The sequence below is a fragment of the Wolffia australiana genome, chromosome 10 (assembly GCF_029677425.1).
Source record: "Wolffia australiana isolate 7733 chromosome 10, ASM2967742v1".
Classification (NCBI taxonomy): domain Eukaryota; kingdom Viridiplantae; phylum Streptophyta; class Magnoliopsida; order Alismatales; family Araceae; genus Wolffia; species Wolffia australiana.
In genome coordinates, this window is record NC_135844.1 from 2,583,576 (window position 1) to 2,655,664 (window position 72,089).

The window sequence follows — 72,089 nt, forward strand, 5'->3', positions numbered from 1 at the left end:
GGAGTTCTTGAAGGAAAGATTTAATCCAGATGAGTTCTGCAGTGGCGTTGGCGACGACTTTATATTCTGCTTTGGTACTTGAGCGAGCGATGGTGGTTTGCTTCTTAGACGCCCAAGTATATTAAGAAACCACTTGTGGATTTAAGATCTAGAGGATCGCCAGCCCAGTCTGCATCACTATAAACGTGTTAGGAGTATTAGCATAAAACTGAAGAGAGAAATCAAATGTACCTTCAAGGTACTTGAGCAAGTGTTTGAGGAAGACCCAGTTACAAGGTTGAGGTTCATGCATCGATTGGCATGCTTTATTAACTGCAAATGCGATATCTGGGGGTGTAAGAGTTAAGTATTGAAGGCTGCCTACTATTTTCAGATACAATTTTATCATCATCTTGGAGATGTGCTGATCCACCCTTTTTGGAAGAAGTGGTCGTGGGGCAAGGAGTGCTAACTGGTTTACAATCAGTCATGTTCGCCAGTTGCAAAATTTTGATTGCATATTGTTCTTGGGAAAGAGACAAACCTGTGTTGTTGCGAGTTAGGTGAATGCCAAGAAAGCTTTGTGCTTGGCCAAGGTCACACACAGCGAATTGTGTGCTTAAGATGCTTATAGTTTGAGAGATTAGTTGCGATTGTGGACTAATGAGTAACATATCATCTACGTATGAGTATGTATAATGGAATTTTATTTGAGAATTTAAAGAATAGAGAAGGATCTGTCCTAGAACCAGTAAAATTGTGAGCGAGGAAGCAAGAACTTAGCTTTGCAAACCAGGCTCTCGGAGCTTGTTTGAGTCCATAGAGAGATTTCCGCAGTCGGCATACATGATTAGGTTGTTGCTGAGAGGTGAAGCCCGGTGGTTGCCGCATATCGATGGTCTTTGTTAAGTCACCATGAAGAAATGCGTTAGAAATGTCAAGTTGATGAATGTGCCAACGATGGCTGGCAGCTAAAGACAAGAGTACCCTTAGCAATCATTTTTAGAACCGGACTATAAGTTTCATGGTAGTTCACCCTCGGGGTTTGACTAAAGCCTTGTGCCGCGAGGCGGGCTTCACAACGATCAAGGGATCCATCAGAGTGAAGATTGGTGCGAAAAATCCATTTACATCCGACTGGTTTGATGTTCCTCAGTGGAGGTACAATATCCCATGTGAAGTTGTTGATGAGTGGTGCATATTCATTAGACATGGCTTGGCGCCATATGGGATCACTGAGTGCGGCTGTCACACTATTTGGTTCGGTAGGTAGTTTGGCCGACATGTAACATGAATGAATAGGATACTTGGAGGAGGATGAATACAATTCAGATAGATTTTGAAATCGTCTATGTGGCGTGGAGGATGGTAGGTTAGGGGTAGCAGACTTGTCAGGTGATTCACTGGTGGGTTAGGCAACTGGAGTTTGCGGTTCTATAGGTGGAGTCGGTGAGCATGGGGTTATGGGTTCATGACATGGGTCTGAAGGGAGTGATGCACATAATGGTATGGGTGGATTGGATAGAGGTGGCGTTGCCTGGTTTTGTGATTGGAATGGATAAACTTTCTCGCTAAACACAACATCGCGGGATATAACTATTTTGTTTGTGTGAAGATTGAGACATCTGTACCCATGGTGGCGAGAGCTGTATCCGAGGAAGACACACCTTTCTGATATGGAGCTTAATTTGGAAGTAGCATAAGGCCTGAAATTTGGATAACAAAGAGATCCAAAAATTTTGAGAAAATTATAGTTAGGGGGTTGAGAGTGGAGTACGCCATATGGTGATTGGAATTTCAATTGTGGCATAGGGCGCCGATTGATGAGATGAACGGCAATCGTGGTTGCTTCGTCCCACTAGCGCTGTGGCATAGCTGCCTGATGCATGAGCGAGAGTGCTGTTTCAATGACATGCATGTGTTTTCCTTCTGCGACCCCATTCTATTGATGAGCATGCGAGCATGATACTCGATGCTGAATACTCTCCAATTGAAGGTGTTGATGTAGCGAATGGTATTCTCCCCCCCAGTCAAATTGCAGGGCTTTAATCTTGCAATCGAATTGTCATTCGATTGTCTTTTGAAATAAAATAAAGGTTTCCAACAGATCACTCTTCCTCTTGAGAGGAAATAACCAGGTGAAAGGACTAAAAGCATCAATAAACATGACATGATAAGAGAAGTTGAGATGCGAAATAACGGGAGTTGGCCCCCAAAGGTCTGAGTAAAGTAATTCCAAAGGTTTGGAGGAAACATGATCAGAATGTTCATAAGGTAACTGTTTTGCTTTGGACATAGCACATGATTCACATGTGCTATGGTTTGGTAAATAAGTTTGAACACCAAAATAAGAAACAATCTTGTTCAAAATCTTAAAAGTGGGATGACAGAGTCGTTGGTGCCACAGCTCGTAGGATGCCTGCACAGCAAAAAATTTTTGTGGCTCTGCCGCAACCAGATGATACAACCCTTCTCGCACATCACCCTTGAGGAGTATTTCCCCTATATGTCGATCCTTGACAGAACAGGCATGAGGGTGAAATTCAATACAAACATTATTGTCAAGAGTGAGTTGTCAAACATATAGTAGATTTTTTTTGATTAAAGTGACGTATAAAACATTTTAAAGTTGTATAGATTGCATATTTGTAAATAAACTGGATTTACCGGCAGCTTTGATGGACAAACCTGTTCCGTCTCCTATGTAGAGCTTTTCTGTGCCGGAATAGGGAGTGGATGGATTAACGATTTGTGGATCTGCAGTCACATGATGTGTGGCTCCACTGTCAAGATACCAATTAGTGGTATTGGCCGATGGTGCCGAGGATGGTCCACCAGGAGCCATAAAATAGGCCTGCACCAGTGGATAGTTGAATTTTGTCGTCGGATTTGGTGATCGATTTTGTGGGGTTCTTGGTCCGAACCGGTCGTAGCAGACATCAGCCGGATCACCGATTTTTCCACATATTTGGCATTTCGGACCAGTCCTGGTGGATTGATTTCCGCCATGTCGACCACGTCCTCGATTTCCTCTCCCCCGATTTTTCCTTGAGGGCTGCTCGGCATGAGTCTGATTTGCTTCAAGTGGGGGTTGATCCTCAATTGACTCTTCGTCATCAAAAGTGGTTAAATTTTCTTCAGCTTGAAGCCTTGCAACAATAGAGTCAAACAAAAGGAAGCTGGAGTGCGCATTTACGCTAGTTCTAAATGCTTGATACCTATGACCCAAACGTCGAAGCAAAATGAACTTCAATGTGCGCTCATGGACTGAGCATCTAATAGCACCGAGAGATGTAGCAATATTACATATTTATTGAACAAAATCATCGACTGTGCGTGTACCTCTTCGGATGTTGTGCAGTTTGTTGGTAAACTCCATAACTCTTGCATCTGAGCTTGAGGAGAGTTCATCTTTGAGGGATCTTCGTGCATCAAGAGCTGCGTCCCAATCTTGAATGACAGGGAGAACATCGTCGCTTATCGACAACATCAGGATAGCCATGATGGTCATATGTTTCTTTCACCAGTTGCTTTCTGGATCTGAAAACATAGGTCCAGATGGTGGTCTTTCGAGAGTTAAGTACTTACCAAGCCCTTGGGCCATGATGGTAGCTTGTACACGCGCTGCTACACTGGGTAGTTCATCCGGTTGAGCTTGATTCCGATTTGTGGAATGTGGGGTGTTGAGACTTTTGCGGGCGATCGGGTTCTCCGTCGCCTTTGACTCTGGATAACTCCTTCATCTGAGGACACGTCTTTAGGGCTCGTCAGAGCGTGCTCTGATACCATGTTGAACAATGAATTGAAGAACGAAGCAGAGAACGAATGATGAAGAATACTTAGACGGAAGGATGTTGAAGAGAAGAGTATTAATCTTCCGTTTATTAAACTGTTGTGCACCACGCTCTTTATAGTGGAACAAGTGTTTGAGATTATAAATTAAGGAGAAGAGATTTGAATGGCATCCGCCGTCGTTTCACGACGGCGGTTATCATGGTGGGAGATGGGGCTGGTGCTTGGCGACATGTGATGATAACATTTGCACCGGCGGTTTGTGGGCAGGTGATGACCGCTTCGGTGTTGACGATACATGACTAGGGGGTGACGCTCGAGGATACTTGGTGTCATCGGAGCAAGTGTCCTCAACACAAACGACTACGGACCCTTCCCATCATGACGACAAAGACACAATGGACAAAATGACGGATGGTTCTTGACTCGACGAAATGACTGGATGAGACCGAATAAATAGAAGCGCGACTAACGAAGAAGATGAAAGAAATCAAAACATGGTAAAAGCGAGCATAATTCACCCAAGCTGTCGACACCGGGTGTCTTCGGTGGCGCCTTGGCATGCCGGTCGGCTGGGCGCGAATCAGCGGGCAGTCGACGACGATGGCGGAGGCTCAGATGATGCCTTCGATGGGTCGACATGGCATGCACCATCAGAGATTTTTAAGCACGTAACAATAAACATTCCATTGACTGACTCAATATAGCATATTCCCATGTACACTAAATTTTTGTAAAATCTTTCCACAACTGGTAGAAAACACAAATGAATTCAATTATCTGAATATGTTATTTTTATTTTTCAAAATATTATAGAAAAAATGTAGGGATCCAGGGGCTTTACTAATCAAATGTGACATTAGAGGAATGATCTTTTGAAAAGAATTACTTGATTCAGGAGATAGTTTCAATACTTTTCTGGAAGCCTTATATGATAAATTCAACTTTGGAGAATTAGATTCTCTCTGTTTAGAATTACAATTAGCCAACAGATCTATCAGTTAACCCTAGTGATTATGAGAAATGTTGTTGTTAAAATATAACACTGTTATTTCCCATTTGATTTGATTATTTTTAATATGAAGGTGAAAAAAGATCTTAGAAATGCCCTCGTCATTTTTGGAGCATCAGTGCATCTGCATGGGGAATGCTAAACCGACTAAAGATTGCCAAAGAAAATTAAATCCTATCTCACAGGATGTAGTAGAAAATAAAAAGTAAAATGGTTAGAAGTTGGATTTATTTTCTTGATTTTTGATAGTACTTGGGTAAGCCATGTGCATGTAGTTCCTAAGAAATTCAAACTAGACAGCCAGCTAATTGGAGAATATGTATTGATTATAGGAAACTAAATGCAGTCGGAAAAAAAAAATTAGCCATTGCCTTTCCTTTATTAGATTTTGGACAAATCAGCAGGGCAAGACTATTTCTGCTTTCTAAATGGACATTCAGGATGTGTTTAATTATAGAGTCACCCTTAAAATCAATAAAATACTACGTTTACTTTCACTTTTGGAATTTTGGCATTTAGGAGAGTGTTTTTGGGACTATGTAATGCTCTAGGTACCTTTGAAAGATGCATGATTACTTTGTGTACTCTTGGATAATTTAGAAATAGTCAGACACTGTCTAGAAATTTTTGAGGATGAGTTTTCTGTGTATGGCCAAAAATTTTGTGTACTCTTGGATAATTTAGAAAAGGCTTCGCAGATATGCATGGAGAGACGACTAGAGCTCAATTGGGAAAAGTCCCACTTCATGGTCCAACATGGAATATTACTGGGGCACATGGCAAGCAGCCGTGGGCTAGAGGTAGACAAGGGCAAAGTGGGGATGATGTAGTAATTATCATAAACTTACTTCACTCGTGTAATCATTGTTGTAACTCATGACACTTGGATCAAGCTAGTTGCAATCAATGAAAAGTAATACCCAGCATTCCAACCCAACTTTCTTGTACAACCTGTAAGTTTAGTTTATACTTTTGTCTTTGTAGTAGTAATCCATCTTATCCTGTGTTAGATCTTCTCACCATTTTCTATACCCTTTTCTAATCCAAAGCATTAGACCTTTTTTCAATATTATTTTTTGGTATAGTCTCCATTTTATTTAATTTCAAGATGGTTGTCCTATCTGTTTATTTAACACCCTAAACAATAGAGAGGTTATCCAGCTAATAAATGAAAGAAATGAAGAAAAGTTTAGGCCCGTCTGAGTTTCTTTCAGAACCTAACCCCTAAGGCGCTTGAAGATAGCTCCGATTAGTCACTTTACTACACTCTTAGATATGCATTGTCGTGCCTAAAGACAAGGAGTACTCAAAATTTTTCAGTGTGTATTATGTTACTAAAAATAATGAGATTGGTTTATGAAAAGCCTTGGAAATCAATCTGTCAGTGACTTCTTCATCTAAATCTTAATTGAATATGTAATTTGAATCTTGAATATTAATCTTCATTGAATTCTTGGAAGTTCCATCTAAATTTTCTAATTGACGCTCCTAAAGTTGGGCCTAAAGTCATGTTAATGATTATGCTCTACTTGAACTATCATCTTATTCTATTTCCCTTCAAACCATTATACATCCAGATATCCAATATGATGATATCCTTTGGCTATAATCTATCCTGAAAGGGTGCACTGAATACCAACACATATATCATCTAATTCTACTTCCCTTCAAACCATAATATATCCAGATATCCAATATGATGATATCCTTTGACTCTAATCTATCCTGAAAGGGTGCATTGAATACCAGCACATATATCAATAACTATCAAACTATGAATCCGTATAAAGATAATGTTTCAATCTTATTTCTTATAAGGTTAATTGTGTATTAGTATTATCATCCTAATTTCAAGTATGACATAAGATTGTCTCTAATGTAGCCAGCAAATGAGTACATTATACCAGGAAATATCTCAACACCCAAAACAGTATTATAACTTTTGAGGTCAATATATTATTCTCTATAAGGGTCACCTCTGTGTGTGTGGCCAAGCCCCATCTTGCTTGTTGTCGGCATTCCTAAGTTGTAGCGTAGTTCATTCCTTTATGATATCATAGCTAGTTTTTCATTTTAGCATAAAAGCTTATCCGTTTGTTTAGATGGAGAAACTTTACTTATTAATTGGGATGAAGATGATGTTTACATAATGATGTTATCCAGGTAAGAAATCAGCACTTTGTGAGCGCGATGTCGATTTGGTCTGTCCTCATTATAGTCCTCCGAGAATCAATATTATCTTATCAGAATACACCCTTTCTTTCAACTTTTTATTCCTATTCATAGTCAGTACTATAGCCCCCATCGTGGCTACTAATAAAATCAGTTTGGCTTGCTCCTCCCACAGTTAATAGCGGCACTCTCTTGCAATTTAACTCTAGCTTAAAAAATAGATATATTAATCTTTCCATGTTGCGTGCTTGATATATTAGCTCATCCCATATGTTATATAAACAACATGAGTGAGCTAAAATTCGATGTAAAATGTTAGGAAGTAAATAAACCGATCAATGAGATGTTATTGGATTGGCTTCATCAAGTGTGGTTGTGATTCTGGCCTCTGGATTGATGATTGGATGCATCAACAACCCTTGGATTTTTTCTGATGGAGATCATGACTCATGAGTTGTGATCTTATTCTTCATGTTGAAAGCTCAATGGTGCAAATAATCATGAGTGTAGATCATGTGGACTATCTTCACGTGCTTCATGTTGGTCCATGTGACCCATAAGGTGCATGGAACATGTGGATCATGCCCCACATATTGGACAGCTCCAATTTAAGTCGAAAATTGGGGGCCCATCATCCGCCACGTGTCGGGCAAAAAAGTGAGATTTTTAGTCCCGCATGGTTAAAAAGTGGACACCAATATTTAGAAATAACCATAAAATATTCTTATTTGACTAAGTGCTAAACTGCACACATTAAATTTATGAAATGCTATACTCCCTTTGCAATTTAGACTTTGATGCACCACGTGTAACCCCTCCTGTCACACCAGCACACCACATCAGCCCTCACCAATAGGACCCCATTTTTTTTACTCTGGGCTCGAAATAATTCTATAAATCTGATTAATTCCATAACATTCCTAAAATAATAAAATTCTTAGATTTAATTTTTATTTTTTATGGAAAATTTAAATATATTAATCCTTATTAGATCCTATTTACATTCATGGATTAATTTATTTAAAATAAAATTTCAAATTTCTCTAAATTTAGATAAAAGGGAACTCGTGTATGAACATTAACATTACATACAAAGATTTCTTAAAATAATGATAAGATGCAATAGAATTAGCTGATTTATAGCTTAAAATCTTACATCATCATGAATTCACATGCAGAATTTCTTGTTATCAGATAATAGTTTTAAATCCTCCTTAATGAAGAAATAATATCAATATATGATCATGAAGATACTGATCTTCTTTAAAAGAAAAGAATAGGTACAATCCAAGAAGGTAAATCAAGGATGATATGAGTGATAAGACACGTAACTAAAACCAAAAGAAGATCCTTTGATTATTATTTTGTAGTTTTAATGCATAAGGATGACTATTTCGTTTCATTTAAACTATCTTTGTGATAATTTTGTTTATGCACTCACAAGCTTGGTGTCTTGATACCATTATTAATTCAATAATTAGCATGTCATCAAATTAAAATATCACGGTGAATGATATTTATGTTTTCCTCTTTCTTCAACAGGAAAAATATATTCTTCAATAGACTTTGATACAGAAAGTGGAAATACTTGGAATTGAAATATCATTGTTTCAATTGATTAGTCGCCACAAAGATGATAATAAAAGTGGAGTTAATACAATGAAAAAAGTAATTAAATATTTCCCTTTGAGTGCTCTACTCTCCTCTCAGTTTATAAAAATATTCTTCTCCACTTCAGCTTCACATTCTTGCATTATGTTTTGCAGATATGTAAGTTAGTTGTTAGGAAAATGGATTACTGATATGAATTATGATTGGAAGAATGTAGATGACACTAATAAACTTTTAGATTCATAATTAATTGTTTGTATTTCATGGCTAATCATGTAGTTAGCTGATATATCATTTCCATAATATATAGATGAAAGTATAATTGTAAAAAGTAGACAAAATACACACAATTTTATCATTGATAACATAAAATTTTAACTCATATAAGTAATATGTAATAGTAGAACATATCAATTTGAATAGGCATGTTATCATAAAAATAAATATTTCATTTCCTGTTTAGGAACTTTTGTGACTCTCTCTCAATTGCTATGTTATATACTACTTCCTGATGAGGACCCATGTAAATTTGAAACTTATTAACCAGAATCATATGTTTTAAACATGTAAATTTTTTTGAATGTACTCGAAGAATAGATGCCTTTATGGATTTGATGATCTCTTTACTTTAAGCTTGGAATAGGAACCAGATAACTTTGGAAAATTTGTAACATGTCAATGGTACTGTCATCCATGAGAGTTGTCCCTGTCTCTATCACGATTAACTCGTTATATAGTGATGACATGCCTTCAAGTGTGTTTCCTAAATATTCCTGTTCGATTGATTCTCAAGACATACATCAAGTTATCTGGATACAATACAAATATTTTCTCTTACTTATACAATGAGTATGGATGATCATATGACCATTATTATGGAGACACTAAGGATAGAAGGTGGGTGCTATTTAGAGAAAGAATTCGCCAAAGTGATTTGTATGACTCCGTTGATTGTATTATACCTAAGCATCAATGAGGCCGATTCATGCCACTATCATATGAGTGGTCTGTTGACCTGAGATACTAAGGAGATCATGTGTATCAGGTCCCTAACCATAGGATTGAGACATGTCTTGGCACATACATAGGAAGAAATACAAGAAGGTGATTGAGTGGTGAAGACATGATCATTTGTCCATGGTATATGAGGAGATTGACTTAAGGAAGAAGATGCAAAAAAAAGCGACGGTAGTAGGGCTAGGAGATAAGGTGTCTTCCGATGATCCTTGTTACATGTCAGTACCAACAGAATGATAGATTAGGGTTTGACGAATAACCCTATTTGGAGTCTTGTGGGGATGAAGGAATATACATATTTGGTAATCGATCATGGTATATGTTCCATGAGAGAGTTCAAACACCTACTATATCTTTTTGATCGTGAGGTGTAGCTTGCCAGCCCACGGATTGGAACTTAACATATCTATTATGTTTAATCGATCGTTAATTAATTAATCCATATGCTGATATACTTAATTGATAATGTTTGCCGATAATTGTAAGTAGACATTTAAAGTTATTAACAAGATTGATATATGGCCTGTAGGGACAGATGCATATAATTAAAGGATGTTGGAAGATATAATTTAAAATTTTAAATCAAGTATAAATAAGGGTAGCACTAATTTTAGTGTCTATGCTTGCTAGATATGGGCTCTGTTTTTTCATTCTGTAATTAATCACTCATTCCACATGGACTTCTTGGTGGTGAGGAGATGAAAAATGTATTCAACAAGATTCAAAGAAGAAATGGAGGAGATCCAATAGTTTTCTGATTGCGTTCATACTTTTAGAGGCTGGACATGTGACTGGCTTAAGATATCGACCGGAGAGCAAGTCAATGGTGGAACAAGTTCCCGACAAGGTAGTTTAAATTTACCATATTAAGAGATGACTTTTTGAATTGATTTCAACTTTCACTAATTGGAAAAGAGAATTGGAAGCTCCCCTTCATGGCCCAAAACCCAAAAATATACTGCTGCTAGAGCTCAACACATTTGGAAGAATATGTTTCTTCTTGCCAATTCCCATTGTTGTATAATTAGATTCCCAGATATTAATTGTAGGTCACCATCGTTGACATCAAGTGTCTCCGTAATACCTTAATTGCTGCATTCACCATATTGATCAGATTACCCATGTACTCAACCATAAAATTTAATTCCTCCACTCTAGTGATAAGTCCAAATTTTGGGGTTTAAATTTTGTTGTTTTAATTCAGACTTAACCAACAACATTCACAAAAATTTCTACTTCAACATTCTATCTCTAATATAGGGCAAGGGGTCGATCCACACAGAGGCAAATATTTAGTTTGAAATTTTTTCTCAAGCTTCGAATGAATGATATAAGTTTAAAAGTGGGAAATATAATTTAGGATTTTATAGATTTTTAGTTAATTTATACAATTCCCTATGAATTAAATTGAAGCCGAAAAACAAAGAAAAACACAAAAATATTTTACACTTACTTTCAATTTTAATTAACACCAGAAATTGAAAATAAATATTTTAATAAATTTCTGGAATGTAATTGACACCAAAAACACTAGAAATAATAAAAATGAGTGTTAGAATTTTTTAAAATAATTATTGTAGATGTTAAAATCACTAGAAATTCATTATATTAACATTAGGGATTAATTTTTTTTTTGGAATTTTAAAATGCATAAAATACTTTTCCTTAATTTTTATGATTTTTCCTATTTTTTCTAATATTTCTATTTTTTATAATTATTAAATGTTAAAAACTAGATAATTTATCTTCTCTAGGGATCGTCGACGGCGACAGCGCCGCGGTGGCGGAGCAGCGACAGCGGCAAAGTGGCAGGGGCTGCAGCGGTGGTAGCGGTTGGCCAAATGAGCCGCTAGGCCTGGTGTGGCCTGTATAGGGGTGGCTTAGTGGGTCAACTGACTAAGGATAAGCCCAATTTGGCTAAGTCAGGACTTAGCCAAATGGGTTAGCCGTATTGGGCTTGACCCAATAAGGCAGGACTTAGCGGATTTGGCTAAGTCCTGCACAGGGCTCTCCTATGCCCTGCGATCGTGCCTGCTTCTCACGCACGCACCGCAGGGCAGAGGGATGTCTCTACTGCACAAGTGCCATACGACACCACACGGCAGCAACAAGGAGGGAAAATTGATTTTTTAAGGGATAAAACTTATTTTTAATGGGATTTTTTTGGGATTCTAAATATAAATCATTGAGGGTCTAGGAAAGATGGGAATGGATTTTATAGAGAGAAATAAATAGGCTTAGAGAGAGAATGTAAAAATGAGAAGATAGAGAGAGAAAATGAAGAAATGGTGTAGAGATAGTTTGAGAGAGAATTAGAAGGTGTAAATGAAAGACAATTTTATGAAAATTTGAGGGGATGAAATAGGTATATGGATGAAGGGGGACCATCGTGAAGACACTGACACGGAACGAACTCAACTGCACCGAGCCGCTCGTGCTGACGCTTGCAATCCTGACTTCAAGTATCCGGCATAAAGTCATTTGTAAGTTTTCCCTTATTGTTTGATTTTAATTTTAATTTCGTTGGACAATCGGAATGGGCCATCGTATTGGGCCTCGTCCGTTACTTTTCGTCAATGTAATGTTTTTTTAGAGGAGGACTTCGTCTCGCGACGATTTCCTCCTCTAGGAATGGCCACTTGGCACCCATCCTCCCTATATAAGGGGATGGCATGCCCAAGTGAGAGACAGACTTGTTTGAGATTTGAAAATTGAATGTTCTTTCTTTCCTTCTTGCCTTAGAGAGAGATTAGATAGTTGTAGTCTTCCAAGTACGTGGAGATTGTGTCCCTTGTCGCCGCCATTGCCCACGTCGAGATCACTTCGTGTCACACATCGCTGCCGGTCGACTATGTTGTTCTCCAAGTATCAATCTTCAGGATCCGTTTCTTGGCAATTATTCATTGATAATTTCAAGATCTTGCTGCCTCACGTCATCTCCTCAGCACGTGCGAGCCGTTCCCATCGTGCCGCTGCTCCGTGTGGATCTCTTCCACGCTGTCAGCACATCCAGGTCCACCGCGTGCCACAAGCCACCGTGCGCTGCCTTGCGTCGCCAGTCTGTGCGAACGGACGGCGCCCGTGCACCCCAAACAGCCCCTGTACCACCTTGCGTCGTGAGACTGTGCAGATGGTCCGTGCCCCGCGCGCCATGCCCCCCTGCTCTGGACACACGGCGCGCCTGTACATCCTCGCCGCACGGGCGCGCCCTGCCAACCGCGCGCGCCGTGCTTGCACAGCCCGCGGCGCGCGTGCTCCGCACCGATCTTGCGCGTTGCGCCCTCCAGCCCGCGCTGCCCCACCATCGTGTGGCCATGCAGCCTGGCCATTCTTGTTGGTGCCCTCACGCCGACTGTGCCATCGTCTTCTTCTGGTCGAGCACCAGTGGACGCCGTCAATCGTCAAGTCTCGCCCTCGACAATTCTACGAATCAGCATTGACTCCTGCCAGGTTCTCTATCAACTCACCCCTTTGTTCACAATATTGTTACTTCTTGCAGTGCCGTCTTCCGTTATCATTTCCTCTGTCGTTAAACTGAATTGTCGAATAGGATATCCACCCTCTGTCAAGAGGTGGGGAAAATTGTTGCGATAGACGACTAGAATTTTCTGACACAAACGGTGAACTCCTTCGGGCCGTAACCTGCCTCTCTCATCAAATGTGTTATAGTGGTTCAGAGGGTCATTGGGAGTCTATCCTGACCTTTACCCTCTTCGAGGATTTACTGTATCGTCCCCTTAGCCGGTCGCCCTTCTATTGTTTAGATAGAGTCGCTTCAAACTTGCATAACTCACTAAAATATTATCAAATTCTTCACATCGGGGTGATGTAATACGTGCCACTGATCCATTCATTCCACGTATTACATCAAGGTCTAAAGAGAGACAGATTTGATTATAGAGAGACAAAGTAGGGAAATTAGTGTTTAGAGTGAGAAAGTGATGATTTTAAAAACGAAATGGATAGATAATGATGGGAAAATTTAGATCTAAATTCCTAAAACCTCAATGCAAGTTTGGTGAGCCCTCAATGTTTCCGCTCAGGTCTGGACCCTTATAGTTTGCCAGGATTAGGTGTTTTTCAATGCAAACAGGAGATGAGATTGAATGAAAACTTCAACAAACTTACATTAAGCCTTGTCCTGCACTCCAGCCACTTGCTAGAGCACATCCACAATGAGGGAAAATGAGGGAGAAAAGGTGTATTTATATGGTGGAAGAATTACTAAAATACCCCTTTGGGCATTTTCTATTCTCTTTTCTTGCCATATTGCCTCTTTTTCTCCATTGTTTGAGAGCTTCCCCTTGTAATCTTTACCTTCTTTCTTTGTAAAGATTTTGACAGCCAAGTGGGCATAGCAGGTTGTGGCATATATCCCCTCAGACCTCTCGTTTGATGGCCCAGAACACCCTTTGCTCCTTTCAAGCCCCTTTTGAGAATCACTTAAATCTGAAATTCTCTAACTCTTTAAGAATTACCATCTTCTCATTCCTGTGAATTTCTTCATGGCAAAGTGTAGAATTCTAACCAGTACTAAAACTTCTTAAATTCAAATAAATAAAGGAGTTTAGTAAAAAATAACCATAATGTGCAAAAATTAGAATTTATAGCTAGTGCATAATTCAGGTGATAAGACGATAAATTCCAAATGAATAATACCAAAAACATCTAAAATGTATGGAAATATACATTCATTTATCATGTTATCAGTTAACAACCTCGATCTATCTTGATAGATATATTCTCGTAATATGTAGGTTGCTTCTCATAAATCTTCAATGAAGAAGTTCAAGGACAACCATGCGTTTATTGATGATTACATTCATACATAATGCCTAATTAGTACAATGTCATCCACATATAAATCAATGAATTTATTACACTCCCACTAGTCTTGTCATGCACATACGATTCAACTGTAGAATTAATAAAATCATAAGATCTAATAAAAAATAAGATTTAATAACAATAGCAATAACAAGAAAGAAGGACATATCAAATCTGGAATAAATAAAAAATAATTATATTGAATACTTGAAAAGTAAAAAATGATGGTGCACTTGCATGATGTCACTTCATTGGTGGAGAACAGCAAACTATGTTGACGTTGTGTCATATGCACCATCGCCCTGTCATGAATTCATTTTTTAATCTATGCGTAAAGTTTTTAATTATTAGAAAAACTTAGCCACATGTCATGGAGTGAGATCAAGCACAAGTGCTGGCTACTATTGGGGACTAGTACTGTTGCTGGCGTAGCAACCAGCATTGCGGCTGGACTAGTGCTGGTGCCCAGAGCTGCGGCTGCAAACATGGCAATTGCTGATGAGTCGCAAAGTCACATATTAATAATTTACTTATATACTTATGAAAGGCTTATCTATGAGGCGCATGTGAAAAGTTTTGGAACAAGGATCGAGAAAAAAATGAAAATTGACTTCCAGTCATTGGAAAAACTTATCGAGAACCTAGGGACATAAACCCTTGACGCAACATGAGAAATGCATTAGTTATTTAAACATGTCCTTTGTATGCTTGTAAGCTGATGAAAAGAGAATGCCTTGAGGGAGCTCTCAAATGATTTTGTTGTGTCTTGAATGATATAGGAGCAGAAATAGAGAAGTAGAAGAGCTTGAATAAATATGCAAAAGCCATGGTCTTGCTGGCAAGTAAGCCCCTATGGTAATTCTTCTTTCCTTACATTGCGTTGTCTTCATCATTTTTTTAGGGTGTCTATATTATTCCATCATACATCACCTTCCATCATTGTGATTTCAATCTAAATCTTTGGCTATCACCTTTTAACCAATTATCATAACTTTGATTTGTAACCTTGTCTCATCATCCCATCATCACTGAACTCGAATAAACATTTGTGGCCATCCACACATTTACACAGACCAGTATCTCTCTCCTCATCCCATCATTAATTCTTCATTTCGTTGTCCACTGCTCTTTTCCATTACATCTCTCACATCACTATCTACTGTCCTCTGTCCTTTATATTAATATATCATCTCTATACCTCACCATTTGCATCTCATATTCATCTCATGGTTGATAAGTATCCCCCTCTCAGCTTTCTAATCACCATTTGATGAGCTTTAAATTCCTAATCAAAGCATCCTATGGAATGATCATTAATCATACTAACAAGACTTATTTTTTTAATTTTAATTTTTATATAAATATTGATTAAACTCTAAAGCAAACAAGGACATAAATTAAAACCTTAATTTTGAGTTTATCATGTATGGACTTAAGCATATTGTGGAAACAAGTGATGAATAATTCATGTTTAAACTTTGAATTTATTTTAATAATAATTTATCCCCATTATCTTTTGGTAGCAGAACATGTTTATTTTGGTTATCTCATAAATCTACATAACCCAATATATATTTCTAGCTTATTGTATTCATTCCTCTTCACATGACCTGGACACTCCCATATTAAACGTTGGTTACTTCTTTTACACATATCATATGGTATGGAAGTCACAGAGTTTTTAGGTAAAGTTTCAATATGTGCCACTATTTTAAGCGCCTGTCCCAGAACAGACACTAGTAATTTTCATAAGCTCATTATGAATCGCATAATTGCCATCAGGGTATAATTTCTCCTCTTTGACACCAATTTCATATGTGGTGTGTAGAGAGTGTTGGTTTCCATTGCCCTTGATCTGGATGGAATACAATGGATTCCCCTAATAGAAGACTTAAAACGGAATCAAAATGACATCTATAAAACCTTTGATCAAATCAGGTCGACACAGATTGGATTCTTGATTTCTCAGATCATAGAGTGATACACGTAGCGCTGCTCATATGTGCAGCCTCTAGATAGATATATCTACACAATCCTTAACACGATGAATTTCCTCTTTGACTTGATGAGACTTGTTCACCCTCCAAGTATCACACATTGATTATAATGAATAGATTGTTATAATGAAGAATGAATGAGATATGAGTGTGATGATAATATATATGGCCAAAAAACCAATCATGTATTCCACATCTAATTCATTGTTCACGCATTCATGGACTTCATTACAAGGATCACATGTGCACAATAATGAATAGATTGTTTTAATGAAGAATGAAAGAGATGCGGAATGTGTGATTGGCATGCGAGTCACATATGTTCATCAATGAGGAATTAGTTGACTTAGAATGCTATAATCATTCGGGAACTAAATGAACTCTGTATTGAGGTAGTATTCTCCTTGTTCTGGTTGATGAGCTTTGATACCATTTCCACATAATATCTCTACTTCATTCATACAATCCTTGAATTTATCAATTATTTATGACGCATAAATCCCTAATATACCCATCCTAGTATAATGAAATCATATGTGGAGGTGATGAATAAAGAACAACCACATCTTTTTTGGACATGCACACATCAGAGTGTACTACTTCTAGAATTACCTTGGCATGCTCCCCATGCTTTGAGAATAGTGATTTGGGTAGTTTACTCATAATGAAAGGCTCAAAACTCTTGTACAATCCAAAATTAAATGCCCCCAAGTATGCATCAATAATAATTTTATATTTCCATCATACCCCGGGCTGGAAATAAAATTAGGCCAGGTTTACACGTTATTCAGCATCACTATAAAAAATGGGATTCTTGAATAAGTTGAACTGAGGGATTGATAGTTCTCATGTCTTTAAATCAAATTCATTTATAATTATAATAACCTGGAAATGAGTATCTTACAAAGTGAGAGATTGAAACTTATTAAGGAAGTTTGAAATGTGATATTATACTAAAAATTCATTAATAGTGAATCAAACATGCTATATACCAAAATTTATAAAAATTTCCAGGTTTGGGCTTGAATTATTCATGATTCAAGGATAAAATGATAAACTTTTGGTTTGTTTTACTAAGTTATATTCTTATGTATTCTTATGTATTTTTGGTGGAAATATATGTGCCCTGCAGGGCAATGAAACATCACATAAATAATTAATGATTTATTCAAATATATTATTTAATTCAATCATTATGCTGTGATGGCGTACGCCATCCTAACCCGTCGAAGGTGTCATCTGAACGGCCGTCACCATCGTCGACTGCCCGCCAAGGCAACCGGCACGGAAAGGCGCCAACGAAGACACCCAGCGTCGACAGCTCGGGTGAATTATGCTCTTTTTTGTGTTTTGAATTTTCTTGTCTTCTTCATTAGTTGCATTTCGTGTTTTCAGACTCATCTAGTTGCCTTCGTCGCCGCGCGATGCGTCCTTTGTTTTGTCCGTGTGTCTTTGTCATCATGTCGGGAGGGGCCCTTAGCCATTTGGACCCCCTCCCTTTCCCCCCTTTCTTTTTATGTTTATTTTCCTTTATTTTTGTAAAGGGGGGCCCATTATATAAGGGCCCCCTAAATGGACCTCCCCCCCCTCTCCTCCTCCTCCTTATGGGTCCTCCTAGGGCCCATTAACTCCCCTTATAAAGGAATGGCCTTAGACCAGGAATTCATATCGTGAAGTTTTTTTTGTGTTTTCTTGGTCTCACCCCTCAATCAGAAAGAAAGGAGAAGACAAGGCGAGGAGGAAAGGGAGCGCAAGGATGATCCAGAGGGAAGAAGAGAGCCCCAAGACGATCCAAAGAGGAAGAAGAGTGCCCAAGGAAGAAGGGATCCGACCGACTCGGTCTACGGAAGCCCCAGGGCGGTTCGACAACTCAGATCAAGACGACAGTCGAAGCCCTGGGCACGAACATGATTCTAGCAATACGTCCATCGGTGACCACAGAGGACCGCCAACGACCACATCTACCTGTCAGCACCAAGCGGTGCTTGATTGATCAATATGACTAGATTATAAAAATAAGTATAAGAAGAGGTAATAACCTTGTGGAAGTATGCTCATACCCTAGTTATCCTGGGAGAACACAACAACTTCTGGATTCAAAAGGTTTCTTGCATCTTGGACTCAAATTGTGAGTTTCTCCATGCTCTTTTAATTTCCTTCTTAAATATCTCTAAAAGACAAGGATGTGGGAAAATATACCAGACCTTAGATGAGTGTTAAAGATTAAAATCATTCAATATGGTAAACATCTAGACTAAAGTACAAAAAACATTCTCTCCTATTTCTGATCTCTATCCTTATATTAGATTTCAATATCCATTTCAAAGTTCATTAAAAATCTAATGTTGTCTAAATATTCATTTATTCCCCTCTCTTGAATGATTTTCATACTTAACCTATCTAAATTTGTAATTTAATTTTTCAAAAATAAAAGTCATTGTATCATATTGATCCCTAAATTTTCACAAAAAATATTCATCTTGACCATGAATATGATTTTCTATTTTATACATATATAATTTTGGATGGATAGTGCTTCAAATTCAATTGAATAAATTTTGAGTTATTCAATTTAATTTAAGTGTCATCTAAAATTTTGGTTAAATTGAAATTCTGAAGTTATACAACTGAAAACTAAAATTCATAAAATTTTCATGATATGAATAGAATCCTTTGAAATCATATTAGTAGTTATTTATTTTTAGATTTCTTGAAAATTTTAAACTAATGTGAATTTTTGACTAATCGACCCCTTTCTTATTCCATTATTTCTGCATTTTTATAAAATGGAAACTAATAAATTCTATTGCATAAGCTTAAATACCAATGTCACAGGTAATTCATGTTGAAACACATCATATTTTTGGCCATTCATCGGTTCACATGTGAAATTTAATATTTATTCTCACCACATTCTGAATATTTATAAAACAAAGATAATACTAAGAATAATCCACTTAGTAAACTAAAAAAATAAATTAAATTAGTCAGTACTGAATTGTATTTGTTTTCATCTATAATCATGTGAAATGAATAACATGTATTTTTTTACTTTTAACAGCAAATATTTACCTTTTGGTGAGTAAAAGAGTTTACATGTCTTCGCACTTTTTTTGAGACTAGACTACTAAATTAATTTTAAATGGCATGAATGGGGCTCAGTCATTTTCGTTGGTATTTTTAAATTTAATCAATAAAACAATAAACATATACTCACTTAAGTAACTTTAATGAATGAAGAGTACAGATCGACTTCACAAGGAATGGTAATTACAGATTTTTCTTCTAAATATGGATTAATGAGATGAGATGCAATATGTATAAAATATCAGGTAAAATGTAAAGGGAGAGAGTGATAATTAGTTATAAAATTAAGCTGATAATAGATATTGATAATCAGAGTTTTAAAATAGTAAGTGAGAAGGAAAATGTGAATCCTGTCAGAGAAGTGACAGATGAGATGAAAATGATTCGGTGATGTGAAAGGGGTAATATTTGATCAGACAGTATAATGACATGATGTGATGGTGGAACATGATGGTTAAATGGTTGTAACCTAACTAATGGATGACCATTTAGTTGATCGAGTCCAGATTCGTCTCCAGCCCCTATGCGGAGCCTGAGCCGACGTGAAGAACCCACACTTCCACTTTCAGGTTTGAAGTGGCATTCGCGTCATCTTGGAGCGTGCCGTGTCGTCTTTATGTTCTTTTCTTTTTCATCATCTTTGGATTGTCGGGAGGCCCCTCTTGCGTGAGTACCAGCCTCCTGCCTGTGTTTTTTAGTTTTAATTATGATTATTTTCCATCTTTAGGGGGAGGAAACCCATATTGGGCTTCTTTTCCCCCTAAAGATCCCTTTTAAAGGGAAGTTTAATAGGCTTTCCCCTTCAAAGGGGGGCCGATTTGGCCTCCCACAACTGCCATTCCCTCTCTATAATGAAGGGGGTGGGGTGGACGTGGGAGAGAAGGCCTTGTATTTTGAGCCACTGTTGCAGTTATTAGAATGTTCTTTTCTTATAAAGGGACTAGCGTGGCCCGCTCGCAATGCTCGCTTGGGTGGAGAGAAATTTCGAAATTCATAAATGTAATTCTTAAGTATCATTGAAATGCTCACAATTTCAAAACTAAATTTGAATTGCGCTTCTGACCGAATTCTTAAAAGGGAAATTTGAATTGTGCGTCCGATCGGATATTCGAAACTAACTTAATATTGCGCTTTTGAGTGCATTTTCAAAAACGAAATTTAAGTTATGTCCGATTGAAATTTCGGAAACGAAATTAGAATTGTGCCTTTGATTGAATAATCAGAAACAAATTTGAATTGTCACCCAGATCGCATTCGAAAACAAAACTTGAATTGCGCTTCTTATCGAATTCTTAAAAGTGAAATTTGAATTGTGTGTCCGATCGGATCTTAGAAGACTTACTTGAAATTGTGCTTCTGAGAACATTTTCTAAAGTGAAATTTAAATTATGTCCGATCAAAATTTCAAAAAATAAATTTGAATTGGGCTTCTGATTGAATTCTTAAAAAGGAAATTTGAATTGTGTGTCCGATCGGATCTTCTAAAACTAACTGAAAATTGCGCTTGTGAGAGCATTATCAGAAACGAAATTTAAATTATTTTCGATCGAAATTTCGGAAACTAATTTAGAATTGCGCCTCTGTTTGAATTATCAAAAACAAAATTTGAATTGCTACTCTTATTGCATTCAAAAACAACTTGAATCCATAAGGAGATCGACAGCGTGTCGGAGGAGCCCTGAGCAATTAGAAGGCTGCGGTCTCGTCGCTAACCATAAACTGTAGATAGAGCGAGGAAGAATGGGTGGGGGAGAAGAAGGAAGCGGCGGTTGAATTGAGGATGATGAAGACCGTGGTTGAATTCTTCGGAGGCTGCTCCGAAGTTGAAAACGAATAGTTGCCTCCCGAATAGTTGAAAACGAATTGTTGGAAATGAATAGTTGAAAATCAAATTTGAATTGCACTTCTGATAGAATCCTCGAAAACAAAACTAAAATGCCCTTGTGATCGAAATCATAAAAACTAAATTTGAATTGCACTTATGATCGAACTATATCCAGCATGAAACATGAAATGTATGTTTAATCGAATCACTGAGAACAAAATCTGAGCACTCTTACCGGCCTATAAAGGCTGGAAGAAGAAATGGAAGAAGAACATGTCGATCTCGATCTCTCCTCTGTGATCTTCTTCTTTGTTCTGAGAGAGTTTTTGTTGGTGGCCGGCGAAGATGAACAGTCGTTATCTCAGAATGTCTTTCAAGAAGCGACGGCAGAGAGAGTGCCGGTGGATCGTTGGCCTTTCGCCTCCGGTGGTTATCTCCGTGATAGTGTTCTTCTTGTTCTTGATCTTTGCGTGTTCTCCGTGATCGTTGGCCGCCCTGCCCCCCAATGCCGATGAGGTTCAGACGCACATGTAGAAATAAAAAATTAACGATCAGACATACCGATTATCGAAACAAATAAAGGTGTGATGCAAAAAACGTGAGCTCTCTCACTCTCTCTCTCTCTTCTCTCTCACACTCTCTCTCTCTCTTCAACTATTTTTTCAGCCAATCAGAGGCCAGAAGCGCACATGTATTTGCTTTATAGTAGTATAGATTAGAGTTCAGATCGCGTTCTTCTCTGAGGAGAAGAAGAACGTCCCGTTCAATGCCTGTTTCACAGAAATTCCAGATCTCGTTTCATTTGTTGTCAGTTATTTACATCTTTTGTTGAAGAAAAAGAAGAAGATCTCGTCGTTCTCATTTGTTCGGGTCAGAATATTGTCTTCCCCTTCTCTTCCACCGAGTGACCATGCTATTGCCTTGTAAGAATGGCTGTTAAATAAACTGAAGATTCGTTAGAGTGCGTCCTCACCGAATCATCTCCGGTCAGGATCCATTGCTTACGAAGGGAATATTAACCCATCGAGGATTTCTTCTTAGAGTTATTGCGGCCTGTTCCGCAATCGTTGGGATTTCTTTCCAAAGGATTAGTTTTGAAATAAGGATTTCTTCTTCATTCTCCTCCTCCGGAGAGTCAGGTTGGTTTTAATACTCGAGTTAACTTTTAGAAGATTGCTAGTGTCCTCCGATCACACAAGCAGGAAGTTCTGTCCAGGTCGTTAGCGATTTTGTTCACTTTCAAGTCGACATAGAAAAATTTGCAGGTATCGTTCATCCCTTATCTGCATGAATCTGAACCACTTGATCGTCTGCGTCGATGTTCCTATGAGACAACGATTGGCGACGATAGTTGTGGCCATCTTCTCATCGATCTATATCTTACGGTGGAAAATTTTCCTTCCCATTTCCAACGATGTCTCTTGGAGTTGGAATAGCGAGATCCATTCACTTCATTGGATTCCTCATGCGACGAAGTATCTAACGATCAACACCGTGGCCGTTGGATTCCAAAATCTAATTTGATCCTTGACTTCATTCGTTTGGACCCCCAGAAGGATTGTGGCGATTTTGGCGCCTAGTTCTCTCGGCGACATCCCTTACCTCGGAGCAACTGGGGTCATCGACGACAACTGCCGATATACTTCATGTAGAGCATATTATCGGTTGATATAGGTCGGTTAACTTCCAACCTATCTTGGCTGGCCGATCGAATCGTTATCTGGGAATTAATTGGGTCAACCGTCTGGAATTATCAATCGGGAATCATCTGTTATCCCAAGAGAAAACATCTGCTAGACTCATTTACTTCCTGGTCGTACCTGTTCTTATTCGCACGAGGTTAACTTCATCCTTCGGTGACATTTGAACCCAGGTTCCATCTCCTCTTTCATTTAAAGTGGTGATCATTTCTTTCAGTACTGATTTACGAATGCTCTGCTGCCCAGAGAGAGTTTGGGTGTGAATTTAGGTATTAGCCACCATACTTGTGTTAAAAGATTTTCTTTGACGGTACCTGACTTGTTCGAACACGTCGACGGTGTGGTCACCTCAGGATGACGATTGTTCCCCACCCATCTGACTTTGAGCTGATCCGGCGGATCATCCGGAGCTTAACCGTGTCATAACCCGTCCGGTGTTGTTCAATTGAATTACGTCTCGGGTCATTCGACGATCGTTGTACTTCTCGTTATTTCTTAAACTATATGCATTACTTTCTATCCTTATTTTGTGTTCTGTGGTGTAACACGATCTGAATGATCCCGGCCGTCGTGTTACATCACTAACGATGATACCAGGCGATGATCCTTGCATTCTTCTAAGATCATGGCAATATGTGGGTCCATGTAAGCTCATCTTCTATGTGGTATCCTCTCACACATCCATGACACCAATAACAAGGTTGATAGATCTTAGAACCTGACTAGGTTTCAATTAGCCCACAAGTGTAGGAACCAAGATTATGGATGAATTTGACAAGGATACATGCCTATATTTATACATAGATAGAATGAATGGAAAGAGGGAGTAAAGATGAAGTGACTCTCACAATTACAGCTCCATTGGCCTTCTACATCAAAATGTCAAGCTTTGAAGTTTGACCAACCCTTGCTGTCCATTTTTTCTCTCTCCTCATCATCATTAATGTTGCTTCCTTATTTTCTTTTGACCATTACGATATTGAATATTCAACATTTAGTTATTGGCATGAGTACCTAATCTCTCATGATCAGATGCTCAAGAACACCAATAATTCCAAGACGTGGCGACACATTTTTGCACACCAGATTAGCATTATTCTCTTTTTTAATCAGTTGTGGTGATACACATTTGCCCCACGTGTACTGCATCAATATTTGACGTTTAAATGGTTTATATAGTCTGTTCTTATCATAATATTGAAATCACATTTATTGTAATTTATATTGGGTCTTTTGATTGGCCACCATTCAATCGAATTGAATGGCGAGATTTGGCGGGGCACTCTTTTAAGATGACAAGGAATTAATACATCTTTATCATATAAATCCTATGTTATAAAAATATAATAAATATATATTCTGACTTAACTAATAATATCTCTACGTGTATAATGTCAAAAAAAATTGTAAAAAAATTCCATATCATAAAACTAATTTCATTAAGAATATGATGTCAGAAAAATCCATAAAATACCATTAAATCCATAAAATCGGAATTTTAGTATGAAAATAAGATTTATCATTTCAATCTTGATAACATGTATTTATACTTATTTTATCCATACATACTTAAATTTCATGGAAATCACCCATTAATTGGTGTGTTACTAACTGCTTAATTTTTTGAAACCACATCTAGTACTAGAAGTAAAAAGCACATCAGCGTATACATTTTGGGGCTGGAGATATTGATCAACATGATCCATATATGATTGTTGTAGTGGAACACAAAGAATCATAGCAAAGCTTTATAAAAATGGAAGACTTTGATATTTAATCACCTTGATTGAATATATTATTTCTTAACTAATCATGTTTTTAGCCTCTAGATATTCCCTCATAATACTCGACTCTTGAATCTGCTTCTTTTCATCTTGTTGAGCCTTGCGTTGATCCTACATCATTTTGGTCTTTCCAATTGCATGAAGAGAGTGGTGAAGAAGAGTGAGAACGTCAAGAATGTTTGTTTCATGAAAAATTTTCAGGATTTTACCTTATTTACACAGAACACAAATTTTCAACAAAACACTGCAAAATTTAAATATATCTTACAGTCTAAAAACCAGTTTCCTGGAACTCTACAAGACCATGTATCATTTTAACTAATATCTTGAATGGTTCTATAATCATTGTAAACCTAATTCTCGATGGAATTTTTCTTTTTCTTGATTAAAATTTTAAAGCCCTAAATGCAAAAGATAATGGTGAATTAAGTTAGATTGAAATAAAGAGGTTGATACTATGACCTTGTGAGGAACTTTTTCTACTCTCTCTTTGCTCCAGGTAATATTTTCCTAAAGCTGTTGACATGTCCAACCTCAAGACATATCCAAACCATTGATGGAATGTTAGATCTTCTCTTCAACTTCTCCAATTCTTCTAGAAACTCTTGTAGATCGTATCACCATCAAATATTACCAATGGAAAAAATGGTTTCATAAGAAGCAAATAAAGTGGGGAGGCAAGGTCTGGATGGCATGGGCACATAAAATGGGTTCCCCCTATTTATACTTAAATTGAGCCTTTAAAATCCTTTATAACTTAAATATATCAACCAACATCCATAGATCTTCTTGCATGTGACCATTTAGGCCCACGTATCAGTATGCTGACATCCCATTTTCTAGAATACATAGATTAATAAATTAACTATCTTGTTGAACCTTTTGCACCATTAGTTATGGTCTATGTATTATAATTGATATGGGCAAGAGTCCTGAATGACTTAGGGTATGGTTACTCATCAAAACCCAAACCCCCATTCGACTAAGTAATGTTGTATACAAGGACCATTTGAGAATACCCGATCCAATATCTCCTTTACTCCCAGCTAGAGGTCAATGTATCCTGCTTGTCGAGTTAATCTCCTCATATAACAAGGGTCTACTAGCCCATGTTCACCATGTAATCATCTTCATGTACTTGTTGCTATATTCAACAGAAGGACTCATAATATATTTAAATCCTATGAATAAGGACTCACAATCCATCCACAAGATGTCTTTGATGTCTCACGTCTGAAGGCCACTTATATGATTATGATACAAATACCCCTAATTGGTTCTTATGTACATCACTATTTATGGATTCATATCAATCATTTCATACTCTTTCTCTAAATAAAACTCACCATCTGTCCTCAATGTCTCTACATTCATTACCACAAGATCAACCGAACACATGGATTGTCTGTCTCTAGTGATAACTGATTATTCTATGATTATAATAAACTAAGTCATTAGATGTATTAAGGGACTTCAGTAAAAACACCAAAAAATAATAATATTAAATTTCCATTTATTTTAATTCAATTAAAATAACATGGAAGTGTGTTTGGCTTTATGGAAAAATATCCATAAGCTATTTTAAATAGATTTATTTATAATGTATTGATTTAACCCAATTACAGATAAAGTAATGAAGTACATATTGGTTGAGTTGAAAGCCTATGGTATGGAAAGTTACATGTCACACATAGAAATACAAAGGAGTATAGCGACTCTCTCATAGAAATTCTATTATCACCATTTATTATACCTGTATAATCCCTCATCTACATGCTGCTACTATGATGACATATGATATAATCCACTGTGTAACCCTATTCTATCATCCGTTTTAGTACTGATTCACATGGATATTATCAGATAACTCTCATTTGATATTAAATTACCTTGGCTAAGGAATTCATCACATCATCGACCAGAGCTCTCTCAAATTACCGAAAATGTGGACGATCACATTTCATCCCTCAATCACTTTTATTAACTTTTTGTTGCATCTCAGCTAAAATGGTTTCAAATTCAATGATTATGAACTAGCAAGTCATAGTTTAAATAAAATTGTGCCTCAACATAATTTCCTTTTTGCCTTAAGTCTAAGGACCACTTAGATGACAGTGGCATGACTCAGCCTGCTAAAGAGTTTGTTATACTACCATTCAAGGATCCATATGTATTAATTCAGTGAATGTTTTCCCTGAAAAGCACCACTATCTGTGCTTAATTACTCCACACTAATAGCTGTTTGTTTGACCATACTTTTCATATGAGTGGGACTAGATAATGTTATTCCATTAATGCATTTTAATGTCATTGAATACCATTCGAATAGAAATGTTTGGCGCATATGTTTAAAACCTAGTGATTTCTGTATTATAAGAAACCCTTGTTCAATATGAATACATTGTACCAATCGGAGAAGAAAAATAGCTAACATGTGTAATTGGCATACTAAACACATATTTCATCAGATATACCTAGTTTCCTTCTTGAGTTATTTACACCATATCTTCAACATAATAAAATTAACTTAAATGCCTGAGACTATCAATGGGCATGGAGTATGATTTGAAAGTTAATTTATTTATTAAGTGATTTTGCTATTACATGTAATGCAATCTAATTACATATGAAAATATTCTTTGAATTCATGTATACAAATCATGTTTATTATTATTCATGTATAGTGTGTAAAATGAAATCCAAAAATATGTTCATTATTTAGCACATGGTGAGGAGATCATACTATCAATATTACCTGTCTTTGAACATATATGTTAAATATTTCAATTAATCATAACTAAATTAGGACATCAAAATATCTACATATAAAAGCATTACCTACTCATCTTTTTATGACTTGGAAGGTTAACACACAAGGTTTAGAAGAATCTCCATGGGTTTTCATTTTTTTGCCCATTTTTCCTGAGATCCCTCATGTCTTAATGTTATTTAAATCCTGGTGGATATGTCTAGAAGCAAAATCTGTGTGAAACTTCCAACATTTGTTTTGAATCAATAAGTGGTAGCAGTTATGACTATGCACTAGGCGTTTCGATCACCCATGTCTATCATATTTAATTTTAAGGTATGATTTGATTTATTATCCTGTTAAGGTAATATCATTTGGGCTGTGGGTCATTCCAAACCCACAAAATAACACCTAATCCGTGACACACACGAGCATGATACTTATGCATGCTGTTATATATTTGTTTTCATCCTTTGATATCCTATCGTCAGTGTGGCTTCTGACAATAAATTTGGTATGACATTGGATGTCTAGTGACAAGGAGTAGTTTTACATTATGATTGGATATAATGAAAATCCTTGGCTACTTCCATGTCCTCAATAAGACACTTTATTAAGAAAAATGTTTCCGTCATGCAGCATGGAATCCTTCATATCCTTTGAGGCAGCTAAACAACCCCAAAATCAAATTGGAGCTTAGTAAGGAGATGTTACAACTCTCAGGCCCTTAATTGGTGATAAAATACCACAATTATTATTTTGCCACTTTCTCTTCTATCAAGTGATGATTAAATGATTATCATTCATATGATCAGATATTTGAAGCTCCATGATTCCTCCTTTCACCAGCTGAACTTCTTCAATTTAATTATACTTATTTTAAAATATTGTATATGATTTATAGAGACAATTAAGACATGTTTTTGTAAGACGTAACATCCCTGTATCAACTGATCATATTTTACTTTCTAGATTAAATAAGTCACATTGTTCTGTTTTATTAATATTTCCATCATATTCTTAGACTAAAATGTTAGGCATATTTATAGTTTACTTTCATGATTTGTCTTATTGAATTCCATGAAAATTAAAAAAAAAAATTATTTAAACAAAATACATTCGCGACATTGACTGCTAAAAATTTTTTAAAATTTTTCCATCGAGTTTGGAATAGATGATAACCACTCAATCACCTCTATATGCTTTTTACTGGATCTGAGCTAAGACTTGTTTGAATTGCATGATTAGCAAATTGTAAGCCATAGTAAAAAAATAGTCGTCCATCCATGAGAGGTCCTTGGTATCTTTGGTCAACAGATCACTTAGATGACCGTGCCATGAATAAACCTGATTAGTGTTTAGCTATAATACCAATCAGGGATTCATACGGATCAATTCAATGAGCTCTTTGTCAAAAGATCACCCACTAGGTGTCCTTAATATCTCCACACTAACGGCCATATGATCAGCTATACTTATAGTATAAGTAGGATCATATTGACCTATTCAATTCGGATAATTTGATGTGTGTATCAACTATTCATTGATAATGAATATATGGAATACATGCTTAAATACTAGTGATTAATGTATTATGATCTCATCACAAGTCATCATGTCACTGCATGTATTCATGGACTTAGTTATAAACATCAAACATAAATAAAAATGAATAAATATTTCTTTGAATGAACATGAATAAAGACGTAGAGGTGTGATCACGCTTGATGGCCACCAAATATCCATAAAATACATTCCCCTTCTTTAATGTGAACATGAGTCCAGATGCACACTTAATATAATATGGATATGAAGGGAACTTGGAGTCAGTCTAAGCCTAAAGCTTTATGATCATCCCTAAAGCTTTATGTACACTCAGAGGAAAATTTAATATCAAGTTTGTTCTTGGTGTGCCGAGTGCTTGGAGAGGATGAACAAAGAAGTGGGGAGGATGATCTACATTGGAAAGATGGCTTAATCCTGATGGAATATAGGGATCTAATTTAAGCTTCTTGTCGTAGATTGCTCATTCTTCAACACATTTACGTAGATCACTTATCATTGATATCTGTCATCCATAACTGTCAAATTTTAGGAAAACCTACTTCAACTGCCTTGATCACCAGGTTTTATTTTGTCACTTCTACCTGATAATTCAAATTTAAGGGTTTTATGTCATTGTTTTAATTCATACTTAACAAAAAATAATTATGAAAATTTCAACTTAAATACTCTATAATTAATATAGGGTAAGTAAGGGGTCGTTCCACAGAGAGGCAGAAATTTAATTTTTCTCAAGCGTGGCACGAAGGAAATGAGTTTAAAGTGAGAAATATAATTTCTGAGATTTTTTAGATTTTTAGTTAATTTAAAAAAATTATATCATTTAAATTGAAGTAGAAATACAAAACAAAAGACTAAAAATATTTTACAATAATTTTCCTAATTTTAATTAACACCAGAAATAATAAAAATACATATTTTAAGAATTTTTATGGAATTTAATTTACAAAAAAAATTACTAGAAATCTTAAAAATGAGAGTTATAGATTTTTAGATTTTAAAATCACTAAATGTTTTTTTTAAGTTTTACAGATTTTTACTTTTTTGGAATTTTTAAATGCAAAAAATAATTTTTCCTAATTTTTATGAGTTTTCCTATTTTTATAATTTTTAAATGCATAAAATAATGAAAAGACCTGCTCCAATGATCGCGGGCGGTAGTGGAATGGTGACAGAGTGGCGGCGGAGCACAATCAGTGGGCCTTCAAGTCGGGTTGGCCTCGAGTCGGCCTATTGGGTCAGCCTATTGGGCTTGGCCCTATTGAATCAGAATTTAGTAGATTTGGCTAAGTCCTACACAATGGGCACCCGGCATGTACGTGTGCTGCCTGCGCATGGACTGGCGGGCAGAAGAATGGCCCCGTCGCGCACACGCCGTACGACAGCGCATAGCGGCATGGGCATGAGGAAAAATCAAGTTTTTAAAGGCTAAAAAATGATTTTTTAGGTGATTTTTTGGGAACTGAAATAGATAATAATGGTTAATCTAGAGACAGATATAGGGAGAGATTTTAGAGAGAGAAAGAAATAGGTTTAGAGAGGGAAAAGGTTGAAATGTGGAGATAGAGATAGAAAATGAAGAAATGGTGTAGAGGGAGTTTGAGATGGAATGTGCAGGTTTAAATGTTGGAACTTTTTTATGAAATTTTGAGAGGATAACCTGGTGATATGGATAAAGGTATAGAGTGATAAAGAGTCAATTCTAGAGAGATAAAGTAGGGAAATGAGTGGTTAGAGTGAGAAAGTGATGATTTTAAAAACGAAATGGATAGATAATGATGGGAAAATGTAGATCTAGGTTCTTAAAACCTCAATGCAAGTTTGGTGAGCCCTTAATGTTTCCACTCAAGTCTAGACCATTATAGTTTTCTTGGATTAGGTGTTTTCCAATGCAAACAGGAGACGAGATTGAATGAAAACTTCAACAAACTTACATTAAGCAGGTTGAACAACCTCGATTCTGAAATATGCCTTGTCCTGCACTTCAGTCACTTTCTAGAGCACATCCACAATGAGGGAAAATGAGGGAGAAAAGGTGTATTTATGTAGTCGAAGAATTACTAAAATACCCCTTTGGGCATTTTTCTATTCTCTTTTCTTGCGGTATTGCCTCTTTTTCTCCATTGGTTGAGAGCTTCCCCTTGTAATCTTCACCTTCTTTCTTTGAAAGGCTTTTTAAAGACCAATGGGAATGCCAGGTTGTGGCCCATATCCCCTCAGACCTCTCGTTTGAAGGCCCAGAACACCCTTTGCTCCTTTCAGGCCCCTTTTGAGAATCATTTAACTCTAAAATTCTCCAACTCTTTAAGAATTACCATCTTCTCATTCCTGTAAATTTCTGCACATGTGAAACTTTAGAATACTCATCAGTACTCAAACTGCTTAATTCAAATAAATCAAGGAGTTTTGTAAAAAATAACCATAATGTGCAAAAATTAGAATTTTTTGCTAGTGCATAAATATTTAGTTAATTCAGGTGATAACATGATAAATTCTAAATGAACAATACATAAGCATCTAAAATATATGTACAATGTCCATGAATTTATCATGACTAACCCATCTTGCCTTCACACCGTCTTAAGTTTTTTTAAACCCTAAACTATAAAACACTAAATCAGATAATCCTTATCATTAGCTCTCATTTTGACTTGTTGTCACTCCTTCACAGTATTGTCTAGAAGTCACTTGCTCCATGCATGATACACTACTCGAATGATACCCGCCCCATTTGTCTTAAATAACTGCTATCACTCTCTTTGATCACTATCTCTTATGCTACACATATTTCTTCTCACCCGCTTGAATTCACCCTATATAGAGAGCTATCTCCTGAATATCTGTTATTTGTGGAGATGATATTTTCTCATCACTATGTAGTAAAATTATTCTTGATTAAAGTTTTATAAATTTTATTGAGTGAACTTAAATTCACAATGACATAATGTTACCCCTACGTTTGACTTTTTCACCTAACAACTTGGTTCACTATCCCCTAGGAAGTGGATTGGGTTTGACCCAATTTGTGGGGTCTACTAGCTGCCTAGTACTGGTGGCTGCTAAAAGTGAATTTTTTTTATTCGATCTTCAGACCACCTGACGGCTGCTGAATGCATGAGCTTATCTTGGATGGGTAGCTACTGCGTGGGTAGTTGCATGTGCAAGATGGCTCGTCAAACATGGGGGCACCATGGAACATGTCTGTAAGGCCGCACAAGGTCATTGGCAGATAGTTCTTTGATCTAAAAAATGGGATCACAAGATGCCCCTAAGTGGGCAAGAGATTGGAAACAACACCAAGTGCTAGAAATGACATCTAATGCTTAAGCTGACACTTGTTGTTGCTTGCACAGGTGTTGGCCATTGCTTAAGCCCACAAATGACTTAAATAAAGTTGAAAATCAAATTTTAAGATGCAATTTGGAGCATTGAAATCCTTTTCAAATCAAAACCTTAACTACTTGGATTGTATACAATGTTGTTTGTAGCTCTTGGATTGATTGAAAAATAACTTATCATTGATAAAACATAGATAATAACATCACATTGTCCGAAACTAGTTACACCTTTGACTTGCTCCTTGGAAGAATTTCTCCTAGCTGGTTAAATTGTTCTTTAAATGTATCCACATGATCAATGTGATGATGGATCTCCTCAACATTAAGTCTCAATAGTCAGCTGAGTACATACATATGAAAAGAATATGGGGGGCTTTTTCTGGCTGGCGTGTGCAGTGAAAAATGGTTTCTTATTTTAAAGCTTACATAAAAGTTCTTATAACATTAAGTATATCCACCAACGTCCATAGATCTTACAGGTGTTACCATTGTGGGCCATGTATCAGTATGGTTAATAAGTTTAATTGCCTAATCACATTTATTGGCCAACCTTATTAATTAACTATGCAGACATATATATTAATTCATAAAATGTCAATTTAACTCGATTGGTAGGTTAAGTTTCCAGTCCATGGTCCACAAAGCTACAATTTGTGCGTGAGAACATATTAATATACTCTTTTTCATTTTTAGCATCACCAATTAATATGTATGTATAATCCTTCATCTGCACGAGACTCTAGACAAACTTAGGGTATGGTTTGCTTTGAAACCCTAATTCAACATTGATGTTAGTAGTGATACATAACAGAAACCGGTAGAGAATGCCTTCTTCAATGTATCCACTACCCTTACCAAGAATTTAATGTATCTTCTTCCTTGAGTCAATATCCTCACATCCCAAAAGCAAAAAAATCTATCTAGACCTATGAATCACTTTCATGTATTTCTTGCTATATCCAAGCTTATACTTGTTTGAATGCGGTGATCAAGGACTGATAACTGGTAGTCACAATATAACCACACATCTACAATAATGTTTTGGTATCTCAAGTAAAAGGGCTACTTATAGGACAGCGACACAAATCCACTAATTGGTGTTAAAGTACATTATCATAAATGGATTCATGACAATCAATTAAGTGAAATCTTTCCTAAAAGAGAACTCATTCTATATCCTTAATGACTCCAAAGTATCAGTCATAGAGTCAAGCATACTTATCAAATAAGTGGTATACAACAGTTCTATAATTTTTGGATACTTTAATATCAATTATGAGTATCCATCAAGTAGGGATATTTACAACACATGTTTAAAAAATAGTGATCACTATGTTATGATCTCATTATAATTCACTAGGGATTATTATTCATGGACTTCATTATAAACATTACACACGAAAACTAATGAATAAATATTTAACTAAATGAACTTAAAATGACATGTAAGATGAGCTTGATGATCATGTAATATCCATCACATAGGAGAATGCCTAGAGAAAGAAGCTTTGGAGAGAAATAATGGATCCACCGAACGAGACACACCCTCCTAGAGGAGAGAATAATCGAGAAGGATCAACCTTCCAGTAGAGAGTCACCAAAAAAGAACTCTAGAAAGAAAGTAAAATTGCTTTATCACCATTTTTGCATGATATTTATGAAAATGGAACAAATTGTTTCATTTGATAAAATATATTTTTTTCTTCCTTAGGAATGTAATATTTTTTGAAAATTTATCCAAGGATAAGACATTATGGATCACATAATGAGTAAGAAGGTGATCCTTATCTCTTTAAGAGTTCCAATAAATTGGTTGCTACCCTCAAATGGCTTGATTTCGGAATTCCTCAGTGTCAAACTGGTTTTCAAGCTAAAAATATGAGTCATGGAATGAAGAGTATGTATATTTAAGAATATTCTTAAGCCCCATTAACCCCATTCTCTTTACGATGAATCTTTTCGAAGGTATTAGTCTGAAGCTTCCTTAGTGTTGAGACGCTTCACATCATGAATTAGGGTGTGGATGGTGCGATATTGTTTATTACTTGACCTTCTTCCAATCTCAAGTTCAATTTTTGCTCTCACCTGATGTATGAGAGTTTCCACTCCCTCTATTAGTAATCTCATCTAGAAGTCTTCCACTGATATCTCCTTCATTTTCTCCATAACTTCTGTCTGAGTGCTGGATACGGAGGCGTCGTAGTTACACGGTATGGAACTTTCTGATAAGAATCAAATTTACTTTATTGATGTGGGAAGAGGAATCTGGTCACTGTACCTGACTATAAGGATAATGATAAGAATATTATTTGTTCCTCTTGTACTCTATAGACTGCTAAGTAGATGAGAACGGATACTATTAGTAGGGAAAAGTTGGGAGTTACTAGAATCTCCCTACAGATCTGGTTACTTTAATGAATTGAATGAGCCTAGGAGTTTGAATTTCCATGACTAAGCACTTACTCCCTTTGATTGGAACCATTGCGCAGTGTGCCCCTTATTGTATCAAAGTCGTTCATGAATGCTATATTTTCATAGTAATTTCTAATAGATGGCCTATCTAGTACTTGACCAATAACTCGGAATAGATTCTGGGTATAGTCTACGATCATTCAATTACCCTACGGGTCTACACTTAATGTCAGTCCCAGTCTATTGAACGCTGGTCGGGACCCAAGACATATAATGGTCTTGAAATGCTCAAGAGCAGACAAATCCATGAAGCTTCATCATTGAAGGGAATGAAACATGGGCGATGGGGTAACGCTGGCCAGAATGGCTTATTTCATCTCAGAGGCAAAGAAAGGTTCAAAATTTGAACTACACACAATGTTGGAATAAGCTAGACCTGGAGGGCACCTCCAGGGGTGAGTATGCGTTATCTGGAGCCTATTTATTCTTAAAATTTGAACATTTATCAGTTTCTTCCTTTCCAACGTCATAATCTTTACTAGATTCCTTCCCTTATAAGCTCATGGACTCCCTCGCTAAATAAACCAGGAGAAGACTACATTTGTTCCTCTGTTCTTCCTCAATTCTTTATCTGATCGAGGTATCCATGCAAGAAACCGCAGCGAATTTCTTCCTACAGTCCATCGCCTGCCCGAACCCTCATTTTCTTTCAGCTTTTCTGATATTTACCCCATTCCTCCAATGGGGTTCGAACTACCATTGTTTTAGCTAGTGATATGGCAAAGAAAAGAAATGGCTTTCGTTGTATTTTCTTGACATTTGTCTATTCCTTTACGCTGTAGTCATTCTTCTGAATGGACGACAAATAGTAGAATTCGCTACAGACACGGGGGAGAGTGTTGCGTGGTTGCCGTTGGCGTTCGCAAAGGGCACCGTGCAATTGTCTCCTCCTGCCAAAAGACAATGCTCTATAGTGTTCTAGGGCCCGAGGAAGCTCTGTATGGCCAGGCCCGAGGAAAATCTGTCGGAATTCTAAGGTTATTTGCTTTACCTATCCATAATTCCCAACTTCTTCTATTTTCCATTTAAAATTCAGGCATTGTTTTCGCTGACTAGTGTTCGCCCTTCATGAGCCCGGCCACGATATCGGGATAGATGCTGAACCAGTTATCGGAAACAGATTTTCCGATATCTGTTTTAGTGTTGTCTGGATTCTGGATGACAATATTTAATATTGGTTGCTACAGTAACGATATCCGATACTGTTATCTGTCCTGATAACGACTTTCGTTTTAGTCTCAAAGGTTGCATGATGATATCTGCTATTGGTGAGGGATATCAATTATTCGGATATCCTACATATAAGCAGAAATGTATTTTAAATAGTTTATCATTTTTTAGGAAACATATAAATGCGTATTTAAGCTATAGGAGTTTTATTTACTCTATTGAGTATACTTTATTTTTGTGAATGCATTTACTTAATATTCAAATAATTTACACTGACTGATAGTGTAGTAGTTAGTAATTAGTCCAACTCGGCCTAAAAGGGTCGAGTACGCCGACAGTGAGGCCACTGTGTGCTATTTAAATGTATTTATTCCAAGAAGGATAGAGAACAATGTTTTTTCAATTTATATTTCTTTGAAACCATTTACTATTTACTCCATACAAATTTTCAATTGTCAATATGGGACAACTAGTGCTTATTTGGTAAGACATATATCAGATATTGGATACTGATTTTCAGCACCGCTTTTGATGTTCAATATACAGTACCGGATTCCGCCACATCTGAACCCCTAGGATATCTATCCCAATATCTGGTATCGGGTGGATATTCGATATCCATCTGATGTCCGATATTGGGTATCTGGAATTATATCAATTTATCTGGATATTGGATATTATTTGTCAGATACCGGATATTAGACGGGTGAACACTAAGGGTGACGTTGTCTTCTCTTTTTCATATTCAAAAGAGTATTTCGAGTTACATATTTTTAAAAAATGCCTACATATGTTCTCTACTCCATTAAATACTTATTTATAATACTTTCTTAATTTGTAATGGAAGTGTGTATTTGAAAATTTTCATATTTAAGTTGCATTATTTGGGTAGGTCAGTCCAAATTTAAAGTTTTATTGGTTAGTTTTTCTTCCATTGGTTATTATTTTTCTCAATTGCAGTACAGTTATAGTCCGATATTGACGGACGCTTTCCAAACGGTGGTCTTCTTGAAATACTTTAAATAACGACAAGCCAGTAGTTGTCATTGGAGGAGAGTAAATCAATGAGGAAGCAACTTGCCGACCAAAAGCCGAATCAGTAAATTATAGATGCTTTCGGAACATATTTAAGAAATTCTGCACGAAGAAATAGTAACATCAGTAGTGTCACACAATTTATCAAGTAAATAAGACAACATTTGGAGATGAGAAAGAATCATTTTCACTTTCAATTTTACGTGTTGATGTGTAATCAGAAGTTCAAAAATAAGAAGCCTTGTAACCAACAATTACATCATTATTTGAATTCCTAATTTTATCCAAAACATAAACCTTTTTGTTTACATTAGAATACTAGTTCTGATGATCAACACTTTTCCCAAAAGTATCACTTTAGTATAATCTCTGCGCGTCAAAAAGTTATCTTCAGTTTGATCCGTGAGTTTTTACCCATTAATAAAACATTTCATCGACCCGGGAGGTTTTACTTCCAGAACCCAGCTGATTCACTCATTTCCTAGAAGTCAGGTTCTTAGTAGAATAAGGATCCAAGCACGGCATAGAGAGCCCGAGTAGGTTGAATACATGATTTTATAAAATGGTTAGATGTTGCTATTCTTTATGTTTCTATGACCATTCATTGGTTAGTCCAGTTCATAAGGCCCTAATAAATACCGGATATTAGTTGAAATTTATTAAAATATGAAACATAGAAAATATCAGTCAGTAGGTAGAGAGTTTGTTTATACTGCAGAAAATGAAATTCGGTGACTGAGAAATTTCATTATTCTTTACGTTCTATATACCAGATTTTGGAAAACATTTAGGACAGTTTATTTTATTTTTTTCTTGATGGTACTGTTGTTATAATTAAGTAATATGACTTGACAACTAACCGTACCCTAAGTCATTCAAAATTTTTGGCTGGATGAAGGATTGTACAGGTAGGGTAACTAGTGATTATAAGAGTTCCATGAGAGAGTTCAGTCGATAATATTAATCTTCTATGGCATGAGGTTCAGGTTGGCACCCACGGGCCAGTAAATGACCCAATCGATTGGGTTAAATTGATCCTTAATTAGTTATTCTATATGTTGATACAGTTAATTAATAAGATTGGCTGATGTTTGTTATTGTGCCATTAAAATGATTAACTAGAATGATACATAGGCCTAGAAGGCCACACACATAAGATTAGAACATGTTGGCGGATATATTGAAAGTTGTTCTGAAAAGTACCCAAATTAGTTTAAAATAGGGGACCCATTTTAGGTGCCCATGTCAGCCAGACATGGCCGCCCTTTTTCTTCCCATCTGCTCAGTCAACTCACTCCATAAGAGAGACTTGACGGTGAGGAGATCAAATATATCTTCTAAAAAGAGTTGGAGAAGAAGAAGAGGAGATACATCGCTGCATTGATTGCATAGATAAGTATAGGAGCCAGATGCATGGACAACTTGAAAAGTCTCTCCAAAGGAGCTAGTCAAGGGTGGAATTAGTTCCCGACAATGTAGTTTAATTATGGTACATTATATCTTCCACAACATGAGGATATCTAGTGAAATGAGTTGGAGGTTTGAAAAACTTAAAGGTTGAAATACTACTAAAATGTAGTGAAAACATTAATTGAACTAGTTTAGGAATTCTTCCACTTCATATGACAAATACTGATTGTGCTCAATTTATTCATTACATGAAATTCTAATTAGGGTAGGGATATGCATATCTTCAAGTCCTAAGCACATATTCTCCTTTCTTTGAGCTGCCGAAATCCATTTTCTTTTAATTTGTTACCTATTTTTAACCTCTTCACACTTGGATCATGGTCCACGACACAAACATCACCCATTCTATGTGTTAGTAAAGGAATCATCTCATATCATACTTTGTATGATATGAGTTATTCCCAATTCTGAGTGTGTTTCTACTTTAATAAATGTATCAGCATGATATTTTCTTTTTTATTCCTTTAGTCTATTTTCACTCTTCATCTTTTCAAACCTGATTCATCTGTCTGATCCTCTTGAGGATACTGCATTGTTTTAAGATACAGATATTCTCAACCTTAGCCTTGATTCTTTGCATGTGTGATCGGTAAAAACCTTGAATCTCGAAATTTATTGAATTAGATACATACTAATTTAAGCTGAATTTTACATACAGGTTAACAAAGGTCACATTATAATAGAAGAAAGTGCCTTTTCTTGTGGTCCAAAGTTCTGTTTTCTTAATAATTCACTGCAACAAACTATGAGCTAAAATTAAAAATCTCTTCAATAAACAAATTATCTTGGCCAAGCTCATCCAAAAAACACCAAGATCCAGGATGATGTTTTCATACCTGTAAGTGACAATGAACGTGATACAAGAACCCTAAACCAAGGAAGAATTTAATGGTATCTGAAGGCATTGAGATTTTAATTAGGAAAAAAGCTACCCCACATTTGAGAACTTAAGGTATTGTTTTATGTTCGATTATAGGTTGACCTGTTTGGTTCTGTGGACCTGGGTTTACTGGAGAAAACTTCCTATCTAAAATTTTAGCTTTGAAGTATGGGAAATTGTATACCCGTATTCTATAGATATTAGGGTAATGGGTCTAAATTGATCCAAGATTTGAACTCTGGTTGACCGAAGGGAAGTTAAAACCTGTGAATACGGCCTTCGAAAGCAGGGCTAAACATTTTAACACATATACAGTCTTCACAGCATAAGTGATGATGAATGTGCAGTAGACTTACTAGATCACTCAAATCATAAAACTTTTCTCATTGTCCCTGTCCCTGATACGAAATTTGACATTTGAGAATGGCAAAGTTCTAAAGCATGAATCCATTAAACCGTGAAGCACAAGTAATAGTATCAAAATGTTTACCGCGGCACTGAAATATCTATTCTGATGAAAAATCTGTGCACTTCTTGTCATTGAAATAAAATTAAACATGTATAAGTTGCGCAAACAGGACAATAAAACATGCCTTCAGTAATCGTAATCTAGTCAGTGAAAATATTATCCTGGAAGAGCAGATGAAAACTCTTTTACTGACATACTTTGGACATAATTCCCACAACATACTCATCGTTACACTTTTCTCCACGCAATAAAACGCCAAAGAATTGAAACTTGTTCGTGGATGAGTCTACGACACGAAAAAAATCTTGAATTAGTTCCTCAACGTCATTGCACGTCATGCACCTCCACAAATGTTTGTGTACCGTGTGAAGTTCGAAAAACGGAGACAATTTGGTGTACGTCTAGAAAAATAGGAATGGAAAACGTCTAGAGATCGACAACAGCGCCGCCCATAAATAGTTGTAATGTGCCCCTTGACGCTAATGTCTGAACAGGCCAAGGTATCAAAGGGACAACGGCGCATGCCATGAGGCCACTTGAAAGGCAAACGACAACCCACAGCCGACAGCAGACAACGCTCCCTCTATTAACCAGTAAAGAGTCTGCTTCATTGCTCTCACCTGTCAAGTCCGGCAAAAGGCACGTCACCATAGACGGCGACTTCTTTGTTTTTAGTCGGAGTCCTTGGATAATAAAATGTTTAAAATGTTTTAGTGGTTTCAGCGGTCACTCTAAAGCAATCAAAATCATTAGTCGGCAGAAAATAAACGGTTGTCATTTTTTCCCACGGACTTGAGAGATCGTGAGAGCCAAATCATAAAGGAGTGAGAAGCTACCCGCTTGATTCCATAATCTATGGTAGAAAAAGAGATAGATAGATATATATATAGATAAATATGAGATAGACGGAGAAAGAGAGGTAGCCTTTTGGGTCAATAGGTAGGAACTTGCTTAGTATCTTAAGAGTATCGCGGGCTCTCAAAAATGTTCAAATTTATATGTGTGTACTTTCCTTAGGCCACAGGAGAAACTGAATCCTTTTCAGTCTATCCTAAGTTGTTCCACCGTTTTTTGTTAGGATAGACCTAGCTTCTACATGTTAGAAGATATACTTAAATCTTATGGATTAAGTGATAGTTAATAACATAGATATTGACCTTTTTTCCATTAGGAGATTCAAACCCAGCATTGCTCTTCTCCCAAGCTGGGCTTCATATTACGAACCCAATTCTTTCTCTCCACGTAGTATGGACAGTTCGCTTAATATCGCATAATATATCACACAAAAAAAGACAGTAAGAACGGCCAACTTTCTTGGCCTTCTCTCCTTTAATACGCCTTATCCGTGATTCTTGGCAGATTCAACCCAATTGATGGCGATTGTGTCGTCTTATCTGCTGCAAAGAAATCAACACTGTTAATGGCGCTACTGTGGCAGTCAGGGCAGAGGAAGCATCGTGGAACGTGATCCAAATGTCCAATGGAGGCAGTCGTTTTCACATGCAATGAGATAGGACGTCCGTCGATCTTATTGGCGGAAGGTCAATAAATACGACATCCAGTGTTACAGTAACGCTAAAGTTGCCATAGAAAAGATAAAGATGGCCATACAAGCCGCCAATCAGATGGACCCACTACTTACCTTCGGTCTTTTATGTGGATACGTCATCTCATAGAAGATCACAATCGTCTGGTGATACCCACTGACGCTGAATTCTGGTACCAGCCAGAGCAGAAAAATCTGCAAGTTCCTATTCTATAAGTACTAAGGCAGATGCCTCAAACGCTGCAGAATGTTGTAATCCCCACGCATAAATTTGCATGTAACTAAATTTGGTACTTGGATGTGAAATTAAGGCTACATGTTAAATCAAAGTACCCCGTAAAAAGGATGTTGTCTGCCGACGACATCCAAATAAATTCCCGTCACTATTATTATGTGAATCAAGAACATAATTATCGGAAAATTATCGTTACTGCTTTGGCAAAAGCTCACCAAAACTTCAAGCAAACTAATTTGAAAATCTGTGGCTATATTCCATGTTTGAATGTGGAAGCTACAACACATCCTACGAGAAATTTTTCTTGAAGCGCGATGTGAACGGTGGACAGTTCAAGAATTCTACTCTAAGAAGCAACCGTAACTGTGAACCGGTAATTAAAGCAGGCCCGCCGTTAGCGGCCTTTTCGAAAGATTCTGGATGCAGGTAGATGATTAAAACCTACACAGAAGAAGGTGTAGTGATAGGATGGTAGTGGTCTCTGGCAAGCGGATCTAGTCAAACTTCAGAGGATAGAATTCCCACTATATAATGAGGGAGCGAGGCCTGTATACTTCGCCCTCCCTTATTCTTCTTACTCTCTGGCTTCCTTTCCCTTTGTCCTACTCCGTGGTCTCCCCCTTCCCTTTTAATTGGAGAAGGTACAGAGATGTCTCTTCTGGGAACGAGGCTTTCTTCCTTCTATCTGTCAATCCGTCTGTCTCTCTCCCTCTCTGTGTGTTTCTCTCTCTCTCTCTCTCTGTTTCTCTCTCTCTCTCTCTGTTTCTCTCTTTCTCTCTCTTTCAGTCTCTCTCTGTTTCTCTCTTTCTCTCTCTTTCAGTCTCTCTCTGTTTCTCTCTTTCCCTCTCTTTTTGTCTCTCTCTGTTTCTCTTTCTCTCTCTCTGTTTCTCTATGTCTCTCTTTTCTCTCTCTTTTAGTCTCTCTCTGTCTCTCTCTCTCTCTGTGTCTCTATGTTTCTCTTTCTCTCTCTTTCTCTCTCTCTGTCTCTCTTTATAGAAAGGATCATTCGCGTTTTATGGATCTGGGTGATTGCTTCCTGCAGTTGGGTTCAGGAGACTTCTTTTGTGCCGATTTCAAATTCTCCTTCAATATAAACTGTTTTGACCTTATGGTCCAGCGTCGAATACCGAATGGCTGACAGAAGAGAGTGAGCACTCACCGGCGTTTGCATCAACGCATGCGGCCGTCACGGCGCGTGCTCGCTCTTCTTTCTGTCAGCTTCTAGTAGTTCCTCGTTAAGACCAAGTGAAAAACAATTAAGAACCATGCAGAGAGAAGCTGGGAATCTTTGATTTTTTCTTTGCTCTAGTTTTTCCTATGGGCCTATGTGCCTCTCTCTTGAAAGCAAGTTTTCTCGTTATCCATCTCTATAGAGTTATTAATCTAGTTCCTTCTGGCTGCTGTGGTACGCTTGTATAGGTAGATTTCCGTAATTTTTTTTCTTCCTCTTTTTCGTCATCCTCCTCTCTCTATCCATCGATAATTGTTATTTCCTCGTTGAATTTGGCTACGACGATCCTTGCTCATATTTCTACCTTATAGTTAGTTGTTCTTTTCATTTTCTTGTTATCTATCCCTAGTTGTTCATCTTGTTGCTTCTCTCTTGCGCGGTCGGTGTTTATTTTGGTAGATTTCGTATTTTTTCATTTCACGTTCTCGTCATCCACATCTTTGCATTAATAAATAGTTCTTAATCAAGTTGTTTGTGTTTATATTGATTACTCATATCTATCTTGGTAGAATTCGTATTTTTTTCGTTTTCTCGTTATCCATCACTTTACATTTCTCGGTAGTTCTTAATTTTGTTGCTCCTGGCTGCTGTGGTCCATGTTTATAATGTACCTATTCGTTTTTTTACCATTTTTACGGCTCCATCTCCAGCCATCGCACAATAATTATGAAACTCGTCGTTTCAGCCTGCTGCGGTCCGAGTTCAAATTGCTAAATTTTCGTTAATATTTTTTCTTGCTATCCATCTTTCTGATAGTGATGCTAAATTACAGAGTACCAGCTGTTTACTGACTCTTTTACAGACCCGTTTTACCGACGTATTTACCGACAGAAGCTTCTTTAGTTTATGTTTGTGTTAGTCGGTCGATATACTCTTATAAATAGGAAAGAAGATGTAACGAAATACTCACTCCCCGATAAATGTCTATCTTGTACAAGGAAAGGTTGTTTTATTTGTGTTTCTATTAATCCTCTCTATCTCCCCCGGGAGTCCACGAGACCTTCACAAGTCTCCTGTCCTTTTATTCTCTTTGAAGAAAAATTCGAGAAATTGGTATCAGAGCCGTGTTCGTTCAACGCGGGGAATGTCTTTTATGCAATGGGGAATTCAAAGTTTATTTCAACGGTAAGGAGTTTCGTTTGACTTTTCTATCCTGATGGTGTGGTGAGTTGTGGTCACCAGTGAAGATTTTTTGTGTGGAGAAGGCTCTGCAAGAATTCAGAGCAAGAGATATCGAAAGATGCTACAGAAGAAGTACACGCCGAGAGATGGCGGTACCTTGAAAAGGGTCTCTCTTAGAGGGATTCCGGCGCGCCAAAGTCAAGACACTATGGCTGATTATGCAAGCAAGATAGCCTCCCATGAAAGGCCAAATAGTCCGAGAGGAGAGGGCAGAGGGCCTTAGAAGAGAAGTCGAATAGGCAAAGCGTCCGTTAATTGATGCAAAGTATGAAAGGAGGTTTGCGAGTCAAGGTGTGGTCGATGGGTGATCAATCTCCAAAAATGTGAAGAGATTAAAGCTGGAAGTCAGCATCAATGTTAGTGATGCTGAAATATAGACGGACCAGTTGCCGGTTGAAGATTCACCGACTTGTTCACCGACTGTTTTACGGGCTCGTTTTACCGACGTTTTTACCGATTTAAGTTTCCTTTGATTATGTTTTTGCTAGTCGGTCGATACCCTTATAAATACTCACTCCCCCAACTTATGCTAATGTTGTTTAAGTGAGAGTTCTTTTATTTGTATTTCTATTGATCCGCTCTATCTAAGGGGAGTCCACGAGACCTTCACAAGTCTCGTGTCCTTTTTTTTCGTTGAAGAAAGCTCCAACACTTTCTCCATCTTTGAATAGTTCTTAATCTCGTTACTTGCAGCTGCTACGGTTCGCGTTAATCGGTAAATTTTGGTTCTTATTTTTCATTGTCTTGGTATATATATTGGATAGTTGTTAATTTGCTTCTGGTTAATGCGGTTCGTATTTAAATTGCGACGTCTATTTATTTTTTTCCATTGCCCTCATGGAACTTCCAAACGAGATTTAAATCTATGCCTTAATAAAGGTAGTTATACTTTCTCTGATCCATGTTTGCTTTATATTCGGTCGCCATATTGTATGAAGGAACTTGCTATACGTACGATTTTCTGTTGTGGTATGAGCCGCTGTTGAAGAAATTTAGGTTTACAGAAAATACATGTTTGATATTTAAGTATCTTGTAAAATTTTATGATGAATGAGTTGTTGGTTGACGATTGGCCGACTCGACAAACCTAGTTCAGAACTTTAATTCAACTCTCAGGCTTAAAATGATTGGCGTTATTGTCTGTGATGCATGTTTGCTTCACATCTTGTAGGGCAATTATCGTGACCCTTGTGTAATTAAAGCGGGAAATTAAGTTTTTGAAATGTCAAGGTGACTTCTAATAATTGCAAGGTTTCTATTCTGTTTCTTTGGGATTTCATTGTAAAGTTTCTATGAAAAGGTGTAATTTTGTTCTATAAATGTGCGATTCATAGGGTCGTTCAAAAAGGAGTGAAGTTCTCCCGTCTCCCTTACTCTTTTGTCTCTCTTGTCTCTCTTGTTCCCTGGATGAATAACAAGGAGAAAGCCTTGATTGTTACCATAATCCCGGGGTCGTACTGCGGGAACTCACCTGCCATACGTTGGATTTACTGTCTAGTCGCAACCGCTGATCAACAAAATCAGTTTTATATTTATGGTATAATGTCAATTTTCTGGAAATTGCATTGTCCATCGACGACTGAGCGATTTATGTTACCGAGTTTTGTTACCATAAATTTATTTTGTCATGGTTTTCTTTGTTGATTTCATACTTGTATGAATGTGGACCGTTATTTTGTACAAAACCAACTGCCTATGTGTGTTTTAATGGCAGCTATTAGTAGAGGGGTTACGTAGTTTATCCGAAGTGCCTTACCCTTCTCTCACCCTCTCTCTCTTTCTGTGGTGGGAATCAGCTATATGTAGGAGATTGCAGCTATATGTTGGACTTTGTGCTTATTCATCAAAGAGAAGAGTTGATATTTATTCAAGCTCTCCAATCCCCATCAAAATTTATGATTTCTACCTTCTCATTTTCTTGATTCGGAATGCTCTAAGGTTCAGCTCCAGGACCAGGCCAATAAGAAGATAGCTCATAAAATTACCCCAGTTTATTTTGTGTGAATTGCTTTCTGCACAACGAAAACTACAATGCGGCAGTTGAAAGTGTCTTTGCACCGCAGCTGAAGCTGTTTCTTCTAAAACTTTTGGAGCATATCAATGTAGCTTGTTAACACTGAAAAGAATATATTGACTCTTTTTTCATGGTTCTTCAAAAGTTTCGCAAGAAACGACCAACAAAATAAATTATCACGAATAATTAGTTCGCCGGTGCTCTGACTTTGATCTCATCGAGGGAAGCCGCGGCTAACATTGCATGATTTCTCCTCCAAATGCGTTATCCTTATCAGTCCACTTAAGCGCTCTAATCTGGATGTACGTTTGAGAAAAATGAAATTTCTGCAAGAGGAAACAACGGAAGTGATACCATTTTATAATTTGGTAATAAAATGGAAATATGATAGAACCGCCTTGTAACTGTTGCAGCACTGTGTTTACCATTAATGATAAAACAATTCGAAATTTGTTTGATCGCTATTTCCGCATGTCTTTGATTATAGCTAACATCTGACAGCTGATGATTGGATTCATAAGATTTATATGGGTAGAAGTTATCAGATTCAGATGAAACATAAGAAAAAATAATTCAGCTGAGGTTTCTCAAATCAGAATTCTATCGAATAAATAATGTTTCCATCTATTACTATCACATGTGACGATCTGATGACTTTGGCGATCAAAGAATTAGGAATTACATTCAGGATCAGGTTAAATAAATAGAGATCATATCTCATATTGTTCACGAAAATTCGGGAGAAAAATGGGTCCACCTGACATTATTTGGTTCATGATCTCCGAAGATACGATTCTCTCGACTCCTACAAGGAAATGAGATAAATGTTCTTTGAGAGTTCTACTATGAGTCCGCATTAACATGGATAAGCAGAATTCATCCACTCAACACGACATAATTAAGGCTTTAAAAAGCATGCATCAATATGAATCAAATATCTCTATAAGCGTGTTTTTAATGATTTTAATCATTTCTGATGTATCATCTACATTCGAGCTAAGTATTACTCATTCTCATTTCCGGGGCAATAGTATGATATGAGTTAGCCATCCTCGTAGTTATTTCACTCGCATTCCACGGAATGCCGTTAAATAATTTCCGAAGGAGTTTCAATGCAAACTGGATAAGTTCCTGTAAAAGGGAATTGATGCAAAATTTCTCCTCAGTCCTTCAGATGTTGATTGCCGTCAAATCATGTTTCAAAAAGACGTCCACCGTCTTCAAATTTGTCAGACAGCAATCTCAAAAGACAGTATCGGACAGCTCAGATTGCGTACTTTTAGAGGGAGAGCGACCTCCCGACATGAGTTATTATCGGAGCTGCCGGATAAAGCCAAAGAACGGCTGTATCTTGTGCATCGGCCACCAGTCACATCTCGCTCCACCACCTCTCACATCGGATACTTTCTCCCATGGTATTCTATCGTCTGTGAATTCCTGATTCCGATGGAGATTACAGGACACTGATTCAACATAAACTAATACGAAGTAAATCCATCAAGTAACATGGTAGTTGTTAAGGAGTCAGCACCAACTCGCTCGGAATCAGAGGACACCTACATAGGGATTAATAAAGATTAGTTAGTAATTAATCATCTAAGTATTCTATACTCGTTAGAGAACTAGCGGTCAGGATCAAATACAGGTTCAAAGACAGATAGGATTCAACATAGAGGGTTAGGATTAAATCTAGAACAATAAGTTCAAACCTTAGACAGAGGGAGCACGAGATCAAAGATAACTATCAAAGCACCCACGTAGTTATAACGGTCAGGATTGATTCTATCAGTTATATCTAAAGGACCACGACACCGATCAACGGTGGTGATCGGTGGACCCCATTAGTTATAACGGTCAGGATTCATTCGACTAGTTCAAATTATATATCCGATGAGGTTGTTACAACGGATATATAATTAAACAGATACTTTCTATATTTAGGCTACGATATAAAACTATAAATATGAAAACCCATGTAAACAAAACGTCTGAGGATAATACAACGATCAACTCTTCACCTATTCTTGGTGTACTTCTCTCTCCCTCTCTCTCTTTCTCCTCTCCTCTTTCTTTCTCTATCTCTGCGATCTCTATCAGAGAATTCTTTCAGTAGTTTATTCATCTGAGGCAGTTTAGGCCGTTCAGCAGGAGCACTCAAAGAATAAAAGAAATAACTTTCTGGTTTGGTTTTCCACCACAGCTAAAGACAACCCCAAATCTGCCGGATGTTTAGGGATCTACTTAATGTAAAAAACGCTATAAACACATTTTTTATGAAATGGAGTAGTGTCGTACAAAATGAGGCATTTAAAATCTAGAAAGAGACCATTTCAATCTGGATGAAAAAGGAAGTTATGAGTTGTAAAAAAGTACTCTATATTATTTATATGTAGCATGCATTCTCACGGTGTAGCACATTGTGGAGTAAGAAATAGTCCTGTATTTCTCCTTATCTCATTAAATAAAACCTTTTGTTCTTACACCAGAACCCCAGTATATCAACTGATGTTGAGATGAAAAAAAAATTCTTAACTGATATTTAATAAATGTTTCACTATTCATTTATTATCTACACAGACACATCCTGAATTGAACTTTGTAGCATTAGAAATAGCCTAAAGATACCTCAGCCCTATATTTTTTTTATTGAAGTTATATCACACGTTCTTCTCTAGGTATTTAAACCAAATAAAAAAAAAATCATTATAGATTCAAGTGTGCCAGACCTGAATGATATTGTCTATTGATTCATAGGTTTGCTATTTAAAATTCTCTTTAACAAAATTTCAAGAAACTATAACTATTGGCTTCTAAGGCCATGACTGAGATGGGACTTAAAATATTCATGAAGCAGAAAACTCTGAACCAAATGCTCTAATGATAATGATCAAATCAAATATGCCCATATTAGATCCTTCATTTCTCACCTCCATAAGTGATACATATTGAGATGTTCATGAACCCGTAGTGTATCCATTCTTGATATCCTGAATTGATATTTAGCATGAGTACACTAAGGACATATAGTGGGTTCTCTTGAGGGGAATTAGTTCATTCAGTTGATGCATATGATTCTAAATGGTACTGTAACTATCTCACAATTATCATTATTTAATTCATAGTTGTGAAAAATGGCCCTTAGACCTTAGACAACAAAGACAACATGGATTGCAAAGCATATTAGCATGGTTACAACATGAAGCTCCAGAAGGTGATTGAGTTGCCAAGATAGGATTATTACCCATGTTGGTGGAATATTATAGAATCGTTCTCCTACGGTTTCTGATTCATTGGTACTAATTGTGAAGAACAATCTGTCTTTGACACTTCACTCTTCATCTTGACAACACTCGCTACCTTCTACCAGGGCTATGCCATTATGATTGCACCAGAAGTGAAGAGGAGCCTCGGTGACAAATGGAGAATAACATGATCTACTAGAAAAAAAATCTTGGCTGAATTAATTTTGTTGTGAGCCTTCCCATATTTACACTAATAGGTTTGTCATAAAACTCCAAAAATTATAGGAGTTATTCTAACATCCAAAATATCATTTTCATGTGTCCCGAGATGCCCATGTATTAGTCTAGTTAATACCTCAAGTGGCCTAATAACCTTTATTGGCCTTCCTAATAACTAAAAGATATCATCATATTGATTACTTTCTCACAGATTGCTTTTATCCCATCGAAAGGTTGAGTTTCAGCAGTAGGTAGTCAAGTTACACCTAGTGCTCTAGAACATATAAAGGAGTGTACTGACTCACTTACGTAGCATTGTATCATTAGTTAATATGTAACTACAATCCCCCATCTTCTTGATGCTCCAATGTTGTTCAAGTATGGTAAATTATAAAACCCTAATTGATCATCAAAGTTAGTATAACGTGATGGAAAATCATCTGATAGCTTTTCTTTGATATGCTAACACCTTGGCTGAGGACTTTATCACATCCTCTTCATCAAGCTGTCTCCTCTGATACCCAGTACACAATCCCATCGTGACTACTTATTCATCTTCATGATGCTCTTGCCAAGCTAAGATAATTTGGAATTCCATGAATAAGAACTCCAAAGCCAGAGTCATAATGCAATCTGAATTTAACATAGCTATTTCTTTTAAATTTCATATGTAATTTACACCTTAATTTAAAATTATTATAACAATTCCAAATGAATTTGATGCATCTGCCTTCACACAAAACAAAGAGAAGAACCCATTCAAACATAGGTAAACTTCAAATATTTTATTTTGATCATTTCTGATAAATGACATTCACACTGTTGGAAACCATGTATTGCTGACCAAGAGCATATCACCTTTTACCTTTTTCTTTTATTAGTGATAATGGATCCATTACTTTTTATACATGGAAGACAACTATTTCTTAGAATGATAAATGAATTTGACTTCGATAATTTAGTATTTTCATGCACAATATTGTGGGCATCTATCCCATAACAAATAAAATATATCAAAATTATAAGAAGAAATTATTGATAAATATTTTCGTCTCATGCAATGCTTATACGTCTAATTCTAAGTACTATTGGTGTTCATCTTTATTCTTCCTTCTTAAGATTTTAACTTCTTACTCTAAGTTGTAGATGGATTTAAAGTTGTTGAATAAAGGTTTTCTCAAAACATAGGGAAGCAAAATGTCTCAAATTGATGAATAGTTTGTGTTTAAATCAACATTAAATTTGGCGTACCAAAATCACAATTTACTCAAGCATACGTTCACTAAAAATATATCTGAAATTCCATCAGGAAGTTGTGGGTTCAATTTTGGTTTTCAGTTTGATAACAAGGTGTTACTTTGTTAGGTTTAAAACACATAAAATTGACAACACAAAATTGGATGATTACAAGCCTTTAAATCACTTAAAAGAGAAGGTCATAATGATGATAAATAAAAACACAAATATCATTTTGATCTCATTGGTTTTTTAACTAATAAAAGGTGAATATTGGCCATAGATGAATCAGGAATAAAAAGTAACATCATGAACACAGAGGGGAACTATTTGATCTTTGAACAATCACAACTTCTCTTAGGTTATCTGTTGTGGGGATTCCCTTCTCTTCAAGATTTAATTTTTCTTCAGCATAGAAACATCTTTCTTAAAGAAACGGATTTATCTCATATTTCTTAAAAAATAAACTAATACCTTGAAATAGAGAAACTATATCATAGAGTCCAAAATTTTAGAGTTTTTTTAACGTAGAAGAATGTATTCAAAGCATCAAGAAATATAATAATCCAATTTTTTCTTTTACTAGAGATGAAAGATTGTTGTCTTATTGAGTTTGTAGATTTATTTTTCTTGGTATATACAACATACGTTATTTACTTTCAAAGTATGGTATATAGTGTTGGGTTCTGGAGGCTGATGGACTCAAAATTTGCATTGATCTAATCGTTATCGTGTCTTGAATGCATGCAATACATTTATAATACCTCACTTTAAACAGTAATAAGCAAAGATCAATCCTCAGGGAGCCTAGGTAATGAGGTTAGGTGACTTAGGTAGAGAGAAGAAGAATACTTATAGTAAGAGGATGATGAGGTGAGAAGAATGATTTTATGGAATTAGAGACTTAATCTAAGATATATTAACCTACTGTAATTATAGTTAGAAGATAATAAAACATGTTTTATGGTTTTATTGAGTTTTGGAGAATTTTATCCCATAGAGGACTTTCATCGAACACCTTATGGGTGAGTTGGATATGAGATGAATGTAGAGGAAAATGGAGAGGACAGATGGTGGATATTGATGGATGGTGATGGAGAAAAGTAGATAATGTTTTTTAAATGGGTGGATGGTGGAATTATTTAAATGGGTGTTGGTATGGAGAGGTTAGAAGAATGGAATGGGAAGGTGTGAGAATTAGACATGGTTGTTTGGTTCACTTTGTGCAAATTGGAGCAAATTGTGCGTTCTGTTCGGATTTCTGAACAGAAAAAAGTTGAAAACGAACAGAACTTCGCACAAACCCCTGTGCGGTTTCGCATTGTGCAAATTGTGTGAATTTTTTTTCCAGAAAATAAAATAAAATAAAAATGTACATCCCCCACCCTACTCCCTCGTCGTCCGTCGCTTTCCCCGTCTCCCATCATCTCTAGTTCTCTACTCTCTCATCCCCCTTATCAATTTTTAGGTATTTTTATCCCCCCCTTCTCTCTCCGTGCCTCATCCGTCGCCGCTCTCCCAGCCCCCTCTGCTCGGCTGCTCCCTTCGTCCGTTGTCGGCCATCGTTCTCCTCGTCTCCCTTCTCCATTGCTCCCTCCGTTCCTCATCGGCCGTCATTCTCCCAGTCCCCCTGCGCTCATTGTTCCGGCTGTCGGATCACCATCTGCCTATTCTCTCCACGAGGTACGAACTCTCTCATTCTCTCCCTCTCCCTCTCCCTCTTCTTCTCTCTTTCGATGACTCTTCCTCTCCCTATTCTTCTCCATTTTTTCATCCCTCACATTCACTCTCACTCTGATTCTCTGTCTCCTGCTCTATCACTCTCTCTTCCTCTCGCTCTCGTCGCTCTCCCAGTCTCCATTTCTATGTCTCTCACTCTCACTGTCACTCCCATTCTCTCCCTCTCCCTCCCCCTCTCCCTATTCTTCTTTCTTCACACATGTCCTCTACCTCTCCCTCTCCCTCTTCTTCTCCAGTTCTGTCTCCCCCTCTCTTGATCACTCTTCCTCTCCTCTCCCTCTCCCTCTCCATTTCTATGTCTCTCACTCTCACGGTCCCTCCCGTTCTCTCCCTCTCTCTCCCCCTCTCTCTATTCTTCTTTCTTCACACACGTCCACTCACTCTCTCCCTCTCCCTCTTCTTCTCGAATGCTCTGTCTCCCCCTCTCTCAATCACTCTCCCTCTCCCTCTCCCTCTCCATTTCGATGTCTCTCACTCACACTGTCCCTCCCGTCTCTCCCTCTCCCTCCCCCTCTCCCTAATCTTCTTTCTTCACACAGGTCCTCTCCCTCTCCCTCTCCCTCTTCTTCTCCAATTTTCTGTCTCCCCGTCTCTCAATCACTCTTCCTCTCCCTCTCCCTCTCCTTTTTCTGCTCCAATTCTCTGTCTCCCCCTCTCTCAATCACTCTTCCTCTCCCGCTCCCTCTCCCTCTTCCTCTCCAATTTTGTCTCCCCCTCTCTCAATCACTCTTCCTCTCCCTCTCCCTCTTCTTCTCCAATTCTCTGTCTCCCCCTCTCTCAATCACTATTCCTCTCCCTCTCCCTCTCCCTCTTCTTCTCCAATTCTATGTCTCCCCCTCTCTCAATCACTCTTCCTCTCCCTCTCCCTCTCCCTCTCCCTCTTCTTCTCCAATTCTATGTCTCCCCCTCCCTCAATCACTCTTCCTCTTCCTCTCCCTCTCCCTCTCCATTTCTATGTCTCTCACTCTCACGGTCCCTTTCGTTCTCTACCTTTCCCTCCCCCTCTCCCTATTCTTCTTATTCACACACGTCCTCTACCTCTCCCTCTCCGTCTTCTTCTCCATATTCTTCTTTCTTCACACACGTCCACTCACTCTCTCCCTCTCCCTCTCCCTCTCCAATTCTATGTCTCCCCCTCTCTCAATCACTCTTCCTCTCCCTCCCCTCTCCATTTCTATGTCTCTCACTCTCACGGTCCCTCTCGTTCTCTACCTTTCCCTCCTCCTCTCCCTCTTCTTCTCCATATTCTTCTTTCTTCACACACGTCCACTCACTCTCTCCCTCTCCAATTCTCTGTCTCCCCCTCTCTCATCACTCTCCCTCTCCCTCTCCCTCTCCATTTCGATGTCTCTCACTCACACTGTCCCTCCCATTTCCTCCCTCTCCCTCCCCCTTTCCCTATTCTTCTTTCTTCACACATGTCCTTTCCCTTTCCCTCTCCCTCTTCTTCTCCAATGCTCTGTCCATATAGTTGGTCGTTCGGCTATCCAAACTCTCACTCTCTCTATATGGTTTCCATTGGCTCCCGGCAGTATCACTGTTCTGGCGCGGATTCGGCTGAGCATAAGGAGCATTTCTGAAGTCCTCCAGAATTCGGGTTGCTTAGTTTTTGGTAAGTTTTCCTTCTTGAATTTGATTTCGGTTCGTGCTGATTTGGCTTGGTTTTTCCAAATAATTTCCTCTTCTCTATGTTGATTTCACTATCTCTCTATGTCAGCGTAAATTTTTGGTTGTATTCATCATCGCTTAATAAGACATATTCATCTAAAAAGGATATTCTGTCACAAAAATGCTGGAATTAAGTTATCTGTTCTTGATTCTATTTTATTGTTGTTCTGAAGTCATTCAGTACTGATGTCTTCGTCGTATTACGAAGGAATGGTTGGCATACCCTTGATTAAAGTTTTAAAATCATGGTATTCATGTTTGATCCATGAAATAAAGTTCTCTTCGATAAACCGAGGTATTTGTGCTGTTATGCGTAAATTGGATCAGCTAATATCTGGAAACATTTCTCCTGATTTCTCTCTATCTTTGTCTCCCAATTGATTTATCTATCTTTCTCGTCATTTAGGATGAACTTGTAATTTAAAATGCCTAGAACACCTTGATCGCATACTTCTGCTTCCTCCGAGAGCTCTGCATCGACAGAGGGGAGTGTTGGCCACAGCCAAAAGAAGAGAAAGAGAAAGAATGAATGCGTTGCACGGTTACACTTCACAAAGGTGGCGCCAAAGGTTTTCACATGCAATTTATGTGCGACTCGTACTAGGGGTCGTGCAGTGACAATAGAGCAGAACAAGTATAGTTGCAATACAGTCCTATGGCGATATTTGCTAAATGTGCATCGTAAAGAGTAAAACGAATTGAAGGTTCAAGAAGGGAGCTCTTCTAATCAACCGTTAGTGGCGAACATCTTTGACCAACAAAGTACAGAAAAATTGTACTTCACTGGTCGCACGTCAGAGATGACAAAAGAAGAGTTTGTACGCTTCATTTGTCATTCAACCGCACCATGGAATATTGTATGTAAAAAATAATTCATACGACTGCTGCGATACATCGTACAGGAGGAGATGTCAATTCCATCGACAAGGGCTGTGAACGGAAAAGCTTTCAAGCTTTACACTGAGTTACAAATCAGTATTCGTGACCGATTGGAGAGTGTCGATAAAGTGGACATTACTCTAGATTGTTGGACTTCTGCCAATTGAATCTCATTTATAGGACTCACCGTTCATTGGATAGATACAGAATGGAAAATGTGTGAATGTGTCCTTGCTATATGTCAGTAGGAGGGCTCGCATAGTGGGGAGTGCTTGAGCGAGATTATGTTGGAGGTTATGGCCGATTTTAAGTTGAGCGCAAAGGTCTGCGCAGTTACGACAGACAGTGCTTTGAATAATTCAACAATGATGGCGACATTAGAACGAGAGTTGCGCGCAGTGAACCACCATTTTACTGCAAAGAGACATGTGTTTTGTATTGCACACATGATCAACTTAGTTATGCAGGACGGACTAAAGGCGCTAGATGTCATCGACGATGGGCCTGAGGCAAGCTTCATTTATGAAGTAGACCTCCCAAAACTTGACAACGTGCTCGATGCGGAGGAGCCGGATCCTCCTGCAATTTCCTTTGGGGACCTTGTTCGGCGTCTAAGAGAGGTGGTCATCGCTATACGAGAATTGTCGAAGAAAGAGGCAAAATATTTTTCCTATTGCCGACAGTTAAATATGTCAAACATGAGGAGGACCTCGATAGATTGCCCTACAAGGTGGAGCTCAACTTTCAAAATGCTACGCGGGTGCATTGAGAAGAAATTTGTTATTGATATGATGATGTCAAACGTTCTTCGCAAACGTTCTTTACTTGACGCAGAATGGGACCTAATAGAAAAATTTGTCGACTTACTCAAACCACTCCAGCACGGTACCTCTATCACTATTCAAAGCAAATCAGTGACGTCAAACAAGGGTATAATCATTATTAAGGGACTGATGTGGCACCTTGAGCGTATTAGAGTGGGAGTAACAAACTCCTCCATGCTTGTTGTTTGACGCGCTATGTTCGTGAGGCAAAGGAACACCTTATCTAATGTATCTTCTGCTATACGGGCAAAGTTAGACAAATATGTGTCCTTACTAACACGAAATGAGGTTTTCACTATCGCCTCTCTACTCGACCCATCAATGAAGCTTCTCTTGATTGATCCACAGGCTAAGAATGGTGTTCTATCTATCATTCACAATATCATGGAGTCCCATTCAGTATCCAAGAATGTTGGGAGTCGACCCACCGAACCATCTGCTCTATCAACGACGAGTGATTTCATACAAATAGAGCTAGTAGAAATACCAGATCCATCTGAACTACCAAAAAGAGCTGATCCTATTGAGGAGCTCGATGTATATATGACGCCCTCCCCAACTTTTGGTACAGAGGTGTTGCATTGGTGGAAGACGACAAGTAGCATGAAATTTGCATTTTTCATATTCTTACTCTCTTGCTTTCCTGATTGAATATCTGAATAATTTTACTCCCATAATAGGTTAGCTTTCTTACCCCACATTAGCATTGGTTGCAAAGGAATTCCTAGCTGTGCAAGTGACGAGTGCGGCATGTGAGCGTCTATTCTCAAAAGGTTGCCGTGTAATCAACTACAGGCGATCGCGGCTCAAGGCAGAGAGCTTTGAAGTCCTAATGATGTTGAAGTCATGGTACAAGAACGATGACTTGAGAGCAGATGAGGACGAAGACGGTGATGAAGATGATGGGCCATTTGACATTTGTGTCATTTGCTTCACGCATGTTGTTTCTACTTGATCTCTCTCTATATATATTTCTTTGTTTCCATATCCTCATTTATTAATCTTTTAAATGCTCCTCCACAGTTATGTTTGTATATTAAGGTTTGGTCCTCTCTCTTTTACTCTCCCCATTGGTTTTAAACACAATTCTTTCTGACCATTTTTTGAGTGACTTGGAACATCATTCATAACAGAAATATTATGACATCTCCTACAAAATACAGGAACATCCACAGCCACGCAGAGTCAATGGAGGGCGTAGGAGCCAGAAATGGGTGCGCACCACGGAGGAGTGTGTGACTTCTCTGACGAGGACTACAAAAGCAACCCCAAGACCCGACTGATATTGACATCCGCTCAGACTCCAAACCTGATGGTGATGACATCAATACACACACAAACAATACAGATGGAGGCAACATAGAGCAATTTTGCCCAGTTCAAGACATATCTATTGGGATAAGTACCAAGCGCATCATTACAGAAATTGTTGCTATCCCATCAAAAGATTTCAGCCCTGCAACACATGGAGGAGAAGTGGTGAGTACTCAATGGGATGACAGCACATTTTGGGAGCATCGCAATTTCACTCCAGCAATGGTTGATGTTGTCCAGAAAAACGTCAGTCGTATCGCCTCCCAGCTCTTGTGATGTTTATGAAACTAATTTGGCAAAACATCTTTTATGTTTTCAAAATGCACTTGGACTTTTCCATCTATAAATGTTTGTATTAAGATGTACAGAATATTGAATTTTTAGGTATCTATGACTGTTTACGTAGACAGTACTTATATATTTGTTCATCCATAGTTCAAGTCTTAAAAACTTTGCACTTATTGACTCATTAGGTCTATAGAACTGATTCTTGTTTGGCATGGACTCATTAATTTTGTCATTTAAACTTCTAGTGAGTAATGCCAAGCTTAACAGTGAACAAATTTAAGATCAAAATTTTAAACTTAAAAATGCCAAGTTTAATTTTGTCAATTAAACAAATGTGGTATATTTGCAGATACATGAGTTGCGTAGATAGTACTTTTCCGCACGACCTACTCTACATATAAATAAATTAGTATGGCCGTTTCTCTATCATTTTAGTCATTTTTAATTAAAACTCTGAAATTATATTTTTTAAAAATTTATAATACCTTTCCTACTTAAATCTCTATTCATCTTATAACAATATTATTTATAATTTCTCCTTGCACTTATCATCTCCTGGAATTTGCCAACATCTCAGTAAACTATTTCATCATGATAACAAACACACCCTAATAAACTCTCCATTTAAATTATTATTCCCCTCTTTTATATATTAGTATACTATATAATAACTTAGAATATTTTTATTTTATTATACTTTGCTAAATGCAGAACAATTTTTTCCAACTCTGTGCAATTTTATGCAATTTACGAGCAATTATATGCAATTTTTCATTTTTATGTGCGAATTTTGTTCGTTTTGTGCGAATTTGTTCGGTTGTGAAAATTTGTTCGGTTGTGCGAATTTTTTTGGTTTGTGCAAATTTTTTTGTTTGTGCAAATTTTTTTGGTTTGTGCGAATTGTTCGGATTGTGCGAATTTGTGCAAATTTGTGCAAATTGTTGGAATATCTATTCTAATTTTCACACATAAAAAGAACAACACAACAAACAGCGCCCTGTGCAGTTCATTTGTGCGAATTTTTGTTCATTTTAAACGAACAGAATAGAATGACCATGTCTAGTGAGAATGGACTAGGATTTGTGTTTTTTGAGATTTTGGTGATTTGGGAAGGTAAAACAACTTAATCTATGATTTAAGCAAAACTAGTTTACCTACACTATCCATGGAGAGGATTACAAGCAAATCTCTCAGAATCCTCACACAAACTGCATTTTTGTGCCAGTCCTAGGCCGGGTGGTGCTTCATCCGCTACGATGTCGAGCTCTACTTGATCTCCTTCTCCAGCGTAATTTTGAGCATCCCGCAATACCAACATCGGGCCTAAGCTTCTCTCCCTTTCCTTCTGGTGACCTGGTATCAAGAGAGCCAAAAGACAGACAATTAAAGAGGAAGGGGAAGTTCTTAAAGAGTTTATGATTTCCTCCCCACCCGAAAGCCGAGATAACTGCATTTATGCCCCGGATGCCAATAAACATCTTGAGAAACCTTATAATAACGGAAACATGCCCTTAAGTCCTCTAAAATTCATTTAAGTCATTTATAATAGATAAAAAATGTGTCTTGCCTTTAAAATTCATTTCCTTATGATTTAATTATCCAAAAATATGCAAAAATATATAAAATCAGGAAATACTACAAAATCAGAATAAATGCAAATTAAGCAAATTTAAGTATGATAACGTGCAAATATGTTCATTTTATGCTAAATATTCAAATAAAATGCATAGATTTAAGTCATAAACTTGCGTGTTCTTAGATGCCTTGACGTGGACGACATAATGATCCTTGTAGTGGAAGAGTTATAACAGAATCATAGCAGCATCAACAAAACATGAAACATCGATCCGCAAATGAACCCAATGGAGCTACTCATGTGTGCAGCATTTAGAAGTACCCACACGATCCTGGCCAAGTCCATCGTCATCATTATGTTATTCTAATTGCATCGAGAATGGAGAGGGAATATGGGAAGAAGGGAGAGGAAAGGGAAAGCCCATAAAAATTCTGGCGAGGGTAAATTTGTTCAAGGCCCTCCCTTATAGTAAGTGGATATTTTTCATAAATCTCCAACTTTAAGTATATCTTTTGACATCCATAAGACCATTTGTGTGTGACCCTCTTAGCCCATGTATCAATAGAATTAAAGACTACAATGTCGAATTTTATTGGTCTTCTAAATCATAAACTAAATCATTGTATAAATTAATTAATGGTAGATTAATTTCACCCAATTGATTGGTTGAGTCTCTAAATGATGGAGTGATGAGCTACACCTCATGAGATATAAAATACAAATTGTGTGTCGAGTCACTCATGGAACCTGCTCGTCATCAATTACCATATACGTATAGTCTCTCATCCACTTGACATTCCTAGAACAACTTAGGGTATGGTAAAATCTCAAATTGTAATCAGTCATCCAAGTTAGTACCGATGCATTCCCCGATCATAAGAGAACTCTTCTCTTATATTTCATTTCCTTGGTCAAGGACTTCCTCTCATCGTTTTTCTTGAGTTGTCGCCTCTTGTACCAAGGGTTGAGAATACCAACTTGACAGCTCAGTCATCTTCATAAAATTCTTGATGCACCTAAACTAAGACTATTTAGAATCCCATGATTAGGAACTCGTATATCATAGTCAAAGTACAACTGTCTGTCCATAAGACATCTTTGGTGTCTCAAGTCTAAAGACCACATACACAACTGTGACATGAATCAAGCTGATTAGCAGTGTGTCTAATACCATTGAGGGATCTGTACGAATCAATTCAGTGAACTCTTTCTACTAAAGAGCATTCACTATCTATACTTTGTGTGTCCACACTAATGGCTATGAGACTTCCCATACTCATTACATGACAAAAAAAGATCCGGATACTTTGATATCCTTCTTGAGTATCCTTTTGAATAGGAATATTTAAAAAATATGCCTAAATACTAGTGACCTTCATATTACGATTCCATTGTAATTTATTAAGCCTGTTCATGTATTCATAGACTTGATTAGAAGCATCACATGTGAAATGTAATGAATACATTATATTACTAAACGAGGAATGATAGATGTAATGTACAATTGACTTGCTACCTCATAAATTTCCATCATGAAGTTGTCTCCATTGTGACTCGTTGAATGTTATATGAGATCTAAAACCCATTGGTTGATCCCCAATTCGCTCATGGCTACTTCGCCCAAGATGTCATTAGAAAACTTTGTCAAGCCATCATTTTAAAGTATTTTGTATATCGAAATTGAAATAAAGACCTAGAACGTCGTCCCATATCAATATTACATTTCATTGGCTTCATTGAAGAAAAAAATAGTCAACAATAAATTAGATGTAACAATAAAATTTAAAATGATCAAATCATCTTGTGTGGAGCAGATTCCACTATCACTTTGCTTTCTAGAAGAGTACATTTAAGTGCCAAACATTCCACTTTGTGTTATTTCTGGACAAATGGATCTCTTCTTGAACTTCTTCACTCCTCCTTTAAGATCTAAATGATATCCTCACTATTGAGTCTCACTTTGAGTGGGATAAATCTAAGGATGGGAGAAACTTGGGGAGGCTGCCCAGATTTGGCTCATTAAGGCACATAAAATGGATGTCCCCCTCTATGTATACTTAATTTGAAACTTTTCATAAAACTTCTTCTAACTTAATTTAACCCACCCCGTGTAAATATTACTCTCTAGGCCCATGTATCAGTCTAAGAACCATTTATATGAATGTGACATAAATCAATATGATTTTTCATTTATGTATAATATCATTTATTAATTCAGTTGAATTAATTTTAGTAAGATCTTTCTCTAAACAAAACCCACCATCTGTCCACTGTGTCTCTACACTAATGGCCAAAGGTTGGCCATATTCACCATGTAAGTAGGATAAGATAGTGTTATTGTTTCTAGACAGTTTGATGTTTGTCTCAAGTATCCTTTGAATCATAATTTTTAAAATACATGATTGAAATTTAGTGATGATTGTCTTAATGATCTTTCCATAAGTCAATAAGTCATTGCATATATTCTAGGACTTGATTATAAAGATCACACAAGAATAACGATGAATAAATATTTTTATTAACCAAGTTAGACATGACATGACCACATAATATATATGAACATCCTGTTATTAATACTCAGTAAAAAATATCTGGTGAAATAATTTCCTGATCTAATTTTATCTAAATTAATACAGCTTATACTTTCAAAATATATTCTTCTTTGATAAATTTACTTTTTATAAAAGAATTAGATGTGAATTTTGAAAATAAAAAATTGTATAAAAATCCTAGGGACTCAAAATTTTTTATGCATAAGTTTGAGTGACATTTGATATTGAATTATTTTTCACCTAATTGTATTGTGAAGCTGTCAAAATCTTGATCATAAACAATAAAATTTGAAGACTGATAAAACCAATTATACTGATTTTGTGAAAATATGTAAGGGTATGTTAAAAGGATATCATCTTCTATGTCAACGTAGTGGTTGATCACCAGAAAAGCAACCCCCTTTGTTCATTTTATTTTTTTTTGGAATGCGTTATCACACTTCTGTGCATTTCATTCACATATTAAAACTTGAAATTGTTAGATATATGTGAAATTCATGTCACATTCATCTTAAAACAATGGACAATTATAAAATTAGATTTTTAATAGGAAGCTATCTTGACTACTTCTCTAATGATTTTAACTTAGATAAAACAAAACACCTTTGACCTTAGATGTCAGTGTTGATATTTTATGTTGATAGAGTGGTGCCCAGATCACGATACATCTTATCAACCATGATGAGGGATGAAACTATTTTATGATTGGATGGCTATACATATCTCAACTAATGTTGATTTTTTTTAACTTATAAAAAATGACTACCATAATATATAGCTATGCCCTTGTTTATAACAAACCCCAATATTCTGAAAATGATAATGATTATTAACATATGAAATATTTTGGTTCTACACTCAAATGACAGAAGGTAACATTTTAATAAAACACAGAGGTTTAAATCACGTTCCATGTCATTGGGAACTACTCCAAGACATCAATTATATAATAATTAATAGGACGGGATTTTTCCAATATCCTCATCTCAATTCATCTGGTCAATATTCTAGAATAGTGTATAATGGGATTTATAAAATTGCTTTGCATCAAGACCACTAAAAGGGTTGTATAAGTTATATTGAACAATTTCTTCTTAAAAAAAAGGGCTTTTACATATATTTTCCAGTATCTTTCGATGGTCTTGTGTCTTTGAAAAAAATAATAGTAATATGAAATATAAGAGTTCCATTCATTTTTAGATAATGTAATTACATAATGCTTACCTGAATTTCCAAATCAACGGATATTAATGTTGAATTGGAGGTCTACATTGGATCGAGGTTTTACTTCAAGTTTCAAAATGGTGTTGAATGAAATTTTATATTTTTAGTTTCATTTTCCTCTAAAATTATTCCCTTCTAGTTATTATTGTTATCCACACATAAGAATATCGAGATACTCAGTAAATATTTAGAGAACAGTAAATATTTGTATTATCCAACAAAACAAATGCATTTGCAAGAATGATAAACTTTAAAGTAAAGCACATTTTTTTTTAAGTTATCATTTTTGTATATGTTTTAATGATGTATTTGTTTATATATAATAGCCCATATTTTATTTGTTTACTCTATCATTTTTGTGCAATGTATTCAATCAATCAAGCTTGAACAAAAAAAGGAGGCATCCATGCCTTATATAGCAGGAAGAGAGATTCCATATGAAACATATTAAAACAGAAAAAAATATGAGTAACCTAGATATAAGTAGGTGGTAACCATAAAAAGATAGTCAAGTACATCATCTTCCTAGTAAGTCACCAATACTTACTGATATGCTCTTAGAAGGGATAATATTGTCAAATCAATTTAAGAATCATTTGGATATGACATTGATGTAGTGCATTTATGATGTTGCAGAGTGGTGATGTGATCAAGAATCCTAGGTCAACATGAAATGTAAGGTTTAGAGGTTAGGAACAACATGAATGATACGCTACATGAACAAAATTTGAGGTCAACCAACAAAAACCACTAGTGACAAGGATGGATGCCTTGAAAAAAGAAGACATTAGACAAGCACAGAGGCATAGATCTCAAGGTAGTGTGTGGTGGAATGGATCTTAAGATGGAGAAAAATTAATCTCGCCTGAATTTTACTGACTGCAAAACCCTAGGAATACCATTCTGTGAATGGAATCTTTCATTATAATAATTAAATTTTTTGTTCATTAATATATTTAAGGAGTACCTATATTTAACAAGCATGTCATAAAAACACCCAAAATTCAAAAAGTAATAATTTTGTGATAAAATATTTAGAATCATTTGATTTATGATAACATGAAAAAGACAAGACAATTCACGTCAATAAACATTTGAAATGAGTTATTCTGATATTACTTCAGATCCATTATTTTCAAGCTCACATCATATTCATTTATTTAGCTTTAATGGATCGTCTGAGTTTTTTTTCTCATTTCTTTATCATTCACATAACTTGCTATATATGATAGTGATATTTGATATGCCCAAATTATTATCCACATTAGTGCACATATAGGGCATATTTAGAATGATTGTAAGGAGCCAAAATTCATGCATTCAGTTTTGTAGGAAATATGATTAATGTGATTTTCTTGCCTATATTCCAATATGGATTATTTTTTATATTTATATTTTTAAAAGGCTCAACCACAAGAAATTTTTTATTTTATGTTTGTAATTTATTTGAAGCATCAATATGGAGTCAATGTGGAGAAGAGGAAAAGCCCATATTTGGGCTTAAGCTATAGAATACGTATTACCAGCTCACGCATTAACCTTTTTCTCCAAGTATGAATGTCAACGGAACCTACATATGAGGATCACACATGCATTCTGACCATCCATTATTAGGATTTCAAATGAAAAGCAATCTAGAACACTAAAGACCAATGTTTAATATTCTATTTCACAAGAAAACACATGGATTTAATCACTATCATAGCACTAGCTAGGTGAGTGCAATTCTCATTTGAACGACTCCCTCTCTTGCATGTTCATGCAAAGAGCAAAGTTGAATAGCAAGTTGAAAATGTTTATTTAAGCTTAAAAGTTAAATTACAACTCCCCGTTCGATAGGCAATGGCTAGAGTTGTGTACATCCATATTGTTCAAAAATCAACTATACTTAATCCATTTCTAGATTAGAGGCATTATCCATAACCAACCATCTTTACCAATGAAAACCATAACTTCATCACTTTAACCACTAGATATTTGTCAATAGTTATTTGACCTTATGCCAATTCAGCCAACCTCATGACCGGTAGCATCTGAATTAATGAGTAGCAAGTGACCATTGAACACATACCCTTGTTTAAATTACATCTAAGATTAAATATTACTAAAAAATACACATGGTTAAAGGTAGAAGGATAGGATATAATGTAGATAGGTTTAAATATTACTAAAAAAATGCATAACAGCTAGTAGACATCCTAGTAGAGAAAAAATGCATAACGGCTAAGACTCTGATTTCGAGTCCTGAGGAAAATGCATAGCGGCTAGTAGACATCCTAATAGAGAAAAAAGGCATAACGGCCAGTAGACATCCTATTAGATATAAAAAGGTATAACGGCTAGTAGACATCCTAATAGAGATAGAACACTGAAGGAGGCTAAGACTCTGATTTAGAGTCCGGAGGAGGTTATGAGTGAACTTGCTAATGTGGATATAAAGTAATCAATATTCAAATCATGAATTGTGAGATATTTAGAAACTAGCACAGAAGATCATAAGGGATTATTATTACATGAAGCACACTATTGATTATACAATAGAGAGAATCCAGAGAGTGAGGTATAAGAGGGGGATGAAGGTTAGATTTTATTCAAAAATGTTTACTGTTCAAGAGTATAAAGTGATAATAGAATATTTTGGAATAAAGTATATGACGAATTAAGAAGTAAGGTATTAGATGGTCAGAGGGATTAAAAAGTGTATAATAGAGTGTTTAATATATTACAGGAATTTAAGAAACCCCGTTCTCTAAATAATATTAAGGAAGAGGAGTTATTTGAGTTACAGAAAAAAATTGAGGCTTTAAGTATATCATTTGACGAAGATAATATATATTTGCATACATCTGAAATTATAAACATATTAATTAATAAAGATAAGTGTACTGCTAAAGATTATTTAAAGACGTGTATATCAAAGGACATATATTATAACATAATTCATCATTTAGGTCATTATACACTGGAAGCTACTATTATATATGTATTAGTTGTTGTATATAATAGTAACAAAGAGACTTCTATGATTAGACTATCTACGTTGATAGATAGATTAGAAAGTTATGTAATAACACAGTCAGATTTACTCAAGATTAAATTATCGGTTAACTCTATTAATAATGTGCATATAAAGAAAAAAAAGGTAGTACGATGTATAAAATAGGTGTTAATTTGGTTCATTTTATGTTGGAAAGAAAATTGATCCAGATTTATAAATTAAAAGACGGGTCACCTGTTATTATGGACACAGGCAAGGGTTATCTTAAATCTAAGCCATATGTTGTTTGTAGTTTAGATTTGAATGCTCTACCAATCATTGTAAGTATACCTATGGAATATCCTCCTATTGATTGGAATATAAACATGAAGAGTAACAGGATATCTGATATTCGGAGTGGGTATTTAAGCAATCTTACATCTGATATATATAATAGATTAAATATTATAACATCACACAATTTTTTAATTTCAATATCATGTTGAATGATCAAAATTCAAATGGTTTATTAAGTATTTTGAATGGCTTACAAAAAATAAGATTTAGAGTAAATAGTACTCAATTGAGTTATATTAAGGAAAATAGAGATAGATTAGAAAAAGCTAAACTTATTGAACCTCAGTTTTTAATACATATTAAACTACATGAAGCATTTGATCATATTAGGATGATTTATTTCAATGATACTACAGGTATTAAACTTATCCTTTCACTTAATAATATCCTATTAGAAATTGCAAATTATTAATTTAGCTTCTGTATATGAAGATATGTATTTTATTTACCCGCTTTTATAGATTTTCGTGGCAGGATTTATAGAGCTGGGATCTTACATGTTCATGAAACTGATCTAGCTAGATCTTTAATCATTTTTGATAATACATTTATATCTCCTAACATTAATATGAATGCATTAGAATTTAGAAAATAAATTGCTATAGCAGCAGCTTTTAAGTATAAAATTTTTACTTCTACACAAGATGCTCTCATGAGTTTTGATGCATATCTAATCGAATATGAATAAAATCATTTAATAGATGTTGCTGTTAAAGGAAATAATCCATTTAAACTTATATCTAAAGTTTTATATCCCATAGGGCTCGTAGTACCCGCTAGTGCAGCTATTCAGTGGAAGGGAAGGAGCCTAAACCCTTTTTTTTTTAGAAACAAAAGCAGTACAACTCGGATGAGACTAAGCAGCTACCGTTCCGACGTGCCCCTGATGATTAAGACCAAACTCTAAAATGGAGCCCAGTTGAATTGAAACTGTGGTGCCAAATGACATATTTTTTAAAAAACATTGGCAAAATCACGGTGCCGAGTACATCCAACCCTATGGTTAGACCGACACAGTCGTGCCTTGGACGCCACCAAAGGGGTACTTTATAGATGAAATAGATTGTTTACAAGCATTTTTAAGCATGGAGCGAGCATAAATATCCCAATTACACTCGGATCCCTCTCGTCCATGCCCATGTGGGAAAAAGGGAAAAGATACATAAGTGATACCTGGCAGATGCTCGGAGAAGGTCGCTCGTGCCGGTGTCTCTTCGGATAAATGACATACTTGAGTGAATTTTTTAATGAAAATTAATATTTAAATTTATAATTTAGCACTTAATTCATGAAATTGGCCTAAATTAATAATTGAGTATTTATAAGTATCTTTTAGACTAACCCCAAACTTGACTCAGAGAGTCAAGTGGAATGAATCTCACTTGTCTTTTAGAGGTTTTGACATTTTTACGTCTATGTCTCATTTGAGGATTATTAGGCAAAGGAAAAGAGCTGCAAAGAGGCCCAACCACGTTGAGAGCTCCAGGAGTGGCCAAGAGTTACATCTTGCATGACTTTAATGAGCCTTGAATGAGCCTTTAATCTCATTAAGGCCAAATCTTCAAAAAAAAGCAAGCCACATGAATAACCACAATGAAGAGTAATCAGATGACTCAGACCTGATTGCAAGACACCTCTTCACCAGGATTGAGGCTGCAGAAAATATCTGGACCATTCAATACCTTGGGAGTTCCAAGGGTCATCATTTCCCTCTCTTCCCTATATAAACCCCTCACAATCCAATGTAATACTCAGTGTTGTTTTAATCCAAATCCAAGATTTAGCATCCTGTCTGCAATTATTCTTGAGTACTTTTACCTTTAGTTAGAGTTGGGTAGAGCAGGGTCGTTCTAGAGCAAGAGCTGCTAGAGAAGTGGAAGAGTCTTGATAACCTTGGGCCTTAGCGAGTGTGACTATGAGATTTGATCACTATTTCTTCCCCTCATCCCTATTTGTTCACCTTTGTCTGCAGGTTAATCTTGGAGCAGCTAGCCAACCCAGATGGTTTAATTTATTTTATTTTTATTTTAAAATAAATCATAAAACAATTTAATTTATTTTTATTTTAAAATAATTCTGTAAAAATCATAAAATTCACAAAAAATCATGCTTTGTCTAATATTTATTTTTAGGATTAATTTTAATATAGATAAAATTTATCAATTTTAGTAAATTTAGTTACTTTTATTTATAGGTAATAAATTATAAGAATAAAACAAACTTATACAAATCTACCAAAAGATATTTTAAACTGAAAATTCACTAACAATTACATTGCTCTCTGAGGATCGACCCGTACTCTCCCTAGGCTAGTAATGTTTATATATATTGTTGTTTTAGGTCAGATTCCCTCAATGACTATAATTAGTGATTACTTTATCACTAATAAACCCCAAAATCTGAGTTATCAGTTAGATCAGATAGAGGAATATAGGATTATAATGACTAAAACTTAAGAATAAAAAGAGCAATATAATGGCTATATAGATTTATATAAATCCAAATCAATGCAACGATGATCATTGTGGCGATACAATTTAGTGAAACAGACTTTCTTGCTTATCTCTCCCTTCTCTTATATCTCCTTTCTTCTTCTTTCTTATGTTCTCCTTATCTCTTGGATATCTTATATATTTTCATACTATCACACCCATCTTCAGCTCATGTTTAGCGGAACATCTGCCAAGAAGATGATGGTCAGAGAAAGCCTTGCAAAGCATATTACAATGGTAACAAAATGAGAAAGTGCATAAGTTGTCCTTAAACGAAATATAATGTTCATCAACCTCAATGGGTATGTCTATCAAGTGGCATTTAATGTGATCCTTTTTATAAAATGTCTTACCTATTGCCCATTTTGATTACCTATTATGCATTACCCAATTTGATAGTTATTTGGTGTTCAACTCTTGTAATATTTCCAAATATCGTAAACCGTCCTTTTCTTCCTTTCAAAAAAAATTAAGATAAACATATAGAAACTTGACTTTCTATAGGTGCGGAGCATCACCCTCTCCTGTTTTGTGTATGTTATACTTTTTATGAATATAGTTGGATATATTGACTTAATAAGAAAATTTATATTTTATTAGTTTTCACTTTCTTTGAAAAATGTGTGGAAAACTAGTGTGCCACTAAAAATAATTATACACTCCCAATCATTGTCTTAAAACTCAAAGAATCATTTATCGAGTTTCATTTCCATAAAGAGAGGGTAAAATGACGCTACTGAGAGAAAACATATGCACATAGTGGAAAAACTTCAAATCAATCACACCATGCTATGATGCCACTAAAAAAAAATCTGGGACAAAGCAGTCGCTACGGCTGTCTTTCGGATGAATTGGATGACAACACACATTCTTAAAATTAAGAGCCCTAACGAAGTGCATTTTAAATTTGATCCAGATTACTGTTTCTTTAGACTTTAAGTTGTCTATCGTATCCCTACATATGATCTTATGTTCAGAAAAAGTTTGAAGAAAAATTAGAAAGGTATATCTCCACATTAGTAGTGGTTTTATATCACACCATGTCATGTTTACTTAACATATTTTTAATTATTTATCATCTTTCATTCATCAATGAAACATTTGGTCTAATGAGAACCAAACCCCTTTACAACTGCATATAAATTTATGAATCTTGCTCCAGCCAATACTAGTCCTCAAGGAAGGTCAGTCATTATTCCTATGTCCTTTTCACAACCAATTGCATACAATGTTAACACATCCTATACAAGATTCTCTAAATGATCATTCAACGGCTAATTCAGCTGATCTTTATGAATAATTACCTGAATCAATTTCCTTTCCATGAGAAACAGATTCATACAAGGAAGTAATGTCTAGCACCTCAGACAGGTAGCCCGAGCGTTGAATACAAGACTGTCTAAATCTTCATGAATGTAAAAAAATGCATTAATAAGAAAATTCAAAAGTGATAGATATCAAAACATCTGCTCTACTCTATCAAACATCCAATGCCACATTGCTTCAAAGCTGTGTCACATTGTTGAACCAACATCATGCCATACTGCATCTAGATAATAGAAAAGAATTATGAATTTGATGCTTTAAAAAAAGAAACATGGTGTTTAGTTTCCAGAAATATAAACTATCACCATGTAGACTTTAAGTGCGTTTAAAAATAAGAATATAAGCCCACTAGTGAACAAGATAGTTACAAAGCATGACTTTTGGCCAAAGGTTACACCTAATATGAAAGATTTACCTCACAGAAACCTTCAGCCCTGTCATTAAACACACAACAATTGAATACTTATGTAAGTTACAATTAATAGCCGATGGCTAATACCCCAATTTAGATGTTTCAAATTCATTCCTTTATGATGATCATAGAAAACTACTTACTAGAACATTCACCTGGCTTCAAAAATATGGTTTAAACCTGGCTCCCAAGGCCTGGTTAGAAAAATTAAACACTTATTTTAACCACACACAACTACACCAATGTTTATATTGATTTCTATTGATGAGATTTTAATCATCTCTCCAAGCTCTTGTGCTATTTACATTCTCTCACATCATCTGCACAATGAAATTGTTATTCATGATATGCATTTTGCACATTCCTTCTGGCGTATGGAGTTGATTTAGCAAGTCATCAGTGATATTCAATCAAACTCTAAGTAAATTTATAAATAATTTAAGTGTATAAAACTGGAACATGCAAAATCATTATTTTCACCATGACCCTTCACTCATAGTCTATCATGCAGAAGTGATTGATAACTTGCAAACTATAATGTTAAAATGATGTATATTACATTTACGTGTTTTAATGGCCATATTTGCATGTTATCATATATAAATGGATATAAATGACTTACACTTTGACTTTATTATTGTTCTAATTTTTTAGTATTTTTTAATATGGTATTTAACCTCAGTGCATTGAAGAAATATTTTTTTCAGGGCATAAAATACTTGTCTAGAGGTTGGTTAAGGCTTTACTAATTTTCTGGAATTTTTTATATATTTATTTATAATTTTCTGACTATTTTATAGCCAATAAATGAATTTTAGAATTAAAATATTTTTTTTCAATGATTTATTTAGTATTTTTAAATAACTTTTCTTTTGAATTTTTGTGGCATCCATGTCATTTGCTTAAAAGTTGGGCGAATGAGTGGATGAATTTTTTTAAAAAATAAAAAATAAAAAGAGAGCATTATTAGCTCATTATGGTGTCGTAATGTGGATGCCATAATGAGGAAATGATTATGTCAAAAAGGTGCATGTGGCGCTTGACCAGGTAAAGGTATGATTGTTTTTTATTTATTTTTGAGTTAAACTTTTTGTGCAATAAATGCATGCGGAGAATCGATCTCCGCATGCATTTATTAAACATGAATATATCTCGTACACAGTCGATTAGCCACGTGCTTTGATTGTACATGGCAACTAACACACATGTATTTATAAAGAGATAGCTGTATTTAATATATGCTGTAATAGATTCGCCGCGTGCATTAAATGCATGCAACAATCGAAAATGGCGTGTAATAGTTTGACGAGTCACTAATCATGCTTGCAAAATTAGATTTAATAAAGGGTTATGAAGTCATCTTAAATGAAATAAACATGCATTTTATGTTAAATTCCACTTTTATGAAAATATTTGTTCATTGTGTAAAATGTTCCATTTTAATAGGTTTTTTTGCAGTTATAAGCATAGTAAGGAATCAGATGGTTAAATAAAGAATAAAAATTATAAAAGAAAAAATGAATAATAACATAAATAAAAAACAAAAAATGGGCCACAGCCATGCCAAGACGCAGCCTTGGCCAAGCGCACCGCGCATGCTGCGTGC

At 36.3% G+C, this 72,089-nt stretch overlaps 2 long non-coding RNA genes across 2 annotated transcripts; both read left to right on the forward strand.

Annotated features, from left to right (window-relative positions):
* Positions 1-22,083: 22,083 nt before the first annotated feature.
* LOC144708703 (uncharacterized) lies at positions 22,084-23,579 on the forward strand. The gene is made up of 3 exons (XR_013582839.1): positions 22,084-23,158; positions 23,237-23,288; positions 23,373-23,579. It is a non-coding gene; the product is annotated as an uncharacterized LOC144708703 (long non-coding RNA).
* An 18,512-nt stretch (positions 23,580-42,091) lies between these two features.
* Positions 42,092-46,288, forward strand: LOC144708483 (uncharacterized). The gene is made up of 2 exons (XR_013582790.1): positions 42,092-44,858; positions 45,940-46,288. It is a non-coding gene; the product is annotated as an uncharacterized LOC144708483 (long non-coding RNA).
* Positions 46,289-72,089: the final 25,801 nt, after the last annotated feature.